The following is a 72,089-nucleotide window of genomic DNA, read 5'->3' as shown; positions in this document are numbered from 1 at the left end:
GACCACATCGTTCATCAATGAACGATTCGCCTCCAGCATAACTGACGTCCGACCTCTACCACGGGAGTACAAAGTACGTGTGACGGTAGCGGTGAACTCATCTGCTCTGTCGGTGTCTTGAACTGCACCTAATGTTCGCAGGGGCACCAGTTCACCACTGACTTGAAAGTGCTCCCCCTCAGTGTCTACGACGCCATTTTGGGCATGGACTGGCTCGAAGAGCACAACCCGATGACAGTGGGCTGGCATGCCAAGCTCATTGAGATCCTCACAACAAATTGTGTGATCTCGCTTCGCGGGCACGATGATTCATCTTCAACATGCATCGTCATAAACGCCTTGCAAGTCCAAGGTCTCTGCGCCAAGGGTGTGATCACCCACATCATGCATGTGTGCTCTGTCACCCCGGAGGTCGACATCACCACACCACCTCCGGTCTGCATCCAGTACATCCTCAACGAGTTTGGTGACGTCTTCCGTGAGCCCGTCGGCCCACTTGCACGATGCGAGTGCAACCAACACATTCCCCTCATTCCCAGCGTGCAATCGGTCAACATACAACCATGCCAGCACAAGCCGGACCTAAAGGACGAATTCGATGACAAAGTTGTTGAACTTCTTCGCACAGGCATCATCCAGCAAAGCACGAGTCCCCTCGCGTCTCCGGTCATTGTGGTTAACAAGAAGGACGGGACATGGCGCCTCTACATCGACTACACGTAGCTCAACGCGCTCACTTGCGTCGGCAAGTACCCCGTCCCGGTGATCAAAGAGCTCCTAGACGAGTTCCACGATGCGGTTTGGTTCTCCAAACTCGACCTCCACGCCGGTTATCACCAGATCCGCCTTATCGAGGGGGAGGGGTACAAGACCGCGTTCCAAATGCACTCGGGCATTTTGAGTTCAGGGTGGTGTCGTTCGGCCTCGCCGGAGCACCATCCACATTTTTGGGCACCATGAACACAACACTGCATCCATTGCTGCGGGAATGTGTCTTAGTCTTCTTCGACAACATCTTGGTGTTCAGAAAAACCCTCGAGGACCACATGCGCGACCTCGGGCAAGTGCTGACACTGCTTCAGAAGGACCAATGGCAAGTGAAGCTATCCAAGTGTGTGTTCGGGCAGCACCACCTCTCGTACCTGGGTCACGTGATTAGCAGCCAACACGTTGCCACCGAATAGACCAAGACTGAGCAATAGCACAATGGACAACCCCAACCAACATCAAAGCAGTACAAAGCTTTCTCGGTCTGGCAGGATACTATCGCAAATTCGTCAAGAACTTCGGTGTTCAGGCTCGTGTGTTGTTCAACCTTATCAAGAAAGGGGCACCATTCATGTGGACCCAAATGACCGAGACGACATTCTAGATTCTCAAGCAGCAGCTGATCGAGGCCCCGATGCTGGTATTGCTGGATTTCTCCAAGCCTTTCATCATTGAGATCGACGCCAGCGACACGGGAATCGGCGTGGTCTTGCAGCAGAGAGGGAACCCAATAGCCTACATGAGCAAGGCCTTGAGTCCATTCTACGAGGGCCTCTCGGCGTACGAAAAGGATTACCTGGCGGTGATTGTCGTTTTGGACCACTGGCGACCCTATATCCAGCTGCGGAGTTCATCATACAAACAGATGAGCGCAGTATCATCCATCTCAACAAGCATCACCTTGATAACCCACAAGTATAGGGGATCGCAATAGTTTTCGAGGGTAGAATACTCAAGCCAAATTTATTGATTCGACTCAACGGGAGCCAAAGAATATTCTCGAGTATTAGTAGCTGAGTTGTCAATTCAACCACACCTGAAAGACTTAATATCTGCAGAAAAGTATTTAGTAGCAAAGTAGTATGGGAGTAACGGTAACGACGACAAATGTGAGAGTCGCAGTTTTGTAGTGATTGTAACAATAGCAACGAAAAAGTAAGTTAGCGAAGATCAATATGTGGAAAGCTCATATGCAATGGATGTGTGATGGATAATTATGTCGGATGGCATTCATCATGCAACAATCATAACATAGGGTGATACCGAACTAGCTCCAATTCATCAATGTAATGCAGGCATGTATTCCATATATAGTCATACGTGCTTATGGAAAGAACTTGCGTGACATCTTTGATCCTACCTCCCGTGGCAGCGGGGTCCTAATGGAAACTAAGGGATATTAAGTCCTCCTTTTAATAGCGAACCGGACCAAAGCATTAGCACTTAGTGAATACATGAACTCCTCAAACTACGGTAATCACCGAAAAGAATCCGAGTTATTGTCACGCAGGGCGATGCGGATCATAACTCGTAATAGGTGATGAGGACATCAACACCATTGTTACACCCAGAACGCTAGCTGCTATACCTATTGGTCCAGTTACGAGATCTCCCGCACGCCAATTGAATTACCAGGTACTTCCGTTTCTTGGAAATACTTCTAATGTTCATGAACATGTGATGCTGCCTAAGTTAGATACTTTTGTTGTGCTCATGAATGAAGGACCTAGCATGGACAAGAAGGATATCCGTTGGAGCGGGATCAAGCATGGAGAAGAAGGTGCATGTGTGGGAAAGAACAATGGAGCTTCCACTGGTGAATTTCGCACTTCAAAGCCACCATAAGGAGAGCATGAAGGCTTGGAGGAAATATTCAAGATGCCACTTTATCAATTTCGTCCATAGGCTATTATAGGTGTTGTGCCACCTTACTTTTGGGCCAGGCCCATGTAATTTCTAAATACCATAATATAGACTGTTTTTAGAGTCCATATCTGTGGGGAAATCGAGTTTAGGGCTGTTTTCGGATCCCTCCTCCAAGGGTCACGCAATTGCCTCTCTATTCCCCCATATATACAGCCCTTGGGGCACCGTTTAGACTTGGGTTTTGTTTAGATCACAAGTTCGCCATAGCTGCAACTTCGCGTTCTTCATTTGTGTTCCACGACCAGACAAAGGCGTCACAGAACCCCACCTTTATCAATAAAGCTTTCCTGTTATATTCACAATATCTTAATTACAATCTTGGTTTCTTGCTTGTTCTTCGTTTGCGTGCAGGAAACATACCCTCGTGGTCAGGTTGATCGTGATCCGGCGTGATCAATAACCTCTCGGAGTTGGTTTAGCGATTGCTAAGGCGCGACGTCCTCACACGTTCGTAGTCGGATCGTCAAAGTCTACTCCACGAAAACGATACCCACGATCTCATCGAAAGACAGGGACAACTCCGCCTCTATCAAGTGGTATCAGATTTCCAGGTTGCTCGGTGAGATTTTACTAGTTTTTCGTAGTTAGATCGCATATGTTCTTGATACCTATAGTCCACGAAAAAGCCATACAAAAAAACCAGGGTTAGATCATTATATCCGAACCAATCTAAGCCTTTGCATAGTCTTTTCAGTAGTTTGGTTTGTTGAATTTGCGGTTACATCGTCGTGTCGAGTTGCTGGTCTTAGTGTATAGTCCTTTAGAGTTTTGGGTTCTGTTCCTAGGTTGTCACGCCGTCGCTGCACCGTCTTTCATCACTGCCATATACCACGTCCACGCTACCATCATTGCTGCTGTCATATACCACCACCACGCCACCATTACACTTGCTGCCATATACCACCACCATATATCCACCACAATCCTAGTTAGCGTCCTTTCCGCCTTAGGTTAGTTTCGAGATCCTTTTGCTTTCGATTTCGCATTTCCTAACCTGAGTAGGTTTCGGAAAAAAAATCAGAGTGGCTCTTCCCTTGATTACGTGTCGTCGTGACTTTCGTTGGTGTTGTAGGCTCGCGTCTCTAGTACGGTCTAGTCTAGGACGAGCACGGTACCGTTGTTGAGCGTCTTTTCAACTTTGCATCTCTGAACTGATTATTGCTGACCCTTCTTGCTACCATATTATAAGCCTTCCCAGCTCCACATACATCTACATCGTGTGTTTGACCCCACCTGGCAATCGCTCTATCCGAGCTTTGAGAGTTTTGACTACACCGGTTGTTGATCGCCACCTGCTGCTGGGTAAGAATTGGTAAGAAATTGAGATTTGCTTGCCAGATTTGTGACACACCACCACCACCACCACCACCACTTCGTAGTAGTTTGTAGGTTCATATTCTTCTGTGTTCCTATTTCTTCTAACCATGCCAGGATCACATGACCAGGAGATCGACTGGGAGAACCTGACCAACCGGGAACTCCGTGATAAATTCCAGGAAATGATGTCTGACCAGGTACATGATTTCGTGACCAACTTTGGAGAGGCCATGGAAAAGCTTGAAAGTATGGAGCAGAAATTTGACACCAAGATGAATGCCAAGTTCAATGAGGTGCTTTCCCGTTTACCACCACCAGCTTCTGTCCCTCTTCAACCACAACAACAACAACGCCTACGAGCGCGACGTGTGCCTGTCGACCAAGTTCAGAATTTTTGTGTTGCTCCTACTGCTGCTCCTGCTTCTGCTCCTCCTGCTGATACTACCAAGGTTTCTGTGACTGAGCAGAATGAGGATTATGATGGTGATTACAACAATGAGGGAGAAGTTGCTCCAGCTCAGCACCAGGAACAACAACCACCACGACAAGCTACCAGTCGTCCACATGGATACAATCGCAATGGTATGGATGCACCACACCCTCAGGTACGGGATCATGACCATCTCCCTCATCTTAAATTGAGTATTCCTACTTTTGATGGTCGATATCTTCTTGATATATATCTTACTTGGGAGTTAGAAACAAAACAACATTTTTCATGCTTGCAATTTCCTGAAGATAGACGTGTTGCTGCTGCTGTTTGTTCTTTCACTAGTTTTGCTTGTGTTTGGTGGTCTGAATATTGTCGAATACATCATGCTAATATTGCAACTACTTGGGATGCTTTGGAAACTGCTATGCGTAGTCGTTGGGTTCCACCATACTATCAACGTGAATTACTTCAAAACTTGCAACGTTTAAGACAAGGAAAAAAGCTTGTAGAAGAATATTATGAGGAATTACAAACTGGAATGATTAGATGTGGTATTGTTGAGGAAAATGGAGCTATGCTTGCACGTTTTATGGGTGGATTAAATAGAGATATTCAGACTATTCTAGAATATAAGGATTATAACACTATCACTCGTTTATTCCATCTGACTTGCAAAGCTGAACGTGAAGTGCAGGATCGACATGCATTGGCGAGAACTATTTTTTCTGCAAGTCACACTTCCTCATGGACGCCACGAACCACATCTACTTCCACACGTCCTCCTGCATCAGCACCGCCTACTTCATCTCCCAATTCTACCAGAGATATTAGGAAACAGGCCTGTGCACCACCCTTCGCTAAGAGCACACCTTCCGGGCCCGCACATAGCTCTTCTTCATCCATGGCATCCACAGGGCAAACACATGAGGTTATCTGTCGTCGTTGCTAGGGTGGAGGTCATAATGCGGGAGAGTGCCCATCCAAGCGCGTGATGATTATTACTGATGATGGTGGATATGACTCCGCTAGTGACTATGATGAGGAGACTCTGGCTCTTACTGCAAGTGAAGAACAAGGTGTAGATGATACTAAACAAGAGACACACTACATGGCTACTAATTACGGCAACAGGTATGAAAGCTTAGATATGTGCAAGTAACACAGGCTGAGGAAAATCAGAGGCACAACTTGTTTCATACAAAGGGAGTTGTAAAGGAACGTTCTGTTCGCGTAATCATCGATGGAGGGAGTTGCAACAACTTATCTAACATGGAGATGGTGGAGAAGTTGTCTCTCACCACCAGACCACATCCTCATCCTTATTATATCTAGTGGTTCAACAACAGTGGCAAGGTTAAGGTAACACGTACTATTCGTGTGCATTTTAGCATTGCTACATATTCTGATTTTGTTGATTGTGATGTGGAACCCATGCAAGCATGCTCCGTTTTACTTGGTAGACCATGGAAATTTGATAAAAATTGTGTACACCATGGTAGAACAAATCAGTATACTCTTATTCATAAGGATCAAAATATAACTTTTCTTCCTATGTCTCCTGAACAAATTATGAAAGATGACATTGCTAGAGCTAGTAAAGCAAAACAAGACCTACGTCACAGTGAAAATCAGATTGTAGCACAGGAATTTTAGCAACATAATAAGCCTACTAAATCATCATCTAGTGTTGCATCTGAAATCAAGCTGAAGAGTGGTTGTTTACTTGCCACTAAAACTGATATTACTGATTTGGATATTAGTACATCCGTTTTCTATGCTTTCATATGCAAAGAGGTATTATTTTCGTTCAAGGACATGCCACCCTCTTTGCCTCCTCCTGTCATTAACATTTTGGAGGAGTTCGTTGACGTCTTTCCACAAGACGTGCCACCGGGATTACCACCTATTAGAGGGATTGAGCATCATATTGACTTAATTCCCGGTGCATCGTTACCCAACCGTGCACCATACCATACCAATCCAGAGGAGACGAAGGAGATTATGCGTCAAGTACAGGATCTGCTCGGCAAAGGTTATATACGCGAATCTCTTAGACTTTTGTTGTTCCTATTATTCTAGTGTCGGAAAAGGATGGTACATCACGTATGTTTGTCGATTGTAGAGGCATTAATAATATTACTATTCGTTATGGTCATCCTATTCCTAGGCTAGATGATATGCTTGATGAATTAAGTGGCTCTAAAATTTTCTCCAAAGTTGATTTGCGTAGTGGATACCATCAAATTCGCATGAAATTGGGAGATGAATGGAAAACATGATTTAAAACTAAGTTTGGATTATATGAATGGTTCGTTATGCCTTTTGGATTGACCAATGTACCTAGCACTTTCATGAGATTAATGAATGAGGTTTTACGTGCTTTCTTTGGGCGATTTGTGCTAGTCTATTTTGTTGATATACTAATTTATAGTAGATCTTTGGAGGAACACTTGGATCATTTGCGTGCTGTTTTTATTGCTCTACGTGATGCACGTTTGTTTGGTAACCTTGGGAAGTGCACCTTTTGCACCGATCGAGTATCTTTTCTTGGCTATGTTGTTACTCCACAGGGAATTGAAGTTGATAAAGCCAAGATTGCAGCTATTGAGAGTTGGCCGCAGCCCAAAGCGGTCACAAAAGTGAGGAGTTTCCTTGGACTCGTCGGGTTTTATAGGCGTTTTGTGAGAGATTTCAGCACCATTGCTGCACGTCTCGATGAGCTTACAAAGAAGGATGTGCCTTGTGCTTGGGGTACCGCACAGGAAGAAGCCTTTACGGTTTTGAAAGATAAGTTAACAAATGCTCCTTTACTACAACTTCCTGATTTTAATAAGACATTCGAACTTGAATGTGATGCTAGTGGAATTGGGTTAGGAGGTGTGTTATTACAAGATGGTAAACCTGTTGCATACTTTTCTGAAAAATTAAGTGGGCCTAGTCTAAATTATTCTACTTATGATAAGGAATTATATGCTCTTGTTCGGACTTTGGAAACATGGCAACATTATTTATGGCCCAAAGAATTTGTCATACATTCTGATCATGAATGTTTGAAACATATTAAAAGTCAAGCAAAACTGAACTGTAGACATGCTAAATGGGTTGAATTCACTAAGACTTTTCCGTATGTCATTAAACACAAGAAGGGTAAAGAAAATGTTATTGTTGATGCTTTGTCTCGTCGTTATACTATGCTTTCACAACTTGACTTTAAAATATTTGGTTTGGAGACCATCAAAGATCAATATGTGCATGATGCTGATTTCAATGACGTGTTGGAAAATTGTAAAGAAGGGAGAACATGGAACAAGTTCGCCATTAATGATGGATTTTTGTTCCGTGCTAACAAGCTATGCATTCCAGCTAGCTCCGTTCGTCTTTTGTTGTTACATGAGGCGCATGGAGGTGGATTGATGGGACGCTTTGGCTTAAAGAATACGGAGGACGTACTTGCTACACATTTCTTTTGGCCAAAAATGCGACGGGATGTTGAGCGTTTTGTTGCTCGTTGCACGACATGTCAAAAAACCAAGTCACGACTCAATCCTCATGGTTTATATATGCCTTTTCCTGTACCTAGTGTTCCTTGGGAGGATATATCTATGGACTTTGTTTTAGGTTTACCTCGAACAAAGAAGGGGAGGGATATCATAGTTATTGTCATGGACAGATTTTAAAAAATGGCACACTTTATACCATGTCATAAAAGTGATGATGTCGCTAATGTAGCTGATTTTTTCTTTCATGAAATTATTCGCTTGCACGGTGTGCCAAATACGGTTGTTTCAGATCATGATGCTAAATTTCTTAGCCACTTTTGATGATGTTTATGGGCTAAGTTGGGGACAAAATTGCTTTTTAGTACTACATGTCACCCCCAAACTGATGGACAAACTAAAGTATTCAATAGATCTTATTCTACTATGCTTAGGTCTATTTTGAAGAACAATCTAAAACTGTGGGAAGAATGCTTGCCTCATATTGAATTTTCTTATAATCGTTCGCTGCATTCTACTACTAAGATGTGTCCTTTTGAAGTTGTCTATGGTTTCTTACCTCGTGCAACTATTGATTAGTTCCCTCTTCCATCTTCGGAGAAGGTTAATTTTGATGCTAAAGAACATGCTGATTTGATATTAAAGATGCATGAGTTAACTAAGGAAAACATTGAGCGCATGAATGCTAAATATAAACTTGCTGGAGATAAAGGTAGAAAACATGTTGTCTTTGCACGTGTAGATCTTGTTTGATTGCATTTGTGTAAGGATAGGTTTCCTGATTTGCGCCAGTCAAAGTTAATGCCGCGCGCTAATGGTCCTTTCAAAGTGTTAGAGAAAATAAATGATAATGCATATAGACTTGAGCTGCCTGCAGATTTTGGGGTTAGTCCCACTTTTAACATTGCAGATTTGAAGCCATATTTGGGTGAGGAAGATGAGCTTCCGTCGAGGACGACTTCAGTTCAAGAAGGGGAGGATGATGATGACATCAACACCATTGTTACACCCACAACCCCAGCTTCTATACATACTGGTCCAGTTACTAGAGCTCGCGCACGCCAATTGAATTACCAGGTACATTCGTTTCTTGGAAATACTTCTAATGTTCATGAACATATGATGATTCCTAAGTTAGATACTTTTGTTGTTCTCATGAATGAAGGACCTAGATTAGACAAGAAGGATATCCGTTGGAGCGGGATCAAGCATGGAGAAGAAGGTGCATGCGTGGGAAAGAACAATTGAGCTTCCACTGGTGACTTTCGCACTTTAAAGCCACCATAAGGAGAGCATGAAGGCTTGGACAAAATATTCAAGACACCACTTTATCAATTTCGTCCAGAGGCTATTATAGGTGTTGCACCACCTTATTTTTGGGCCAAGCCCATGTAATTTCGAAATACCACAATATAGGCCGTTTTTAGAGTCTGTATGTGTGGGGAACTTGAGTTTAGGGCTGTTTTCGGACCCCTCCTCCAAGGTTCACAAAATTGCCTCTCTATTCCATCATATATACAACCCTTAGGGCACCGTTTAGACTTGGGTTTTGTTTAGATTACAAGTTCGCCATAGCTGCAACTTCGCGTTCTTCATTTGTGTTCCACGACCAGACAAAGGCATCACAGAACCCCACTTTCATCAATAAAGCTTTCCTCTTATATTCGCAATATCTTGATTGCAATCTTGGTTTCTTGCTTGTTCTTCATTTGCGTGCAGGAAACAGACCTTCGTGGTCAGGTTGATCGTGCTTCGGCATGATCAATAACCTCTCGTAGTTGGTTTAGTGATTGCTAAGGCGCGATGTCCTCGCACGTTCGTAGTCGGATCATCAAATTCTACTCCACCAAAATGATACCCACGATCTCATCGAAAGACAGGGACAACTCTGTCTCTATCAATAGGTGTCTATACCTTGCAAGATAGGATCAAGAACACATATATATTCATGAAAACATAATACGTTCATATCTGAAATCATGGCACTCGGGCCATAGTGACAAGCATTAAGCATAGTAAAGTCATAGCAACATCAATCTTAGAACATAGTGGATACTAGGGATCAAACCCTAACAAAACTAACTCGATTACATGATAGATCTCATCCATCATATCACAGTCCACCAAGCCTACGATGTAATTACTCACGAACGATGGAGAGCATCATGAAATTGGTGATGAAGGATTGTTGGTGATGGCGACGACGTCGATTCCCTTCTTTCGAGCCCAAATCAGACTCCAGATCTGCCCTCTTGAGGAAGAATAGGAGGTGGCGGCGGCTCCGTGTCGTAAAATGCGATGAACTCTTCTCTCTAATTTCTTTATCCCCGAATAGGAATATATAAAAGTGGAAACGAGGTTGGCGGAGCCATATGGGCCCCACAAGCCAAGGGGCGTGCCCTAGGGGGAGGACGCGCCCTGCAGGCTTGTGGCTAGGTGGTGGCCCCTCTCCGGTTGATTATTTCGCCAATATTTTTTTGTTAATTCCAAAAACATTCTCCGTAAATTTTGAGGTCAATCCGAGAAATCTGCACAAAAATAACACCAAGGCAATTCTACTGAAAACAACGTTAGTCCGGGTTAGTTCCATTCAAATCATGCAAATTATAGTCCAAAATAAGGGCAAAACAGTTTGGAAAAGTACATACGTTGGAGACTTATCACACCTCACCACTCCGTGGGAGCAGAAGGCGTTCACTAAGCTCCTCGGGATCCAATTCTCCATCCGTCACAAGAAAGGGAGTGACAACACAGCAGCCGACGCCCTCTCTCGCGCCTACACTTATGAGCTCTTGCACGACATCATATCATATCAACCTGTATGGCTCGATGACGTGGTCAGCAGTTACAATAGCAACCTGTAAGCACAACGTCTCCTTGAGCAGCCGGCAATCTGTGACACGCTAAAAGGGCGATTCAAGCTTCAACAAGGCCTTATACATTTCTGTGACATGATATGACTCCAAGGATCCATAGAGATGCAACAGCGCATCATTGCTGCATTCCATGACAACGCCATGGGAGGTCACTCGGAATTCCCCATAACATACTGGCCCATCCTTCGGCTTTTCGCGTGGCCAAAGATGAAGGAACACGCCCAACACTATGTCTGTTGCTGCCAAGTATGTCAGCAAGCCAAACCTGATCGTGCCGCATATCCCGGCCTGCTGATGCCTCCATAGTCTTGATGATGTGTTGGTTTCCCTCCAAGCTTAAAAGGTGATGTAGCACAACAACGGCGAATATTTCCCCCAATTCAGAAACAAAGTTATCAATCCAGTAGGAAGATCCTCAATACTATGTAAGCAACACCTCCACACAAATAGCAAATCCTCGCAACCCAATGCGTGGAGGGGTTGTCAATCCCTCGTGGGTAAAGTAAGGATAGATTGATAAATCCAAATAAGCGTGATAGCAAATAGAACACATCAAGGTATTTTTGGGTTTTTTTTTTTGAGTGTAAGACAGTAGAATAAAATCCTACTGCATGTATATATAAAGCCAATAATTACACATGTAGATGATGGGGAGGGGGTGGAATGGGGATGGGGGGAGGGGGGAGGTGGGTAGGGTGGGGTTACATATTATGTGGTATCAGCTAGGGTGGCCATAATGTTATCTTTGTTTTGCACCTTGCTAGTAGGCACACGGTGTCTAAGATTGGAGAAGTCTAGTACAAACCGACGTCGCCAAGCCCCAAGCGTTGGGGTTATTTGCTCAAAGCACTTGTTATTTCTTTCCTTCCATAGACACCAGGCTGCCACCAGAAAAATATCCATGAACATGTCCCTGGGGTGTGCTGTCCTCTGATGTTGTAGTTTCTCTAGTCTATGTTTTTGTTCTGACCATTTGATGTTGAGCATATTCCAACAGCGTTGGCTAAAGCTGCATTCAAAAAATAGATGTTCCAGTGTTTCCTCCATGTGTCGATCGCATAGCATGCAGTCCAGAGTAACCCCTATGTTGTAATGTCTCCATTTGAGCATATTCCCTGTGTTGAGCCTATCCATCAGCAAAAACCATCCAAATATCTTGATATTCGGGAAACACTTTGTTTTCCATAGCCAGTGAAATGCTGGATGCACTGTAGTCTCTTTGAAGCAGAAATATCGATATGCTGCCGTTTCAAAGGTGCCAGCCCCCCAAGAACACACCAAGTCATCTACCCTAGGGTTTAGCTGCACGTCTCTGATTTCTTGCTACATCATCCTGAGTTCATCATGCGCTTGTTCTGACAGGGGCAGCGAGAAGGCTTCTTGAAGCGAGCTAGTCCCCAAGAAGTTCTGAACCGATGCATCTTCAGTTCTAGCAAAGGAGAAAGCCCGAGGGAACTTTTCTACATATACGGCATTGTTCCAGTTGTCTTTCCAAAAGAGCGTCGAGAGGCCATTGTTAACATTGACTCACGTTATCCCTCTGAACACCGGCATAAGTTTAGTCAGTTCTCGCCACCAGAAAGAGCCACAACGATCTTGCGCGTAGGGGAATGCTTCCCCGTAGTGTGTGTTCCAGATCAATGCTACCCATGGGATTTCTTTTCTGTTGTAGAACCTGTGAAGCATCTTTAGAAGCATCGCGTCATTATGTAGTTTGAGGTTCAGGACCCCTAGGCCGCCATTCTCTTTCGGGCGGCAAACTGTGTTCCATGCCACTAGATCATTACTTTTGTATCCATCTTCAGTCTTTTTTCTCCATAGGCACCTCCTCCGGAGTTTATCAAATTGTTCTACAATCGTTGGGGGGATTCTGAGGGTCCCCATTGGGTACACGAGTAGCGACGTGACCAGTGAGTTCATGAAAGCGAATCTGCCCGCATGAGACATCAGCCCCATAGCAGCTGTGATTTTCCTCTCCGCTTTACAGACTAGCAGTGTCATATCCAGGACAGTAGGTTTAGATGTACCCAGCGGGAGCCCTAGATGCGTTCAACGAAAGATCAAGATGATGTTGTCACACACCTCTTGTGCCACATTGATAGGAACTAGGGTGGATTTCTGATAGTTAATCCTGAGCCCTATCGTCGTGGCAAAGTCATCTAGTATTATTTTCATTCTCGCAGCCTGGACATCACACGCCTGCATGATGATGATGGTGTCATCGACGTATTGGATTACTGGAAAGTCAGCATTGCCTCTTGGGTCGATAGGGTGGGATAACAAGCCCAGATTTAGTTGTTTGTTAATCTCTGTTTGGAGTATGTCCGCCGCCAGCACAAATATCAATGGTGAGAGAGGGTCTCCCTGTCTTACTCCACATCGACAGGGGAATTGTTTACTAGGGACTCCATTCAGTAATATCGATGATTTTCCTGACGAGAAGATGCATTGCATCCATTGGATCCACTTTGAATTAAACCCCATACATTGCATGATGGTGATCATAGCCGAATGTTCAACCATATCAAAAGCTTTAGCAAAGTCTAATTTAAGCAGGACTATCTCCTTTCGAGAGCTTTGACATTGGTGTATATACTCGAAAGCCCATGCCAAGCAGTCATGTATAGATCTACCACGGAGGAACCCATACTAGTTTCGATGCACAATCTGTAGAATGATCTTCTGGAGTCGCTCAACCATTATCTTCGTGATCATCTTCAGGCAGCAGTTAAGCAGGGTAATGGGACGATAGTTGTTCACTATCTCAGGAGAAGCTGTCTTGGGGATGAGCGTGATGTGCCCATAATTCAGAGGTTCCAAGTTGAGATTACCTCGGTGGAATTCGTCACAAAGATCATAGAAATCGTTCTTGATGATGTGCCAACAATTTTTAAGAAACGCGCCGTTAAAACCGTCCAGCCCTGGAGATTTGTCACCTGGCATCTCTTTCACTGCGGCGTCTATTTCCTTTTTGGCAAAGGGAATCGTAAGAGCTTCAAAGTCGATGCCTTGCCGCCGTAGTTGCGTTAAATCAAACCTTATATCGGGAGATCTCACCGTGCCCATCCTTGTTCTATAAGTGTCAAACAGGAGAGCCTCCTGGCCGGCATGTGTCTCAACCACGAGCCCTACATCAGTTTTGAGTGTAGCCACAAAGTTGCGTCGGTACCGTTCAGTTGCAATTGTTTGAAAAAACTTTGTGTTTTCATCTCCAAACTTGGTCCATCTGATGGAACATCTCTTGCGCCAGTATTCTTTCTGGTATGTTAGCAACCTGAGAAGGTGATTTTTGAGGATGTGTCGGAAGTTTCGTTCTGGCATGGTGAGAGTACGTCGATCTTCGAGGGAGTCTAACTCCAGCAGCGCCTTGTTGGTGTTGATAGTTGCTACCTTAAGGCGGGAGATACCGCAACTCCATCTTCGTAGTGCAAATCGAACAGCTTTAAGTTTCTAACAGATTATCGCCGCTGCATTGCTATTCCAACCATGTTTGACGGGTTTATTCCATGCTAGCGAGACTGTCTCCATAAACCCTGGGTGGACAATCCAGTATGTTTCAAAGCGGAACGTTTTGTTGCGTGGAATGTTGGTTTGTATTTCGACCGAACAGGGAATATGATCGGATACAGGCCGTGGCAATGGACGTACCAAAGTGTTGGGGAAGGAGGTAGTCCAATTCAGAGACGTAAAGAACCAGCCGAGTTGTTCGAGCAGAGGGTTTAGCTGCATGTTCGACCATGTATATGCTCGGCCTTTGATTGGGATCTCCGTTAATATCTGCTCACTTATGAATTCATTAAACGTAAACATGTCTTGAATGTTACCTCCGGGTAGGTTGCGGTTCGTTGGTGCCCTAATGAAGTTGAAGTCCCCTAGGATCAACCAGTCCTCAGTCGCCACAATGTCAAGATCAAAGAGCCAAGAAGTGAAACGAACCCTTTGATCCCCTTGGCAGGGGCCATATATGTTCAATAGCTTCCAGGTATGCAAAGTTTGTGTTGATGAGAACTAGACTCCTAACGCGAAATCCTCTTCTACAAACGTAGTTCCTACAAATATAGAGCTGTTCCAAATCGTGACTATCCCACCAGAAGCCCCTCGGGAGGGAATATATGCAAATTTGTCAAATCGTTTTGGACATAATGTACATAAGGCATGTTCATCAAATGAGGGCATTTTCGATTCTTGTAAGCAAATGATGGAGCAGCTGCTGTCACGAATAGCATTCGATAGAGCTAGATATTTTTTGGGCAAATTAAGTCCACAAATATTACAGCATAAGACGTTCCAACTACGCAAAAGTACCATAGAGATTCAAAGAGGAGGTGGGTCAGGCACAAGATCAAACTTGGCCATCTGCAGGGTCTGGATCTTCTCGAAGAAGCTCCGAAACTGCAAGCTTTGCTTCAGGTATAGCACACAGCTGCGTCCCAATGGCCTGCATGGTGTTGATGGCAGTAGGAGGAGGAACCTCAAGTGTCGGAGCACGATCAACTTCCTGGAGAGCAATATTGGGAATCATCCTAGGCTTAACTTTGGATTTGGTGATCTTGCCCTCTGCCATGGATGGGATCTTGAAACCATCATACTTGTTTGATCTCAGGTTGCGGCGAAGGTTAGAAGTGTCTACCTGCAGTTTCATTTTGCCTTTGTGCTTCAGAGAAATCCTGCTCACTTGTAGATCCTGATCCATGCTGCATTCTGTTTCCAATGGATCCGTAGGCTCAGTAGATGGAACCAGTGCTTGCTCAGGGGATAGTGCTTCTATGATAACAGTAGATGATGTACTGCTCATGGGGAGAGTAGGACAGGTGTTGCTAAAGATTATGCCATCATCACTCAGAGCAACTGCAACTTCCACCTGCATGCATTCATGCCTGAAACCATAATCAGTATTCCAAGGGCCTCTAGAAGCCATTAGAGGTTTGATGGCTCTAAAAATGAAGTCATTTAGCTGCTGTCTTGGAGCTGGATCAGTTAGTAGCAGGGTGAGCACTGATTCTCCATGCTCAGATAAGCCAAATCGAATTCCACTATTGTGAACTTCCAGGGAGATTCTCAGAAGACCCTCAGAGTGTTGCTACTGATGTGTTTGAGAGTGTATCACCAGGGGATTCAGAGATCCAGCAGATAGGTTGAGCTGTTGGAGTTATATATAGCATCATTCCAAGCTTGTGAAGCACTATCTGAGATGTTATCTTCAGGAACCAGGCCATCTTGCACTTGTAGTCCCTGGGCAGCAAGCCAAGCTTGAAAGTTGTAGAGATAAGGAGGTAATTGTGGTGCCTGTGGTGGTGAGGCTGGCCACACTCCCCATCCATTGTGCTGATCCTGTTGCTGTGGGGCTTCATGAGCAGGAGGAGCCCCCTGAGGTTGAGCTGCATTTTGAACTAGCCAGTTATGCACTTGTTGTTGGTACAGTTGCTCAGTAGTGAGCTCAGGGCCAAACTGAGGGTGTGGGTTGCCATTAGGAGGAGGTGGTTCCTCCCCAACAGGGAGAACCTCAGGTAATAAGCCATTCCAGTCATTACTACGCAAGATAGTAACTTGCACAGTCCAACAGTCCCTAGCACCACCGAGTTGCCAAACTACAAAGCTCTTTGGGATCAAGCGTATATTAAGGACTCTCACTTTGAGCAGAACAAATCTCCTATCCTGTCTCGGATTATACCAGGAAACCAAAGCACCAAACCCTCCTAGAGATTTCTGAATGTAGTACTCTGTTCGATAGTCATAGGGAAACCCAAAATACATAATCCAAAGTTCAGGCCCAAAGGTGGTACTATGACAATTCAGAGCTTCATTGTGAGGTACAAAAGTGATCAGGAGGTCCTCGTCCTCAAGCTCTAGGGGGGAAGCAATGGCGGTATCTCTCATGAATGCATCCGCAAAACCAAAAATCCCAGTGCCCAATGGATTTTTGGGTTTATTGATAATATAAATCTGGAAACCAAAGGGCAAATAAGGTAGAAACGCAAATAGCAAAGTAGGTATTGATGATGTCAAGTAGACCCCGGGGCCGTAGGTTTCACTAGTGGCTTCTCTCGAGAAATAGCAAACGATGAGTAGACAAATTACTGTTGGGCAATTGATAGAAGAGCAAATAATTATGATGATCTTCAAGACAATGATCATGTATATAGGCATCACGTCCAAGATAAGTAGACCGACTTCTACGTGCATCTACTCCTATTACTTCACACATCGACCGCTATCCAGCTTGCATCTAGTGTATTGAGTTCATGGAGAAACGAAGTAATGCCTTAAGAACGATGACATGATGTAGACAAGATCTATTCATGTAGGAATAGACCCCATCATTTTACCCTTGATAGCAATGATACATGCGTGTCATGTCTCTTTCTGTCACTGAGATTGAGCACCGCAAGATCGAACCCATCATAAAGCACCTCTTCCCATTAGAAGATAAAAGATCAAATTGGCCAGACAAAAACCAAATACTGGAGAAGAAATACGAGGCTATAATAATCAAGCATGAATATGTTTTCATAGATCTGATCATAAAATCACAATTCATCGGATCCCAACAAACACACCACAAAAGAAAGTGTTACACCATATGGATATCCAAGAGACCATTGTATTGAGAAACAAAACAAGAGATAAAACCATCTAGCTACTACCTACAGACCCGTAGGTATGATATGAACAAATCACGCATCATCGGAGGAGCACCAATGAGGATGGTGAACCCCTCCATGATCATGTGCCTCTCCGGAACGAGTTCTAGAATGGATTTCATGGCTCTGAAACTTGCGGTGGCTGAAATGATTTTTCGTCGACTCCTCTATGATTTTCTGAATATGGGGGTATTTGTAGAGCTCAGAGGAGGTGCCCGAGGGCCTCACTAGACACCAGGCTGCACCAGGGGCCTCTATCGCGCCCTGGTGTCTAGTGCCCCCTCGGGCCTCGTCTGCTGCTCATTCTTGTTTACCAAGTTTCTTTCTGGTCCAAAACAATCTTCGTAAAGTTTCGTGGCAATTGGACCTCATCTGATATGGATTTTCTGTGAAGGAAAAACAGCAAAAAGAAACAACTAGCACTTGGTACTATGTCAATACGTTAGTCCCAAAAATGATATAAAGTTGCTATAAAATGATCATAAAACATCCAAGAATGATAATTTAACAACATGGAACAATAAAAATATATAGATACGTTGGAGACGTATCAACATCCCCAAGTGTAATTCCCGCTCGTCCGCGAGTAGGTAAATGATAAAAACAGAATTTTTGATGTGGAATGCTGCCTCACATATTCATCATATTCTTTTTCTTTCAACATGGACATATAGAATTATAGATGATGCAAAGCAATAGTTTATAATTTGACATGAAAATTTCAATACTCAAGCATATCAACAAGCAACCAAGTCTTTCAAAATATCAACACTAAAGAACGTTATCCCCAACCCATCATGCTCTATCATTGATCCATTCATGCAACACACTCAAATATTAACTACATCCAATGCTCAAGCATGATGATAGTGTTCCTTAGTTGGTGCTTTATAAGAGAAGATGGAGACTCAAATTCAAAATAAAAAAATTGCATAAAGTAAATAGATAGGCCCTTCGTAGAGGGAAACAGGAATTTGGAGAGGTCCGAGAGCTCAAACTGAAAAACTTAGAGATTATTTTTTTAGGGTGACATGATTTTCCTGTCAACGAGAACGACTAAGAGTTTCCAATATCCTCCATGCTAAACAAATTATATGCGGTTCTCAAACTGAAATTAAAGTTTTTATCTTTTTCCACCATCCTCTCACATTCCACGGCTAGCCGTATCCACGGGTACCATCCATACCAGCACTTCCCAAGGAATTTATTATTTGACAAAATAAAATATTTTTATTTTATTTTTGGAACAAGGCATCCCTATTACCGCCATACTCTCGTGTAATTATAAGTGAATAAACACTCATCTTGAGAATAACCTAATTAACATGGAAGATACCGACCATCCCTCGCCGCTTCATGAGCGGTACGGGGACACAAAACATGAATTTATTTTGAACATTAGAGTTGGTACTTGCAAATTTACTTGGAACATCGTTGAAATACCGCATATAGGTAGGTATGGTGTACTCATTTGGCACAACTTTGGGTTTAAGATTTGGATGCACAAGCATTATTCGCGCTTAGTACATGTGAAGGCTAGCAAATAGATTGAGAAGCGCCCAACCAAGGAACAAAAATCATCATAAGTGAAAATTAAACATAAATAACACCGAATAATGCAAAACAAGTAGGATGTAATTTCATAGCATAATTATTGACTTCATGTGCATGCATAGGGAATCACAAACCTTAACACCAATATTCTTACTAGAGCATAATTACTCATCAACATAGCTCACATATTACTATCTTCATATTGCAAAACTATTGCAAGTAATCAAGCTTAATGTCCAATGAACTTCATGAAAGTTTTTATTATATCTTTCCTGGAAATTCATCACTTTGGGACTAATTTTCATTTAAAGCAAATTGCCAATGCAATTAACAAGCTCTCGAACAAATATAAGTGAAGAACGAGAGCACAAGTTTCTTTAAAATTTTCAACTATCGAAATTATATAACTGAAGCAAGAGATGATTTCTTCAAAATTTCAGAAACTTTCAAAATAATCTAAGTGAAGCATGAGATCAAATTTCTTCAAAATAAGAGCACCACCATGCTCAAAAATATGTAAGTGAAGTACTTGAGCTATTCCATGGCTCAAAAAAATTTAAGTGAAGCATAAAGAGCGATTCTAACAAATCATAGCATAATTTGCCTCTATTAAATGGGTGTGTCCAGCAAGGTTTATTATGACAAACTAACCAACAAATAAATCAAAGACGCAAATGGTATAAGATGCTCCAAGCAAAACTCAAGATATGTGACGAATAAAAATATAGCTACAAGTAAAACTACCGATGGTTTCTAGAAAAAGAGAGGATGCCTTTCGGGGCATCCCCAAGCTTAGCTACTTGGTACTCCTTAGATATCGCCTTGGGGTGCCATGGGGCATCCCCAAGCCTAGGCATTTATCACTCCTTATTCCTTCATCCATTGTGATCTCACTCCAAACTTGAAAACTTCAATCACACAAAACTCAACAAATTTTTCGTGAGATCCGTTAGTATAAGAAAACCAAACTTTACTATAGGTACTGTTGAAAACCTATTCCAATTTTGTATTTGCATTATACCTACTGCATTCTAAATTTACCATGGCTAATGCCCCCCCTATATGAACCATATAATCATTAAAATAAGCATATAACGCAAACAAAACAGAATCTGTTAAAAACAAAACAATTTGTAAAGATTAGAAATTTAGTTATACCTATGTAACTCCAAAAATTCATAAAAATTAGGACAATGTAGGGAATTTTTATATTAATATTTTGTAAAAAATTCACACACTGTTGACGTTTCTGTGATATTTAGGATTTTTCCTACTTGACGCAAAAGTTTCTGTTTTTCAACAAGATTAAAAGAACTAACACCCCACATGATCACAAAGGTTTTACTTGACACAAACACCAAATAAAACACAAAAAATATAAGAGTAGCATAATTGTGCAAACACTCAAGAACAAAAAGCAAAAGTGAAAATAAATTTTATTCATTGGGTTGCCTCCCAACAAGCTCTTTATTTATAACCATTAAGATAGGCTTGAGATTTTTTTAATGCTCACATGAAAGATCGTAGTTGAAACACAAGGAGAGCATCATGTAGCATAAGAAAAACACATTGAAGTATAACATACTTCCTATACATAGGCATATCATAAGCAAAGAAATTGTCAAGACAAGAAATATCTAACATATGCATGGAAGAAGAAAGAAACAATAACAATCTTAACATGAAGAGGGATAATTTGGTAACATGAATATTTCTATAACCATATTTCCTTCTCTCATAATAAGTACATGTAGGATCATATTCAAATTCATATATATATAGCTATGACATAAAATATTCTCTTCATGATCTACATGCATAAAAGTCTTATAATCTTTCAAGATAGTGGGATTATCATTAAATAAAGTCACGACCTCTCCAAACCTAGTTTTATCAAAAAATTCACGACATAGATAATTCTCCAAAATAGTGGGATCATTATTACTGAAAGTTTGCACTCTCTTAAATCCACTTTCAATACTATTGCAAACATTATTATCAATTTCATATTCATCATGAGGATTAAATAAATTTTCAAGATCATAAGAAGCATCACCCCAATCACGATCATTACAATGCGTCGTGGACATGACAAAATTGCGATCCCCAAGCTTGTAGTTTTGCATATATTTAGAACAATTGACATGAATAAAAATTAGGATAACATCATTGCAATCACGATTTTCATTCAAGGAGATATCTTGAACCACTTTATAAATTTCTTATTTTAACACTTCATCGCAATATTCAAATTCACGATTTTCAAGCAAAACTTCACAAAATAATAAAGAGCAATCGAGTCACTAACAATTGGTTCAACATAATTAGATCTTTTGAAAAGATTCGGAAGTGGATGAGGATCCATATGTCTTCACTTCTCTTGTTTATTTTTCTGTTTTCGAGTGTTGTCATGAAGGCAATAGTTGCAAGCAAGCAAGAAAAAGGCAAACAGAAAGAAGGCAAAATAAAAGGCAAGTTTTCGTGAAGTGGGGGAGAGGAAAACGAGAGGTAAGTGACAAATAATGTAATTGCAAGGAGATGAGATTTGTGTGTAGGAACCTGATAGATCTTGACTTGATCTTCCCCGGCAACGGCACCAAAAATCTTGCTTAGTATTGCTAAAACATTGGTTTCCCTCCAAGCTTAAAGGATGATGTAGCACAACGACAACAAGTATTTCCCTCAGTTAAGAAACCAAGGTATCAATCCAGTATGAAGATCCACAAGACTATGTAAGCAACACCTTCACACAAATAGCAAATACTCGCAACCCAAGCGTGGAGGGGTTGTCAATCCCTTATGGGTAAAGTAAAGACATATTGATAGATCCAAATAAGAGTGATAGCAAATAGAACGCAACAAGGTATTTTTAGTTTTTTTGATAATATAGATCTGAAAAAGAGACCAAATAAAGTAGAAACACAAATAGCAAAGTAGAGGTTGCAAATAGATGATGTGACGTAGATCCGGGGGTCGTAGGTTTAACTAGTGGTTTCTCACGAGAAATAGCAAACAGTGGGTAGTCAAATTACTGTTTGACAATTGATATAAGAGCAAATAATTATGAGGATATTCAAGTCAATGATCATGTATATAGGCATCACGTCCAAGATAAGTAGACCGACTTATGCGTGCATCTATTTCTATTACTCCACACACCGACCGCTATCCAACAAGCATCTAGTGTATTGAGTTCATGGAGAAATGGAGTAATACCTTAAGAACGATGACATGATGTAGACAAGATCTATTCATGTAGGAATAGACGCCATCATTTTATCCTTTATAGCAACAATAGATGAGTGTCATGTCTCTTTCTGTCACTCAGATTGAGCACCGCAAGATCGAACCCGTCACAAAGCACCTCTTCCCATTGCATGATAAAAGATCAAGTTTGCTACACAAAAACCAAATATCGGAGAAGAAATATGAGGCTATAATAATCAAGCATGAATATGTTTTCATATATCTAATCATAAACTCACAATTTATCGGATCCCAACAAACACACCGCAAAAGAAAGATTTACATCATATGGATCTCCAAGAGACCATATTGAGAAACAAATCGAGCGAGAAAGCCATCTAGCTACTGCCTACGGCCCCGTAGGTTTGATATGAACCACTCACGCATCATTGGAGGAGCACTAATGAGGATGGTGAACCCCTCCGTGATCATGTTCCTCTCCAGAACGGGCTCTAGATTTGATTTCGTGGCTCTAGAACTTGCGGCGCCTGAAATGATTTTTCATCGACTCCTCTAGTTTTTTTTAATATTGGGGTATTTATAGAGCTCAGAAGCAGTGGAGGAGGTGCCCGAGGACCCCACTAGACAACAGGTCGCGCGAGTGGCGTGCCCTGGTGCCTAGTGGGCCCCTTGGGCCTCGTCTGCTGCTCATTCTTGGTTGCCAAGTTTCCTTGTGGTCCAAAAAATCTCCGTAAAGTTTCGTGGCAATTGGACCTCATGTGATATTGATTTTTTGTGAAGAAAAAAAAACAACAAAAACAGCAAGTGGCACTAGGCACTATGTCAATAGGTTAGTCCCAAAAAATGATATAAAGTTGCTACAAAATGATCGTAAAACATCGAACAATGATAATATAACAGGATGGGACAATAACAAATTATAGATACGTTAGAGACGTATCAATGCCTCTACCCATCCCGAATGAGTCATGAGACCTGATCACCATTCGTTTCGTGGATGGGCTGCCACAATCTGGCCAATTCAATTGCCTCCTGGTGGTTGTAGACAAACACACATGCTTTGCTCATTTCCTGCCGCTGACAAGTCCCTATACTACTGCAAAGGTGGCCCTGGTCTACATGCTGCAGTTGTATAAACTGCATGGATTCCGAGGAGCAATTGTTTCAGACCGTGACCCAGTTTTTACACGCCATTTTTGGCAAGAGCTCTTCAAATACGTAGGTACAAAGTTGCACTTGAGGACGACGTGCCATCCACAGACTGATGGCCAAACAGAGCACGTGAACCAATGCATCGAGGCATACATGCGGTGTTTCATGCAAGCCTGCCCCAAGCGCTCGAGCTTCTCGGTGCCATTGGTGCAGTTATGGTACAACTCGTCCCATCACTCGGCGATTGGGATGACACCTTTCAATTCCATGTTCGGACGCGAGCCAAGACACCGGGGAATCACGAGGACTACCTCCTGCACGGTGTCGGTGCTGCAAGCATGGCTGGAGGAGCGCGCGACCATGGAAAACGTGATCCAACAACAACTTCATCGTGCAAGGCAACTCATGAAGAACCAAGCAGACAAGAAGCGTCCGTTCCGACAATTCCAGATGGGCGACCGTGTTTTCCTTAAGCTACAACCATACAACGAGACATCCATTGCCCCAAGAGCCACCCACAAACTTTCGTACAAATTCTATGACCCCTTCACCATCATTGCCAAGGTCAACGACGTCGCCTACAAGCTCAAGCTTCCCCCACAAGAGATAGTGCACCCGGTCTTCCACGCCTCTCAACTTCGTCAAACTCTACTTCCGGGCACGAAGGTCTCTAACACGCTGTGAACTTGTCCGTGCCAGTAGAAGTATTCCAATCAAGATGGCGCAGGAAGAATGGCACGATGCGAGAACAAGTACAAGTAATGTGGTCCGGTGAAGCTCTCGGTGTCACCCGGGAAGACAAAGCAGCGCTGCAAGCCAAGTTTCCCAAGACCGAGGCTTGGGGCAAGCCTCTTCCGAAGAAGGAGGGGATGTTAAGGACCCTGACCACACGACCCCACCAAGCAATGGGACGGAAGTGACTAGCGCGCGGCCCAGCCGCACACGCAAGGGGAACCCCACGCTACACCGGCCCAGAATGGGTGCACCTGCTCGGCCCAACAGCGGAGGCTACTTAAGGAAATACTTTATGTTGATGTGCTACATCACATTTTTTCTTCAGAAAATCCAGCAACTCCTACAGGAGTAGTAATGACTCAAAACACATTTTTAAAAACAAGAACAATATTCAACTATATATAACGTATGCATGCCTGCATGGATTCATGTGTGGATATATGAACGAGCTTAACATATTGGAAGAAAAATGACGACATTACAAGAAAATGGGCGTGATTAATACAAAACATGTCTCTTGTACAAGAAAAATGGCTACATGTATAGTTGTTTATCTCAAGAAATATAAATATATTTTTTACTTTAGTTTATTAGGTTAACCGTTCATTTTTTTTGGTATATACCACAAAAAAGAAAATTCAAAACAGTATGAAAAGTTAACACCCCTATCCAAACCAAAAACCATAAAATCATAAAATTGGTTTGGTTGAGTCTATATTTGGTATGGTTTTTCTGTTCGGTTTTAAAATGCACAGGGTGTACTCAACTCTATCAATACATATTTCTCAAAAAGAGAAAAAAAAACTCCATCACTATTTATTTTTTTGACAGTGTGATCATTTCATTCATCATAATATAGAGAGGTCATTTACAATTAAGGATGTAATGAAACTAGGAGGGTCATTAACCCAAATACTAGAGCTTCTCGTTTTATAAGCTTCCTTTAGAAAGGCATCAGCTACCTGGTTAGCTTCCCGCATTAGGATGAGATGAAATTATTTCTTGTTCGTCATCCACAAAACTCCATCACGATTTACCAAGGAGAAGTCACTAGTGGAAAACGGGCCTTTGGCCTGGACCCTTTAGTCCCGGCGTGCCTCTGGGCCGGGACTAAAGGCCCGGCCACGTCGCCCCAATTCTCATATCCTCCCTCGAGGCTTTAGTCCCGGTCCGTAAGGAGCCTTTAGTCCCGGTTCGTGCCCAAACCGGGACTAAAGGGCTACGCGGTGGGCAGCCTGAATGTGCGCCACCTTTAGTCCCCGTTTGTGTCTCAAACCGGAACTAAAGTCCTCTGCCTATATATAGCACAGCCCCCCTCTCCCCTCTTCGTTGCATTTTTCTTGGATGGAGGATTGTGGGTGGGTGCTTGCTCTCCACTTTTTTTGATGCACTAGAGGTGTTTGTTGAAATGTGTGTTAGAACGATGCCGCTTCAGTTCACCGAACACAACTACGATATGAGATGCCCGAGCCACGCTTAAACCTATTCCTCTTTATTTCTACTTATTCTAAAAGGTTAGCAACTATATTTCCTCGTTTAGACCGTGCGGTACTAATTTTTAGGATCGTGATTGTATTTGATATACTTTTGTATAACGCAGATGAGCCATCCATGGATGTACCGTGATCGACGCACAGCCGCTTACAGAGAAGACGTGCATTCTTTTCGAGATGCAGCCAATGCGAACAAGCATGGTGGTGGCTATATGTTTTGTCCATGTGTTGAATGTCGGAATGAGAAGGATTACACTTCCTCAAGAGTCATTCAGATCCACCTGCTTCGGTCCGGTTTTATGTCGGGCTATAATGTTTGGACAAAGCACAGAGAAAGAGGGGTTATGATGGAAGACGACGATGAAGAAGAAGCGAACGATGATGACAACTACCGATCTATGTTCCCTGAGTATGCTGATACCGCAATGGAAGACAATGAAGAAGAAGATCAAGATGAAGAACGGGAACCAGATGAGCCCGCTGATGATCTTGGCCGGGTCATTTCTGATGCACGGCGAGGTTGCGACACAGAAAAGTAGAGGTTGCAGTTCGAGCAGATGTTACAGGACCACAACAAATTGTTGTACCCAACTTGTGAAGATGGCCAGAAGAAGTTGGGTAGCACACTGGAATTGCTGAAGTGGAAGGCAGAGACCGGTGTGACTGACTCGTCATTTGAAAAGTTGCTGGTACTGATGAAGAAGATGCTTCCAAGAAAGAACGAATTGCCCGCCAGCACGTACGAAGCAAAAAAGCTTGTCTGCCCTCTAGGATTAGACGTGCAGAAGATACATGCATGCCCTAATGACTGCATCCTCTACCGCGGTGAGAAGTATGAGAATATGGATAAATGCCCGGTATGCACTGCATTGCGGTATAAGATCAGAAAAGATGACCCTGGTGATATTGAGGGCGAGCCACCCAGGAAGAGGGTTCCTGCCAAGGTGATGTGGTATGCTCCTATAATACCACGGTTGAAACGTCTGTTCAGAAATAAAGATCATGCGAAGTTATTGCGATGGCACATGGAAGATCGTATGAAAGACGATAAGTTGAGGCACACCGCTGATGGTCGGCAGTGGAGAAAAATCGAGAGAGAGTTCCCGAGATTTGCAGCTGACGCAAGGAACTTATGGTTAGGTCTGAGTACAGATGGCATGAATCCTTTTGGGGAGCAGAGTTGCAGTCACAGCACCTGGCCCGTTACTCTATGTATCTACAACCTTCCTCCTTGGTTGTGCATGAAGCGGAAGTTCATTATGATGCCAGTGCTTATACAAGGTCCAAAGCAACCCGGCGACGATATTGATGTGTACCTAAGGCCATTAGTTGATGAACTTTTACAGTTGTGGGCCGAACCAGGTGTACATGTGTGGGACGAGCACAAACAAGAGGAATTTGACCTTCGAGCGTTGCTTTTCGTAACCATCAATGATTGGCCTGCTCTTAGTAACATTTCAGGACAGTCAAACAAGGGATACAATGCATCCACGCACTGTTTGGATCAGACAGAAAGTATATATCAGGACAACTGTAGGAAGAATGTGTATCCGTACAATCGTCATTTTCTTCCGCCCAAGCATCTCTTAAAGAAAAAAGGCAAGCATTTCAATGGCAAGGCAGAACCCCGGGGGAAGCCTGTCATCCGTACTGGTGTTGAAGTATTTGATATGGTCAAAGATTTAAAAGTAATCTTTGGAAAGGGTTCTGGCAGCCAACCTGTTCCTAACGGCCCTGATAAGCGCGTACCCATGTGGAAGAAGAAATCTATATTTTGGGAGCTACCCTACTGGGAAGTCCATGAGGTCCGCTCGGCAATCGACGTGATGCACCTGACGAAGAATCTCTGTGTGAATATTCTAGGCTTCCTGGGCTTGTATGGGAAGTCAAAAGATACACTGGAAGCACGGGAGGACCAGGAACGTCATAAAGGAAGAGATGGCATGCATCCAGGGCAGTTTCAAGGGCGTGCCAGCTACACTCTTACTAAGGAAGAGAAGGAAATCTTCTTTGAAGTCCTGTTCAGTATCAAGGTCCCGACTGGCTTCTCGTCGAATATAAAGGGAATCGTAAATATGAAAGACAAAAAATTCCAAAACCTAAAGTCTCATGACTGCCACATGCTTATGACGCAATTGCTTCCGGTTGCATTGAGGGGAATTCTACCGGAAAATGTTCGCCTGGCAATTGTGAAGGTATGTGCATTCCTCAATGCAATTTCTCAGAAGGTAATCGATCGAGAAAGTCTATCAGGGTTACAGATTGATGTTGTCCAATGTCTTGTCAGCTTTGAGTTGTTGTTCCCGCCATCCTTCTTCAATATAATGACACACCTCCTAGTTCACCTAGTCGAAGAGATTAGAATTCTCGGTCCTGTGTTTCTTCACAATATGTTCCCCTTCGAGAGGTTCATGGGAGTCTTAAAGAAATATGTTCGTAACCGTGCTAGGCCAGAAGGAAGCATCTCCAAGGGCTGTGGAACAGAGGAGGTCATTGAGTTTTGTGTGGACTTTCTTCCTGACCTTAAGCTGATTGGTGTTCCTGAATCTCGGTATGAGGGTAGGCTGACAGGAAAAGGAACACTAGGAAGGAAAGCAAAAGTATGTATGGACGGGCATTCTTTCTCTCAAGCACACTACACAGTTTTACACAATTCCACCGTGGTGGCTTCGTATATCGTGAGACACAAGAATATTCTACGCTCCGAAAACCCGGGGAAGGCTGACTCTTGGATTAAAGGGGAACACGAGAAGACTTTCGACAGTTGGTTGCAGACACATCTCATGAATGACGACATCGTTGAAGATGAGTTGTACTGTTTGGCCAGGCCACCATCTTCGACTATATGTACTTTCCAAGGGTATGAGATAAATGGGAATACATTTTACAAGGTTGCCCAAGATAAAAAGAGCACCAACCAAAATAGTGGTGTCCGCTTTGATGCAATAGACGAGAATGGGCACTGTTTGGAAACATATTACGGGTACATAGAGGAGATATGGGAACTTGACTATGGACCTACTTTTAAGATCCCTTTATTTCGGTGCAAATGGGTGAAGCTGACAGGAGGCGGGGTAGTTGTAGACCAAAAGTACGGCATGACAACAGCGGATCTCAACAATCTTGCGTACATGGACGAACCATTTGTCCTAGCCAATGATGTCGCTCAGGTTTTCTATGTGAAGGACATGTCTACACTAACGAGAAAAAGAAATCACCAAAAGAAGATATCATCCGATGAGCCAAAATGCCACATAGTTCTTTCAGGGAAAAGAAACATCGTGTGAGTAGATGACAAGACAGACATGTCAGAAGATTATAATAAGTTTCATGAAATTCCGCCCTTCAAAGTGAAAACTGACCCAAGCATCCTACTGAATGATAAAGATTCTCGATGGCTACGACCGAGAAGAAATCAGAAATAATAGATAGGAATATTGGTGCAATAATGCAATAATGTATTAAACCTTTTATATAATGCATGTATGGAATGTACTAAATTTCAAACACTTTTCATTTTCATAGTATCCATGTAAGAGATGAGTTCTCGTTCGAAACCCTGATACTTTGAGAGAGATTGTCCGTTTTGTACACGAAGTGCATCCAGTTTTTGTCGTAGCCCTCTCAACTTTTTAACGCATGCTATGTGGGTGAAATGATGATAGCATGCCAACTTTCAACATTTTCAGAGTTCATTTGTAGTGCTTTTCAATTTCAAGGTCAACTACCTCAAAAAAATAAGTAAATGCACGAAATATACCAAATGAAGTCAGAAATTGTTGAAATTTTGTGGTGTGCCTTTGAATGGTGCATTTTGAACACACAAAAAGTATGGAGTTCAAATAAGTTCAAAAAAATGAAATCCCTTTGTAAGAGATGAGTTCTCGTTCGAAACCCTCATACTTCGAGAGAGATTGTCCGTTTTGTACACGAAGTGCATCCAGTTTTTGTCGTAGCCCTCTCAACTTTTTAACACATGCTATGTGGGTGAAATGATGATAGCATGCCAACTTTCAACATTTTCAGAGTTCATTTGTAGTGCTTTTCAATTTCAGGGTCAACTAGCTCAAAAAAAAAAAGTAAATGCACGAAATATACCAAATGAAGTCAGAAATTGTTGAAATTTTGTGGTGTGCCTTTGAATGGTGCATTTTGAACACACAAAAAGTATGGAGTTCAAATAAGTTCAAAAAAATGAAATCCCTTTGTAAGAGATGAGTTCTCGTTCGAAACCCTCATACTTCGAGAGAGATTGTCCGTTTTGTACACGAAGTGCATCCAGTTTTTGTCGTAGCCCTCTCAACTTTTTAACACATGCTATGTGGGTGAAATGATGATAGCATGCCAACTTTCAACATTTTTAGAGTTCATTTGTAGTGCTTTTCAATTTCAGGGTCAACTAGCTCAAAAATAAATAAGTAAATGCACGAAATATACCAAATCAAGTCAGAAATTGTTGAAATTTTGTGGTGTGCCTTTGAATGGTGCATTTTGAACACACAAAAAGTATGGAGTTCAAATAAGTTCAAAAAATGAAATCCCTTTGTAAGAGATGAGTTCTCGTTCGAAACCCTGATACTTCGAGAGACATTGTCCGTTTTGTACACGAAGTGCATCCAGTTTTTGTCGTAGCCCTCTCAACTTTTTAACACATGCTATGTGGGTGAAATGATGATAGCATGCCAACTTTCAACATTTTCAGAGTTCATTTGTAGTGCTTTTCAATTTCAGGGTCAACTAGCTCAAAAAAAATAAGTAAATGCACGAAATATACCAAATGAAGTCAGAAATTGTTGAAATTTTGTGGTGTGCCTTTGAATGGTGCATTTTGAACACACAAAAAGTATGGAGTTAAAATAAGTTCAAAAAAATGAAATCCCTTTGTAAGAGATGAGTTCTCGTTCGAAACCCTCATACTTCGAGAGAGATTGTCCGTTTTGTACACGAAGTGCATCCAGTTTTTGTCGTAGCCCTCTCAACTTTTTAACACATGCTATGTGGGTGAAATGATGATAGCATGCCAACTTTCAAAATTTTCAGAGTTCATTTGTAGTGCTTTTCAATTTCAGGGTCAACTAGCTCAAAAAAAAAAGTAAATGCACGAAATATACCAAATGAAGTCAGAAATTGTTAAAATTTTGTGGTGTGCCTTTGAATGGTGCATTTTGAACACACAAAAAGTATGGAGTTCAAATAAGTTCAAAAAAATGAAATCCCTTTGTAAGAGATGAGTTCTCGTTCGAAACTGTGATACTTCGAAAGAGATTGTCCGTTTTGTACACGAAGTGCATCGAGTTTTTGTCGTAGCCCTCTCAACTTTTTAACACATGCTATGTGGGTGAAATGATGATAGCATGCCAACTTTCAACATTTTCATAGTTCATTTGTAGTGCTTTTCAATTTTAGGGTCAACTAGCTCAAAAAAAATAAGTAAATGCACGAAATATACCAAATGAAGTCAGAAATTGTTGAAATTTTGTGATGTGCCTTTGAATGGTGCATTTTGAACACACAAAAAGTATGGAGTTCAAATAAGTTCAAAAAACCATTGCAGAACATATGAGCAAATTAATACAAGTTCATCATCACATTAAAGCCAAAGAACAGTAGTGATCAAATGTTATTATTGCAAAAAATAAATACATAAAGTTATCTCATAAAACAACATACAAATATGTAAAACATTTAAATGCAACAACAAACGCGATCAAAATCGCAACTAAGGTAACAATTGACCCAACAGCATAATGATACCAAGCCTCTTTATCAATGGCATATTTTCTAATATTCCTAATCTTCAAGCGCATTTCATCCATCTTCAAGCGCATTGCATCCATATTCAACCGCATCGCATCGATCTTCATCTTGCGATCATCGATGACATCGGCGACATGCAATTCCAGTTCCATATTCTTATCCTCAATTATTTTCAATTTTTTCTTCAAGTATTTGTTTTGTTTTTCAACCAAATTTAACTTCTCGACAAGAATTTTTATGTGGGTTGGAATTTCCGGTTCACATACCTCCTAGATTAAAAAAATATATGTCACATTGGTCGTCATAATTGCCATAAACACTAAATAAAACAAATAGTTATAAAAGATAATATATACCACATCCGAATCATAGACAGGACGAGGGCCGACGGAGGCGGATACCAAAACCATCGCACTATATAATAACAAAAAATAATGAAAGTGAGTAATTTATACAAGTATGTATCTAAATCATACAAGTAATATTTTTTTGATTTTAAAAAGAAGATAAGAACAAGAGGCTCACCACGGTGGTGCTGCAGTTGGTGCACGGCCAAACCTAGACAAATATTAAGGAAAATGGAGCTTGGAGGTCGAGCTTGGAGAGGAGAAAGCTTAAGTAGAGTGTCTCGGGCATTTCATCGAACACGTCATGTGCATGAACTAGAGTGGCAAGAGAATGGCATGGTCACACTTCAACAACCAAAAAACAGGGGATATGGCGGGCAGGGGTGAGGGTTTATATAGGCAAAACTTTAGTCCTGGTTCTTGCCACGCCCCGGGACTAAAGGCCCCTGCATCCCGCCTTCTTGTCCGCCGAAAAGGGGCCTTTAGTCCCGGGTCGTGGCGCCACCCGGGACTAAAGAACCCCTTTAGTCCCGGTTGGAGCCACGCCCCGGGACTAAAGGCCTCTGTTTCCCGCCTTCTAGTCTGCCCGAAAAAGGGTCTTTAGTCCCGGGTCGTGGCGCCACCCGGGACTAAAGGGGTCTTTAGTCCCGGATCGAGCCCCGAACCGGGACTAAAGATCCACCTGTATAAGCGGGAGTTAGAAAATTTTGAACCCAAATCGTCCATTTTCTCTTCTTCTTCCTCTCGTTCTCCTGCCCGGCACGGCAAGCGACGAACTCGACGACGCCGTCAGGCTGCCCGCCGTCCTGCTCGCCGCCGCCTGCCGTCCTTCTCGCCGCCGCCGTCCTCCTCGCCGCGCGCCGCCCTCCTCGCCGCGCGTCGCCGTCCTCCTCGCCGCGCGCCTTCGACACCTCCGGCCGGTAAGCCCCACGCCCCCTCCTCCCCAACACTCCGGCCAGCACAAGCACAGAAGAAAAAGGAGAAGGAAGGAAGAAAAAGTAGAAGAAAGGAAGAAAAAGGAGAAGAAAGGAAGAAAAAGGAGAAGAAAAGAAGAAAAAGGAGAAGAAAGGAAGAAAAAGGAGAAGAAAGGAAGAAAAAGGAGAAGAAAAGAAGAAAAAGGAGAAGAAAGGAAGAAAAAGGAGAAGAAAAGAAGAAAAAGGAGAAGAAATGAAGAAAAAGGAGAAGAAAGGAAGAAAAAGGAGAAGAAAGGAAGAAAAAGGAGAATAAGAAGAGGAGGAGAAGAAACGAAGAAAAAGGAGAATAAGAAGAGGAGGAGAGGAGAAGAAGAGGAAAAATAGAAGAAGTGGAGAGGAGAAGTAGTAGAAGAATAGGAGAAATAGAAGTAGAAGAAGAAGTAGAAGAAGAGGAGAAATAGAAGAAGAGAAAAAATTAGTTTAGGGTTACAAGAAGAAGTGTATATGCTATTGTATAGTGTATATGCTTAAGTGTTAATAGTGTTTCTTAGATTATTGCTTAATTTTTCTATTGTATATGCTTAAGTGTTAATAGTTTAATTTTTCTATTGTATATGCTTAAGTGTTAATAGTTTATTTTTAGCAATAAAATTAATAGAACTAGTTTAATTTTGCTATTGTATATGCTTAAGTGTCCGGGACTGGGCTCCGCCAGGCTGGTATTTTAGAGTTTAGGTTCTAGCCAAGACCCGGGACTAAAGGTCCTCCTATATAAAACGAGCCTTCGAAGTGTCCAACCCCTCTTATATAGTTTGTTAGTTTATTAGTTAATCAAATGTCCATTTTTTGCAGAACTATGGATCCACATATCCGGAACCTCGAAGAGGAAGAACTTCTCGAAGATATAATCAAAGACGGCCCCGACGTTGAACCAGCCAAATCTCCGACGTCATATCTAAACGACTCCGGATATGGAATGGAGGTCGAGCGACACGAATATGAAGCCGATGGGGCAGGAGATAGGTCCAATGACGGAGAAGGTGATGATAGCTCCACTGATGGAGAAGCCGGTGGAGAAGCCGGTGAAGAAATAATAAAGCCCGGCGAGGTATACATATGAAGTTCGACAATCACTTGTAATATGTGAAAAATATTGGAGATAGCTCTATATTGTATACATATACATTCATTTGATGAATGTTTCTCCCTCTTAGGCCTCCACATCGAGCAAATCTACAAAACGAGGACCGACTAGAAAGTTGGATGCACGGACGCATTACACCTTTGAGGTGATAATGCCTACGGGCGAACCCAAGCTTCCTAAGAATGTTGCTGACACGTTCAAGAAGCAATGCGGAGTTCTCGTTAGGGATCACGTCCCGATCAGCGTTCGGGAGTGGAACAAGCGCAAAGGGGCAGCCGATAGTGACTATGTCGCCGAAAGGTACAAAGATAATCTTTGGAATGATCTCATGTCACATTTCAACCTGCCAGAATGTGATAATGAAGACGCCGCAGACAAACTGAGGGCCAAAGTCAAGTAGTGGACTCTAAAGAAGATGGCCGGACTGTTCCGTAGCTGGAAGAAGAAGCTATGGAAAAACTATCTGGAGACAAAGAAAGTGCCAGTATTCGAGGGGTATCTAGCCAAGCAGGCGAATCACTGGAAGGAATTTCAAGAGTACAAGGAGTCCGAATATTCCCAAGCATTATCAGAAAAGAACAAGATAAATGCCGACAAGAAGAAATATCACCACAAGTTGGGGCCAGGGGGCTATGAGACTGGCATCCCAAAGTGGGAAAAGAAAGAGCAAGATCTGATAGATAAAGGCATCGTACCTGAACCACTCCGTGATGAGTGGAAATTGAGAGCAAGAAATTGGTTCCTTGCGCATGGTGGGTCGTACGACGAAAAAACAGGGGACCTCATCTGCAATGACAATCTTAGGATACCCAGGGAGAATTGGAAAAGGATAGTGAAAGAAATTAAGGAGGGACAAAGAAAGTTCACTGCAGATAGAGATAAAGATTTCCTCACACTGGTCCTCGGCAATGACGAACATGGAGGACGAACGCGAGGCTTCGTTCCATCTTACCCGTGGTGGCTTGGGTTTGCCAGAGACCAAGACACTTACAGAAGCCGAGAGAGAGCAAAGAAGCGGCAGCAGGATGAGGAGAATGACAAGTTCAACCAGTTGCTTGCCAGTATTAACGAGCAACAGAAGCAGATTGATGAGCTTAGAGGAGTACCGCGCCAGGAAGATCCTGCACTTGATATTACCGGCGCCCCATCTAAGCGGAAAAGCAGCGTGGCTGAATCTGAGGCCCCACCCGACGATGAACGAAGAATAATACAGGCCGGTCCCGGCTAACCCGTGGATGGAATCAAGGAGTCAACATCATGTGAGCTCCATCAGAAATTCAAGAACATATCCATGAAGGTGGCCGTTGGACAAGCTTTACCTTCTGGCCCTGATGCACGCTGGCATGGCCGTGAGATTCCAGCTAGCTTTGCTAAAGTCGGGGTGGATGAAATCATGACGGGGTTTAGTGATATGGAGCTCGACATAGCTGGACCCGAAGATGAGAGGACACTCGGAGAAGTACTGGGTGGAGTCATCCTATCGGACAAGAACTACATCAAGCTTCCAGGCTCGGCCCCAAGGACAATACCGCCTCCGAGTCGTCGCAGGTCACCTACACCTCCATTACCTCCAAGCCCTCCACATGACGTCGGCCAGCACAACACGAGTCCATCTCGATCTCCGCCGCCGCCCGCTCCGGATACAAAGCCTAAGCCTGCCACGGATACAAAGCGGGAGCGTGCCACCAAGAACGCTCCACCGCCGCCCACTCCGGATACAAAGCCTGAGCCTGCCACGGATAGAAAGCGGGAGCGTGCCACCAAGAACGCTCCGCCGCCGCCCGCTCCGGATACAAAGTCTGAGCCTGCCACGGATACAAAGCGGGAGCGTGCCACCAAGAACGCTCCGCCGCCGCCCGCTCCGGATACAAAGCCTGAGCCTGCCACGGATACAAAGCGGGAGCGTGCCACCAAGAACGCTCCCCGCCGCCCGCTCCGGATACAAAGCCTGAGCCTGCCACGGATAAAAAGCGGGAGCGTGCCACCAAGAACGCTCCGCCGCCGCCCGCTCCGGATACAAAGCCTGAGCCTGCCACGGATACAAAGCGGGAGTGTGCCACCAAGAACACTCCCCGACGATTCCTAAGCCACAAAGCACCCCAAAGCGCAAATGGTCGCCCCTCCCAAAGGTACGTCATGCTAATCTTCCTATCGGACCTTATGATTGTACCCCCTTCCATCACAGTATGACTTACACCATAAGCCTGATGACTATACACGCACATTGCAGAAGGAAGTGAAAAAGAGCAGATCACGTGCAAGCCCTCCACATGACGTCGGCCAGCACAACACGAGTCCATCTCGATCACCGCCGGACTTGGGTCGTCCGTCTCTGCCGCCGCCCGCTCCGGATACTAAGAGGGAGCGTGCCACCAAGAACGCTCCGCCGACGATTCCTAAGCCACAGAGCACCCCAAAGCGCAAACGGTCGCCCCTCCCAAAGGTACGTCATGCTAATCTTCCTACCAGACCTTATGACTTACACCATAAGCCTGATGACTATACACGCACATTGCAGAAGGAAGTGAAAAAGAGCAGACCACGTGCAAGTGCAAGTGGGAGCAAATCAAGTTCAACTACAAGCAAGAAACAATCAGACGTTCCTCAGCTTGGACAACAGGCCAAACAGTCGATCCCACCCCTCAAGGTGTTAACCGAGAATGTTCCCCCTTCGGTGCAGGGGCTAGCTTTAGAAAGTGCAAAGAAGTTGGCGGCTGCATGTGGTGTCTCGGTTGAAGAATTGCTGTCTTCCCAAGACGACAAGATACCCAAGGCTGTGGTAGCCCCTAAGCCACAGTTTGTCATGGGTGAGCCTTTGGTCAGCAAAGATGATCTCCCAACAAATATGCGTTACTTGCATCAATGGTACTTAAGGGAATCAAAGAATGGGAGAACGATGATCATGCTGAGTGTCCCCAAGGAGTACTATGGCCGCCCTGAACAAATCCATATCGACTTTGATGAACTCTTCCAAATGTACAATGGCGACGCCCTCGACAAATCGCTTATGAGTTGCTATTGTCTGTAAGTTTTTCAATTCGTTGTCTACATATAACTTTTTTAGTTATTTCAATTTATTGTCTATATATAACTTGTACTCTATTATGCAGAATGAAGATTCTGTATTGTAAAAGTAAGTGCATCCTAAATATTGGGTTTATTGACCCAGATAAAATACATATAGCGACGCTAACTAATTATCCCAAGGAGACGGAGGAAAACCTTCTAAGGTTTCTAATAGATCAAAATTTCTGTGACCACATACTGTTTCCATACAACTTCAGGTGAGGGTCTCTACTCTGTTGTGTCCATTCACTTATAAGTGTAATTGATAAGTTACTGACACTTATATATATATACATGTGCAGCTTTCATTGGAAACGGTTCAAGTGCGTGACTCCCGGTAACTTTCATGAGAAGCTGACCTTTAAAGCGGCTCAGGTAAGTAGTAGTATGATATACTTCTATTATTTTTCAATACATTTATGATGCTAGATTATTATTTTGATTATATATATTCTATTCTCGTAAAGTGCGACCAACAGCCACGGGAAACGCATCTATGCGGATACTATGTTTGTGAGACCATTCGCACGTTTACCTCTGAGGACAAGGATCACAGATTCGACGTAAGCAATGAACATTCACACCTCTATTTTTACCCGTCATTCTTTGTTATCATGATTGATATTCATATTCATCTCCTCTTCTTATATAGCACACGGCCATGACGACGAAGGTCCTACCAGAGCAACGCGCGATTGCTGTTGCAGAGGAGATTGCGACCTTTCTGAGGACGGAAGCTATAGATGACAAAGGACGATTTAGTGTAGCTAGGGGCCATTACTGATGTCCGTCCATGTAATCGAATAGACGGGCTCTAGTCCCGATAATTCAGATCTCCATATAATTGTATATATATGCTCGCTTGTAAGATAAGTTAATCTTATATATATATGCATAATTATTTCTATTTTAAATTATATGAAAACTAATTCCCGAACACCAAACGAGGCATCACGTTAATCTCCCGAACACCTAAACCGTAAAACCCTAAAACCCAAAAATAATTTCATTCAAAAAAAAGCTAAAAACCAGCAAAATCTAAAAATCTTTAGTCCCGGTCCGTGTAACGAGCCGGGACTAAAGGACCTGCCCCTGGGACGCTATGAGGCGCCCACGTGGAGCACCTTTAGTCCCGACGTGTAAGAGGGCCAGGACGAAAAGGTTAGGCCTTTAGTCCCGCCCCTTTAGTCCCGGTTGATGAACCGGGGCTAAAGCCCCTTACGGGCCGGGGCTATAGGCCGTATCCCCATTAGTGAGTATTTATGGACTCCACCAAAAATGCACCAAATGGGGGCTTTGCCATTTACGTGACCGGTCTTCAGTGGCGTAGCGTGTCACTCCATCCACATATTGCGCGGAAGGAACCCTCCAGATTCGGAATGGAACAAAACTAGCCGGACAAGACATGAATGAAGTCAGAAAGAGACGAGACAGGCTGGCTGCGCAATCCGCCCAACGAACCTTATCGCCCTTGCGTCTGTTCTTCTGGTTTCCGGCACTTATCCACACTTTTGATCACGAAAAATGAAAAGGAAAGGAAAGAACGGCTCCTACACATACTTGTCTTTTTTTTGGACAGACTCTGAATCTTATTTAAAATAAGCCAAGCTAATAAGTCTGTTACAGTAGTACGTATGTTATGAACCATGCAAAGCAGGGCTTACAAATTCGTGAGCGACAGCGCCCCATGGGCGATCTCATCTCACGACTGCCAAGCTAATACACCAGCACGCGGCTGCTAATCCAGCCGTTATAGCAACCGACTGCCGTTGTGGACGAGCAGGAGCTGGTGCGGGCGCCGGTGGCCCGAATGCACACGAGCCGGAGGGGGACGAGCCGCGTGATGCTGGTGGCGGACGTACCCCGGTGTTGGCCTGGAGGACGACGGGGTGGGCGGCGAGATCGGCGGCGTTTTGGCCCTTGGGAACAGGAACGCCCTTATCTTGAGCGGCTGGAGCCGGTCCCTGCTGGCGGCGTCGTACTCCTCGAGCAGGTGGCCGAGGTCGTCGTTGGTCGTGACGGAGACGAGCGCGTCTAGGTCCTCCGTCGGCAGCTGGCACCGCAGGCTCATCGCCTCCCATCCGCACATGTCCGTCAGCTTCCGTTGCAGCTCTGAAGTGATCGATCGATCCACGGTCAAACAACTGAGTGCCGGACACGATTAATGGACAGCAGGAGGCGTCGTTGGTATAGGCATGTACCGTGAAATTGGAGGGAGCGGTCGACGGAGAGGACGCGGTTGTTGCCGCCGACGTAGCGGAGGGCGCCGTCGGGGTGGCGTGGAAGGATCATACCCCCGTAGCTGCACAAAAACTTGACGCTGCCCTCTGCTGCCCCGGGCCCGGGGGAACCCGGCTTCACGATGCAGACCACGTCGTCGTCATCCAAGGAGCCGAGCGACGACGTGCACGAGCAGGACGACGACCACGAGGACGCGCCCGCCATGCCTTCTTTCCGACTGTCGACGACAATGAAGCTGCAAGATCAGTGTTTGAGAAAGCAGGAAGCTGTATGTGTGTGTGTGTGTTCTCGAGCGGTTGCTCGAGCATCGACCTATACCATACGGTAGCCCCGGGATCTCCTATTTGGCGCATGAGGCGTCCCGAGTGGCGGCAGCCCTCACGCCCGCGACACCCCGCGCGCCCTGTTCGGTCAGCTAGTTCGGTTTATGGTACTTCGGATACTTAAAATTAGGAAATAAAACTATTTCTTTCAAAAAATATCCGAATCCAAATTACTTAAAATTTTTATTTGGATAATCTGGGTATCAAAAAATCCAAAATATTGAAAGTACACATCAACTTTTCATATGAATAATTTGGGTAGTGTGTATTTCGGATAGTATGATTATTTTAATTAGTCTGGGTAACATGATAGTGTAATAATATGATGAATAATTTGAGTAGTATAAATAATTCGGGTAGTATGGGTATATTCTAGACTGAAACTCGAACCCTAACCCGAAAACCAAATAGCGAAGAAATGAGAACCGAACCCTAAGCCGAAAACCAAATAGCCAAGAAATGAGAACCAAACCCTAACCCGATATCTGAATTACCCAACAATTCGGGTAATTCGGTTCGGTTCGAGTAACGGGTTAGGGTACCCAAACGCCGAGGCTGACTGTGGGGCCACACCATGCCCCGGGCGGGGCCCCCTCGATTTTTTTCTTTTTTAATTTTTACTTTTCCTTTTTCCTTCCTTTTTCCCTTCTACATTAAAATAATACGGGATTGGTTCTAAGATTTCAAAACATTGTGAATTGTCAGAAAAAGGTTCTTTAATAAAAAAGTTGCAATTCAAAAGAAGGAACATTTATTCAATTTTAATAAACATTTATTTATTTCAATGAAAAAAATTATAAGCATTTTTTAATAATGATGAACTTTCTTTCATATTTTCATGAACTAATTTTGAATTCCATGAAGTTTTTTGAACTTCATAAAAAATAATTATATTCAAAAACACTTTTTTTAAATGGATGAATTGTTTTTGAATTTGATGAACATTTATTGAAAACAACGAACTAATTTTGAATTTGTTGAACATTGTCTTAATTTGATGAACAATGTTTACGTTCAAACAAAAAATTGAATTCGATAAACATTTTCTGAATTGTTGAATTGTGTTTACATCGATGAACAGTTCTTGAATTCGATGAACAAGAAAGTGTTCGGAATTTGAAAGGACAAAATTCGCAAAAAAATGAAAAGTAAAGAGGAGCAAAAAAGAAAAAAAGACAAAAAAACATGGCAAATGGGTTGGGCCATGCCAATGACCATCGCGCAAGGGGGTGTGCGCGGAGATCATTATCGGTCACCCGAGCCTTCGGTCTTTTTGGTTTGGTCGTTCTGGTCTTTCAAAAATCCGGTCTTCCATAATTGAACACCGAAATAATTTCGGTCTTTTAAGTTCTTCACTATTCGGTCTTCGGTTTTTACCATTCGGTCTTTGGTCCCAACCAACCAAACCAAATTAATTGCTAGAACTCAGATTTATGTTACTACGAGTAACACTTGTATGCAAACTATATAGAAGAGAGGTACATGTATGTACAAAGGTGTGTGTTGGGGTGATGTGTGTGTACAAAGACAACAAATATTTGTATAGAGGTGCATGTGTACATAACAAAAATTAGCACTATATACATAATCACCACTTCACCAGCAAACACATCCACATGAAAATATTAAAATAAAACATCAGCACTATATATAATCACCACTTCACGAGCAAGAAGATTCATGCATGCATACTCATTTATATAAGATTCATTCACCCATACTCATTTATATTTGACAACAGAAAGTAAGAAGATCAAGTAACATCAACCCATATAATCGACAAGCAGCAAACACCATCACCGCTTAGTACTTGACAACATAACACTTGACATGAAACAAATCAAGTTCAGTATATGATTCCACTTCAGCAGCAAACAACAAACATTAAGGTCTCAGACTGTCACCCTGAGTTCTCAATTATCAAGTCTCAAAACACAAATCACAAGTACACGATGATAACTAAAATAACATACATTCCACACGATTTTAATTCAACCATGAGTAGACATGGACGTCACTTTGTTGGTCGAATTGGACACTTGTTTGACTTGGCCATGGAAGAAGCAACGCCACCACCATTGACCCTGCTTTTTCCCTTCACCTTGTCACCAAATTATGCTATCAATTCTGAAACAAGTCAAGTATTCAACCAAATTATTCTCCATTTGCCTCTGCATGTACACTCATAAATGCATCATCTTTCTCATTCACCTCCTCATCGTGTTCAAATTCCGGTATAGAAAGCATTTGCAAGAAAGAGATGACATTGGCCTATCAAAACAACATTTACATGATTAAATCACAACATAAAGTCCACATAACCAAATCCTCCAAACCTGTCAAACATTTGAGAAAATTACTCATTATTCGACAATTCAATCTTCTAACGGTACATACCAACATTGACATGAGAAAATTGCAATATAAAGTGCATATAAGAAGCAACCTCAAAATCTGACAAACATTTCAGAAAATCATCTTGTTTAGATTGAAGAAATCACAATAGCATGTTTGGTATCATCTCTACACAACAAAAAACTGTATGTTACACTCTACCATGAACATACAAACAACCAAAAACTATGCTTATAAAATTAAAAGGAGGAAATAAAACACACCATGAGAACGGCGGAGACTCGGGAAATCGAGCAACGCCGCTAGATGAATGCATCATGGGAAACAGCGCGACACACGACTGTAGGAAGGTCGGGTTTGGCAGCATGACACATGGGGAACGACGGCTGACAGCTTGGATTGAGGCTGATTGGTGCGGGATGCAGCTCACGATGGCTTATAACTCAGATCGGTGCGGCTCGTGGCTAGGGGTGCCAATCTTCATTGGCCACGGGTGGCGCGGCTAGCCATGGTGCCTGGTCCGTGTGGGTGGCGGCTAGGGTTCATCGTGGGAGAGAAGGGGAGTCAATCGAAGGGGCGGGCGATTGCTAGGTTTCTGGGAATCGTGAGCTCGTGAGGTGAGACATGAGGTGTGTGCGTGCGTGTGTATCTGCCTTGGGACTTCGGGCTGGCCAGATGGGTGGTACGTCTCCGTCGTATCTACTTTTCTAAATTCTATTGCCCTTGTTTTGGACTCTAATTTGCATGATTTGAATGGAACTAACCCGGACTAACGCTGATTTCAGCAGAATTGCCATGGTGTTGTTTTTGCGCAGAAATAAAAGTTCTCGGAATGACCTGGAAATTTACGGGGATTTTTTGTGAAATATATAAAAAATACTGGCGCAAGAATCAACCGGTGGGGTAGAGCTGAGAGCCCACAATCCCACCAGGTGCGGGCCCCCTCTGGCCGCGCCTGGCAGGCTTGTGGGGCCCACATTGCTCCACTGCCTCCAATCTCAGCTCTATTTAGTCCCTTTCGTCCGGAAAAAGATCAAGGAGAAGAGTTCATCTCGTTTTACGATACGGAGGCGCCGCCACCTCCTGTTCTTCCTCTGGATAGCAGATCTAGAGTCCGTTTTGGGCTCCGGAGAGGGGAGATCGTCGCCATCATCATCACCAATCTTCCTTCATCGCCAATTCCATGATGCTCTTCACCGTTCGTGAGTAATCTCATCGTAGGCTTGCTGAACGGTGATGGGTTGGATGAGATCTATCATGTAATCGAGTTAGTTTTGACGGGGATTGATCCCTAGTATCCACTATGTTCTGAGATTGATGTTGCTACTACTTTGCCATGCTTAATGCTTGTCACTAGGGCCCGAGTGCCATGATTTCAGATCTGAACCTATTATGTTGTCGCCAATATATGTGTGTTCTTGATCCTATCTTGCAAGTTGTAGTCACCTACTATGTGTTATGACCCGGCAACCCCGGAGTGACAATAGCGGGAACCACTCCCGGAGATGACCATAGTATGAGGAATTCATGTATTCACCAAGTGTTAATGTGTTGGTCCGGTTCTTTATTAAAACGAGTACCTTAAAATCCCGTAGTTTCCATTATGACCCCGCTGCCACGGGAGGGATGGACAATAGATGTCATGCAAGTTCTTTTCCCTAAGCACGTATGACTACATACGGAATACATGCCTACATTACATTGACAAACTAGAGCTAGTTACATATCTCTGTGTTATAATTGTTGCATGATGAATAACATCCGGCATAATCATCCATCACCGATCCAATGCCTACGAGTCTTTTACTACTCGTCCTTGCTACGTTACTTTGCTGCTACCGCTATCACTGCTGCTACCGTTACTCTGTCGCTACTGCTGTCACTGCTGCTGCTGTTAGTCTGCTGCTGCTACTGTTACCGTTGCTGTTGTTGCTATCACACTACTTTGCTACTGATACTTTTCTGCAGATACTAAGTCTTTCAGGTGTGGTTGAATTGACAACTCAACTGCTAATACTTGAGAATATTCTTTGGCTTCCGCTTGTGTCGAATCAATAATTTTGGGTTGAATACTCTACCCTCGAAAATTGTTGCGATCCCCTATACTTGTGGGTTATCAATGGGTTGCATTGTTGTTTGTTGGCTTTTGTAAATTCGGTCTATACGGTCTATTCGGTCCCTGACGAAGCAGGATCAAACATACCATAATTAGTTCGGTCTTATCATTGTGAAGATCATTCTTTTTCGTTTTTTAGTTTGATATTTTTGGGTTTGGTCTTGGTCTTTTTGTATTCGGTTTCCGGTCTTTCGTTTTTATGCATGAGATGAGTTATCATGCGACCCACATGCCAAACAGGGTTGCTCTTCCCCCATAGCCCCACGACCTGCTTGAAGCCTTTGTCAGAGCCACGATGGGCCGAAGGGGCCTGGCACGGGAATATTTCCATGTGTTTTTCAAGCCTTTTGCGTGGTTGACCCTTGCAGGGGCACCACCTCGACCACCACCTGCCAAAGGCCTAACTCCCAGTACCGTGTTTTAAGATTCCCAAAGATGTATGTGAGAATCTTAATTCCATGATTATAAAGTTATGGTGGTGGAGTAAACATGATATGGTAAACCCATGTGGGCTTTCTGAGATGTGATGACGAGACCAAAGGTCTTCGGAGGCCTAGGTTTCAAAGATTTTGAATTTTTCAATCTAACTCTTTTAGCCAAACAGGCTTGGTGTGTGCTGCAACAAACCCGGGCATGGGTGTTGGAAATATGCCCTAGAGGCAATAATAAATTAGTCATTATTATATTTCCTTGTTCATAATAATCGTTTATTATCCATGCTAGAATTGTATTGATTGGAAACTCAAAACATGTGTGGATACATAGACAACACACTGTCCCTAGTGAGCCTCTAGTTGACTAGTTCATTGATCAAAGATGGTCAAGGTTTCCTGGCCATAGGCAAGTGTTGTCACTTGATAACGAGATCACATCATTAGGAGAATCATGTGATGGACAAGACCCAAACTATGAACGTAGCATATTGATCGTGTTGTTTTATTGCTATTGTTTTCTGTGTGTCAAGTATTTGTTCCTATGACCATGAGATCATATAACTCACTGGCACCGGAGGAATACCTTGTGTGCATCAAACATCGCAACGTAACTGGGTGACTATAAAGGTGCTCTACAGGTACCTCCGAAGGTGTCCGTTGAGTTAGTATGGATCAAGACTGGGATTTGTCACTCCGTGTGACGGAGAGGTATCTCGGGGCCCACTCGGTAATACAACATCACACACAAGCCTTGCAAGCAATGTGACTAAGTGTAAATCATGAGATCTTGTATTACGGAACGAGTAAAGAGACTTGCCGGTAATGAGATTGAAATAGGTAAGTGGATACCGACGATCAAATCTCGGGCAAGTAACATACCGAAGGACAAAGGGAATAACATACGGGATTATACGAATTCTTGACACTGAGGTTCAACCGATAAGATCTTCGGAGAATCTGTAGGATCCAATATGGGCATCCAGGTACTGCTATTGGATATTTACCGAGGAGTGTCTCGGGTCATTTCTACATAGTTCTCGAACCCATAGGGTCTGCACACTTAAGGTTCAGTGACGTTTCGGTATAGTTGAGTTATAGGTGTTGGTAACCGAAAGTTGTTCGGAGTCCCAGATGAGATCCAGGATGTCACGAGGAGCTCCGGAATGGTCCGGAGGTAAAGATTGATATATAGGAAATCCTGTTTTGGTCACCGGAAACATTTCGGGCTCATCGATAGTGTACCGGGAGTGCCAGGAGGGGTGCCGAGGACCATCGGGAGGGGTGTCACGCCCCAAGGGGTCTCATGGGCTGTGGGAATAGATAAACCAGACCCTAGTGGGCTGTAATAAGTTCCCACTAAGGCCCATAAGGTTTGAGAAGGAAAAACACAAGGTGGAAAGAGTTTCCAAGTGGGAAGGTGGAATCCTACTCCAAGTAGGATTGGAGTAGGACTCCTCCACCTCCAATCTCGGCCAAACCTTGAGGGTTTGAGGCTGCCTCCTCCCCTCCCTCCCTCCTATATATACTATAGGTATTGAGGGTTTTTGAGACACAACTTTGCCACGTGCTGCTCGACCCTATACCACGCAGTTTTTCCTCTAGATCGTATTTCTGCGGAGCTTATGCGAAGCCCTGCCGGAGTAGATCATCACCACCACCGGTGCGCCGTCACGCTGCCGGAGAACTTTTCTACCTCTCCGCTCCCTCTTGCTAGATCAAGAAGGTGGAGATCGTCATCGAGTTGTACATGTGCTGAACGCGGAGGTGCCGTCCGTTCGGCACTAGATTGGAACGGATCGTGAGACAGGTCGCAAGACGGTTCGCTCGACGGATCACAAGATGGTTTGTGCGACGGATCGCGAGACGGTTCGTGCGACGGATCGCGGGACGGTTCATGGGACAGATCGCGGGACGGTTCGTGGGGATGATCAAGGGACGTGAAGACGTTCCACTACATCAACCGCGTTTCTTAACGCTTCCTGCTGTGCGATCCTCAAGGGTACGTAGATCCAAATCTTCTCTCGTAGATGGACATCACCATGATAGGTCTTCGTGTGCGTAGGATTTTTTTTTGTTTCCCATGCAACTCAGGATGTAAATGGACATATCGCTGGACTATATGGGACTTGCCCGTGTCACCCACGAGTATTTATACGGGATTATGACAAAGATCATTTAACATTTATGTGGCTAATGTGGCATCCACATATGACCACTTAATATACTGAGTACAAGAGTAGTCATCACTTGTTTCCAGTGCGTCTCCATCCCCCACTACGCGGCAGCAGCTCGTCGTGTTCCCAGTGCGTCTCCATCCGCCACTACACGGCAGCAGCTCATCATCCGGGCAGCACGGCAAGCAGGAGCTGCAGCTGGAGGTGGTTCTCTACACGACGTCTGCGTCGGCGTCGCGCCGGAGAGGGCACACCTCAGCCAACCGCTACGCCTTGCGCGCCCAGCTGCGGAGGTACAACCTTTTCGCTCCCACAGCTCCTCATGGGCGGATGGCTCGTGGCCTGCCCTGACGATGTTAGGCAGCTGCACCGTACCGGCGGGCTGCGGCCCCTCCTCAACGGCGCCCCAAGGCCGTGCCGCGCCTTCGTCTGCCAAGCCCGTCGATCTGCTAGACCTACGAGATGCTGGATCCGTTGCAATCCTTGTCGATCTGCTCGAAGTCGACGCAAGTCAACGCCGTCGCGGACGATGCGGCGGGGGCTGGTGTGGAAGATCATGTTGCCGTAGGAACTCCAGAGCTGGTAGGTGAAGGCCCTGAGCACGAAGAGTGCCAGCAGGAGGCAGAGTCAGTGGTCGGGGCTCGCCAGCTCCCATGCCCGCGACGCCAATGCCTTGCCCACCAAGCCAGTGTTCTTCGCATGCTGCATCCCCGCCTCCACCTCGGTTGCCGCTGGCGGGGAGGATGGGGAGGAGGAGGAGGGCTCCACCTCGGTGTCCCCGTCCGCGTCGGGTCGCGATGGCGGTTGGGGTAGGGACGGGGCGGGGCCGGGGTCGGGACGGCGCCGTAGCGCAACCAGGAGGCTGTGGAGGAGGACATGGTGAGGGGAGGGAGGGAGGGACGAACCATAGGTGGAAGGGAGGGGGGCTGGATCTGAGGATCGTGCTGCTGTTGTTGGGTGTGGGCTGGCTTTGGTCTGGCGGCCACTGGCTTATGCGGGCTTTGGTGAATTACCCATCTATTCCACTTAATCTAAATGGGAGTCCATATATTCCATTTAATCTTATTTAAATGGATGGCATATGTGGGACAAGTGGTCACCACCGCCATTTACATCCTGACATGCAACGTTCCCCAACAATGGGTGGCCCCGTCCGACAGGGCTGGTTTGAAGCCTGGGAAAAGCCCGACAAACATGTATTTTTGGTATTTTAAATAAATAATAGGTATAAGTTGTATTATTTAACCCCAAAATATGTTATTTATTAAATTAAAAAATGCAAAATTAGGTGTTTTCCGAGCTTCGAACTGGGCTGGGTCTAGCCCGCGCTTGGGATTTTGCTGGTTGGGGCATTGTGAAGCCTAGCCCAAATAAGCATAGAAATTTTTAACAGTCCACATAAGGAAATTTGATCATTCGTAATAGTGGACTCTTGCATAGAACACTATAAATTGATTATACATTAAAAGAGTAATGTTCTGTAAATGATATTCGTAATTATGTCAAGTTTTATATGAATTATTATCTCTGCTTTTTTATAATATAAGTTTCTTCACAATAATCATCATAAATAGCAACTTTGTTCTCATCATAATCGATTCAAACATCTTCTGAAATAGTGGAGTGTTGCGCCAAGAAAATTCCTTCCTTGGCGCTAGGAATTCTTCTTGTTACTTCTCTGGTTTGCATCAGTTTTTCCCTTGAAGAGGAAAGTGTGATGGAGCACAGGAGCAGTAAGTATTTCCCTCAGTTTGAGAACCAAGGTATCGATCCATAAGGAGGGCCTCGTCAAGTCTAGAGTACCTGCGCAAACACAAACAAGCTTGCACCCAACGCTTCAAAGGGGTTGTCAATCGCTTCAAGATTGTTTGCAAAGTGAGATCTGAAGGCGGAAAGTGCAACGAAGTGAAAAGTGTAAGGCTGAAAACATGGTGTGGAGTATACCCTGGGGGCCATAGTGTTCACTAGAGACTTCTCTCATAATAGAAAATATCACGGTGGGTGAACAAATTACTATCGAGCAATTGATAGAACCACGCAAAGTCATGACGATATCTAAGGCAATGATCATACATATAGGCATCACGTCCGAGACAAGTAGACCGATACTTTCTGCATCTACTACTATTACTCCACACATCGACCGCTATCCAGCATGCATCTAGTGTATTGAGTTCATGATGAATAGAGTAACGCCTTAAGCAAGATGACATGATGTAGAGGGATAATCTCAAACTAATGATGAAAGCCCCATCTTTTTACCCTTGATGGCAACAACATGATGCGTGCCTCGCTACCCCTTCTGTCACTGGGTTAGGTCACCGCATGATATGAACCCAAAACCAAGCACTTCTCCCATTGCAAGAATCATAGATCTAGTTGGCCAGACAAAACCCACAACTCGAAGAGAATTATAATGATATGAAATCATGCATAAGAGAGATTAGAAGAAACTCAAATAATATTCATAGATAATCTGATCATAAATCTACAATTCATCGGATCTCGACAAACATACCGCAAAAGAAGATTACATCGGATAGATCTCCATGAAGATTATGGAGAACTTTGTATTGAAGATCCAAGAGAGAGAAGAAGCCATCTAGTTACTAGCTATGGACCCGTAGGTCTATGGTGAAGTACTCACGCATCATGGGAGAGGTCATGGTGTTGATGAATAAGCCCTCCTTGTCTGAATCCCCCCTCCGGCAGGGCACCAGTACGTGCCCCAGATGGGATCTTGCGGAGACAGAAGCTTGCGGCGGCGGAAAAGTACTTTCGATGATCTCCTGATTTTTTTTTTGGGATTTTTAGGGAATTTATAGGCGCAACCCCTAGGTCAGGGGGCGCTCAGGGGGCCCACAAGCCCGTGGGCCGCGGCCTACCCCCTGGCCGCGGGGTGGTGGCTTGTGGGGCTCCTGAGGCTCCCCTTCCTTGGCTCTCAAGCTTCCCGATCTTCTTCCGTTCCAGAAAAAATCTTTTCGGGGATTTTCTTCCGTTTGGACTCCGTTTCAAAATCTCCTCTGAAAGGGGTCAAAAACATGGAAAAAACACGAACTGGCACTTGGCACTGAGTTAATAAGTTAGTCCCAAAAAATATATAAAAGGCATGCAAAACATCAAAAATTATAGATACGTTGGAGACGTATCAAGCATCCCCAAGCTTAACTCCTCCTCATCCTCGAGTAGGGAAGTGATAAATAATGAATTTTTGATGTGGAATGCTACCTAGCATAGTTGTCCTAGAATTTTTCACGTGGCATGAATGTTCAGATCCGTAAGATTCAAAACAATAGTTTTCTATTGACATGAAAACAATAATACTTCAAGCAAACTAGCAAGGTAATCATAAACTTTCAAAATAACAAGGCCAAGGAAAGTTATCCCTACAAAATCATATAGTCTGGCTATGCTCCATCATCCTCACACAACTAATGTAAATCATGCACAAGCCCGGTATTGGCCAAGTAATTGTTTTCGCACTCTTACTTTCTCAAACTTTTTATAACTATCACGCAATACATGAGCTTGAGCCATGGATATAGCACTATAGGTGGAATAGAGTGTGGCGGTGGTTGTGAGACAAAAAGGAGGAGATGGTCATATTGACTCGACGTATCAAAAGGCTATGGAGATGCCCATTAATAGATATCAATGTGAATGAGTAGGGATTGCCATACACAAGATGCACTAGAGCTATAAGTATGTGAAAGCTCAAAAGGAAAACTAGTGGGTGTGCATCCAACTTGCTTGCTCACAAAGACCTAGGGCAATTTTGAGGAAGCCCGTCATTGGAATATACAAGCCAAGTTATATAATGAAGATTCCCACTAGCATATGGTAGTGACAAAGCAAGAAGCTCTCAATCATGAAGAACATGGTGCTATCATGAAGCACAAGTGTGGAAAAAGATAGTAGCATTGTCCGCTCTCTCTTTTTCTCTCTTTTCTCTTTTTTTCATTTGGGCTCTTAGGCCTCTTTTTTTTCTTTTCTATTCTGTTTTTGGGCTCTTTGGCCTCTATTTATTTATTTATTTCCTCACATGGGACAATGCTCTAATAATGATGATCATCACACTTTTATTTACTCGCAGCTCAAAGATCACAATGAAGATGACTCCATAGGAAATGCCTCTGGCAGTGTACCGGGATGTGCAACGATCTAGCATGGCGTATGACATTGAAACATCTCGCTAGCTATTTTACGATCATACAATGGCAATATGAGAGTGATAACACAAGTCATGAGACGGAATGGTGGGAGTTGCATGGCAATATATCTTAGAATGGCTATGAAAATGCCATAGTAGGTAGATATGGTGGCTGTTTTGAGGAAGGAATTTGGTGGGTTTGTGCAACGGGGAGAATTGCGCGGCACTAGAGAGGCTATAAATGGTGGAAGGTGAAGGTGGATCTATACCATGGGCTCACATTAGTCATGAAGAACTCACATACTTGTTGCGAAAGTTTTTATTAGTAATCGAAACAAAGTGCTAAACGCATACTTCGAGGGGAAGGGTTGGTAGGTGTTAACCATCGCGCGATTCCGACCTCAACACAGAGGATGACAATCAATAGATCAATTATGCTCCGACTTCCTAACATAGCGGTTCACCATACGTGCATGCTACGGGAATCACTAACTTCAACACAAGTATTTCTAGATTCACAACACTCTACTAACATAACTCTTAATATTATCAAATCCATGTCTCAAAACTATTTGAGAGGAATCAAAACTTCTATTTCTACTCAATGCACATGAAGATGGAGGTTTTGCATCCTCTTTGGGTATCTATCACTTTTGGGAGTAATTTCATAGCATAAGCCAACTACCAAATCAAGCACCACCGTGCTCTAAAAGATATAAGTGACGCACATAGAGCAAAAGTATCTAGCTCAAAAGATATAAGTGAAGCACTATGAGCATTCTAGCAAAAATCACGATGAATGCATGTCTCTCTCTCTCTCAAAAAGGTGTGTAGCAAGGATGATTGTGACACAACAAAAGGAAAATACTCCTACGATACAAGACGCTCCAAGCAAAAACACATATCATGTGGTGAATAAAAATATAGCTCCAAGTAATGTTACCGATGGATTGAAGACGAAAGAGGGGATGCCTTCCTGGGGCATCCCCAAGCTTAGGCTTTTTGGTGTCCTTGAATTTGGCTTGGGATGCCTTGGGCATCCCCAAGCTTGAGCTCTTTCCACTCCTTATCTCTTTGTCCATGAGAACATCACCCAAAACTTGAAAACTTAACAACACAAAACTTAAACAGAAACTCGTGATAACATTAGCACAAGAAAACAAACTACCACTTCTTTTGGTACTGTAGCAAAATTGAATTCCATCTATATTGGTGTTGGGCTACTGTATTCTCACTTTTCCATGGCTATTACCCCCCCGATACTAACCATAGTTTCATCAAAACAAGCAACCAACTCAACAAAAAATAGAATCTGTCAAAAACAGACCAGTCTGTATCAGTCTGTATACTTTGTATACTTCTCGTACCTCAATAAATCCGAACAATTACGATAGCCTGGGGAAAAAGCATATCAATCAGCAGAAAAAAGAATCAACTCAAAAGCGCTTTCTGAATAAAAATGAAAAATTATCTCGTGAGCGAAAAGTTTGTCTTTTTCCAGCAAGATCAAACAACCATTACCAAGACTAGTCATAAAGGCTTTGCTTGGCTCAAACACAAAAAGAAACACAATCACAACAGAATTATGAAAGTGTGCATGTAACAAAACAGAAAGAAAAAGATAACTTAATTGGGTTGCCTGCCAACAAGCGCTATTGTTTAACGCCCTTAGCTAAGCATAAAAGCGATAGAATCACGTATCGTCGACTTTGGTATTCAAACCATAAGTGGCGTGATCACTTATCATCTTAAGGTTTTCATATTTCTTGCTGGAAGATTCACCACTAATTTTAGTAACAAAGACAAACTTGGTAATTTTATTGTGGGCAAAATTTGGAGTATTCTGCACAGCGGCAAAAGCGGAACCCAAGTTGGTTATAACATCCTCTAGTTTGCCAATCCTAGCGGAATCATGACCTAGCTTTTCATTAGCCGTGGGTTCCTTCTCCTTTAATTTTTTCAAAACCATTCCCACCTTGGATCCGTACTGAGTAATTTGATTGTGGATATTTTTATCAAATTCTCAATGAGTTCAATCGTAGCTACTTTATTTTCAATAACGTCCAGCCTACGCATCACATGTTCCAGAGTTAAGGTAGTTCCATTAACCATGAGTGGGGGTAAGCCTACCAAATTTATCACAGCTCCATAATAATCAACGGTATGGCTACCCAAGAAATTTCCACCTACGATGGTGTCAAGAATATACCTATTCCAAGGAGAAACACCCACATAAAAACTGCGAAGCAAGACGGTAGTGGATTGCTTATGAGTAGATCTACTCTGAGCATTGCAAATCCTATACCAAGCGTCCTTTAAGTTTTCTTCCTCAATTTGTTTGAAATTGAGAACTTCTCTCTCGGGAGTATCGTTTGAAGTGGTGAATCTAGACATGAGAACGGGTAGACTATCCCACACAGACGAACATAGAATAAGCGAGAGAAAAGGGTGAACGAAAAGGCGAACAAAAAAGGCAAACAAAAAAGGCAAATTGGTGAAGTGGGGGAGAGGAAAACGAGAGGCAACTGGCAAACAAAGTAAATGCAAGAGATGAGTTTGCGACACCTACTTGGATGAGTTCTTGACTTGATCTTCCTCCCCGGCAACAGCGCCAGAAATTCTTCTGCTGTGGCAACAAAAGTCCTTCCTCGGCGCTAGGAATTCTTCTTGTTACTTCTCTGGTTTGTGTCGGGTTTTCCCTTGAAGAGGAAAGCGTGATGCAGCACATGAGCAGTAAGTATTTCCCTCAGTTTGAGAAACAAGGTATCGATACAGAAGAAGGGCCTCGTCAAGTCCAGAGTACCTGCGCAAACACAAACAAGCTTGCACCCAACGCTTCAAAGGGGTTGTCAATCCCTTCAAGATTGTTTGCAAAGTGAGATCTGAAGGCGGAAAGTGCAACGAAGTGAAAAGTGTAAGGCTGAAAATATGGTGTGGAGTAGACCCTGGGGGCCATAGTGTTCACTAGAGGCTTCTCTCATAATAGCAAATATAATGATGGGTGAACAGATTACTGTCGAGCAATTGTTAGAACCACGCAAATTCATGACGATATCTAAGGGAATGATCATACATATAGGCACCACGTCCGAGACAAGTAGACCGATACTTTCTGCATCTACTACTATTACTCCACACATCGACCGCTATCCAGCATGCATCTAGTGTATTGAGTTCATGACGAACAGAGTAACGCCTTAAGCAAGATGACATGATGTAGAGGGACAATCTCAAACCAATGATGAAAACCCCATCTTTTTACCCTTGATGGCAACAACATGATGCGTGCCTCGCTACCCCTTCTGTCACTGGGTGAGGTCACCGCATGGTATGAACCCAAAACCAAGCACTTCTCCCATTGCAAGAATCATATATCTAGTTGGCCAGACAAAACCCACAACTCGAAGAGAATTACAAGGATATGAAATCATGCATAAGAGAGATCAGAAGAAACTCAAATAAGATTCATAGATAATCTGATCATAAATCCACAATTCATCGGATCTCTACAAACACACCGCAAAATAAGATTACATCGGATAGATCTCCATGAAGATCATGGAGAACTTTGTATTGAAGATCCAAGAGAGATAAGAAGCCATCTAGTTACTAGCTATGGACCCGTAGGTCTATGGTGAACTACTCACGCATCATCGGAGAGGTCATGGTGTTGATGAAGAAGCCCTCTGTGTCCGAATCCCCCCTCCGGCAGGGCACCAGAACATGCCCCAGATGGGATCTTGCGGAGACAGAAGCTTGCGGCGGTGGAAAAGTACTTTCGATGATCTCGTGATTTTTTGGGATTTTTAGGGTATTTATAGGCGCAACCCCTATGTCAGGGGGCGCTTAGGGGGCCCACAAGCCTGTGGGCCGCAGCCTACCCCCCTGGCCGCGGGGTGGGGGTTTGTGGGGACCCTGAGGCTCCCCTTCCTTGGCTCTCAAGCTTCCCGATCTTCTTCCGTTCCAGATAAAATCTTTTCGTGGATTTTATTCCGTTTGGACTCCGTTTCAAAATCTCCTATGAAAGGGGTAAAAAACATGGAAGAACAGGAACTGGCACTTGGCACTGAGTTAATAAGTTAGTTCCAAAAAATATATAAAAGGCATGCAAAACATCCAAAGTTTGACAAGATAATAGCATGAAACCATCAAAGATTATAGATACGTTGGAGACGTATCATGGAGTCATCACTAAATAAAGTTATGACCACTCTAAATCCACTTTAATCATTGTAAAACGATTTAACACCCTCCAAAGTAGGGGAATAATCGTCACCTAAAGTTGAAGCTTCCAAACCTACTTTCATTATCATTAGAATAATCATAAATAGGAGGCATTGTATCTTCATAATAAATTTGATCATTGAAAGTAGGGGAACTAAAAAGATCATCTTCATTAATCATAGAGTCCCCAAGCTTATGATAAACATTATTTGCAGCAAATACATTATCAAACATGGCATTCTCATCAACCATAGCATCCCCAAGCATATCGTTTTGCATATCATTAGTATAATCACCCTTATAATTAATTGCATGAATAACAACAATAGTATAACAATCAATATTATCATATTTTTCCAAGTTAGTGCCAAAAATATTTTCAATATCATCAGGTGTATCATTATCTTCCCAATCATGATTATCACAATAAGCAACATGCATAACAAAATCTTCTACAATAGTGCCTACTCACATAGTGTCATTGGACCAAAAAAACAATATCATAATCAAGTGTATCATCTTCTATAATTTGTGATTTAGTCTCACATGACACAACTATAGGAGAGACATTATTATGGAGAGATACCTTTTTACCTTTACTTCCCATTTTTTTCTCTTCTTCCTCACCACATTATGTGTGGGTTTAGATAATTTTTCCGAGCTTCTCGTTGAAGAGATTGGTTTGACAGGAAGATTCTCGTCATCACCTCATTCAGCATGAGAAACAAGAGCAGGAAAATGGAAAATTGTTTCCCTTACATTAGTGTTCATTTTATATTCTACCAGTTTAGTCGTCTTTCTATAATTTCTCATATAGGCATTTCCATTACAATGCACCACACAAATCATTTAGATTTCTCTTACATTAATTTTAGTGTCCTCGATAGTAATGAATATATGAAACCAACTATTTTTATGTGACAATTCTTTACACTCAAAAAATAGATAAAGTTCACTATAAAGTTCAAGGGTGATCATGTCATTACAAAATTTGGACACAACTCAATCATAAAAATGTGTGCAATGATAATTATGATGGAAAACCTTTTTGCAAAGCTCACAAGTAATGGGATGAAGGGAACATAATTTTGTAGCATAGTCAACTAACACTTCAAGCCACCATTCAGTTTCATCAAGTTTATGCTTCTTACAAAATATATTATCCTTAATTGCGAGATATTCACAAAGTATTTGCACTCCACAAAAATTGACATGCTTATAAGAAACCTTTTTACCATGACTAGTGCAATCATTATTAGCATTATGGGTATTCATAGAAAGCATGCTAACAACATTGCAATCATGCTTATAATTCAAGGAACTTACATTAAACATTTTATTAAATTCTCCCTTTAAGAACTGAGCACAATTATTGGAATCCATATTTTCAATAAATACGTCATAAAGATGAGGCATTTGATGCAAGTTTATTTCCATTTTGTCGGGACCCCGATCCGAAGTCATAGGAATCCACCCTGTAACACATCGCATCTCTTTGCGGTCTCACGCATGGTTATCCCCACGGCTGCAGCCTTACCTTAGCCGGGACCGTTTGCGCCTTTTGACTCACGTATGCAATTGTGTCGCTAGCAATCCAGTGACAGAGAACCCGGATCGACATGTCTAGTCATAAACCAAAGCGGCAGTTCCACACAGGGACATGCATACATGACCCAGCAAAGCAGGTGTCGGTCACCAGCGAATGTAGACGAGTCGTAGCAAGCTACAGGGACTCCATTACATCGCGTGACATTTCCCAAAAGGAGACAGACACATCAACTAAGAAGGACACATGCCGGTCAACCAATGTGTCCGGAGCAGTAGTGAACTACCATGGCTCGTTGGATCACAGAGGGGCATTTCCCTGTAAGGAATGCTGCTAATGCCTACGTCTAGGTAATAGAACCCCATACATGTCAAGTGTGACACACGTACACATGGCATACTGATATGTATAGATACGTCGATGGCATCACAACATAACCATAAACATACAAGCTTTATTTAAAAGGCTCGGAAGAGCCTCACACATAATATTACAAAGTAGGGGTCTCACGACCCATCATAACAGTCATTCAAGTTACAAGCCAGCGGAAGTAGATAAATTGTCTGAGTATAGACAGATGAAACTAGAAGGCACATGGCCTGACTATACTACAGACCCACCCTAGGGCCAGATCGTAGCTGGGATACCAGCTACTCGTCGTCGTCGATGTCTAGGAAGAACCCTCCATTAGGGTCATTAACCACCTCTGCAACAAATATTAAGCAAACATGAGTACGGAGGTACTCAACAAGACTTTAGGATAACTATCTACTCATGCGATGTATCAATAAGGAATTGTGGGGTTTCGTGCGGAAAGCCAGCATTTGACTCGTGGCTAGACAACTTGCGTTTTTAAATAATTTTTACAACTTGATTTCTCGCACACGAGTCCACTAACACCACAACAATACTCCATCGTGGAATCATTCCGTCTCCATACGGAAATGCCGTCCACGACACTCATGCGTATCTTGACAATTTTATGAGTAGTCATTGAAGTTAACTATGAACAACATATGTCTCCAAGTAGTCCATATCTGCGGACGCGGCTATCCGAATAGATCATAACCCTGCAGGGGTGTACTTCTTCACCCACGCTCTCGCCACTTATCGCCATGTGGATGTCATGCACCTCGGCAACCTTCAAGCGGAAGCCCAGCGAGGGAGTCGGCCACGACCGTTAACCACGCCTATACTTGGTCCAGGTCTATCGCCTATCTGAGGGTAACCCGCACGGATGTCCGGCCGAGGTTTCCGCCACGGCCCCAAACGATGTGCGCAGGGTTCCCAAGCCCACCATCCGGGTGCCACTTGGTACACCGTGCCACTGCCTACCGCATCACAACCCACCTCTCAGGTCAGCGCTATGCACGGCCTCCAGCATGACTATAAACACCAGAAACTACTTGCAACTCCTGGACCGAGTACTAGGCGATTAATAAGTCGAGCGGGGTCATATTTTAGGGCCCAAAATGTGGTAGTATCTCATCTTGGATTACATACACGGAACTCAGTTCCTAAGGACGGTTCCAATGAAACAACCCGCCATGTACTCCTACATGGCCTTTCACCGATACCTTTACCAAATGAGGTTCAACACACAACCCTTACTTACTGAACACATTCTCACAATTCTGTTCATCTCCCAGATGACAGACCATACACAACTCTAAGCATAGCATGCATAGCAGGATAAGGCACATCATGGCTCAAGCATCTACCAGGTATGCTAGGTTGCAAGGTTCAGCTATTTACTGTGACAAAGACATGTCATGCAAAGGAAGTGGGTTCAACTAACGTGGCAAAAGAAGTTGAGCATTTGATCCTAATGCAATAAGTAAGTGCAGAAGCGAGAACATGGGATTTATCGGGATGATCAAAATGGTTGCTTGCCTTGTTGCTCAGAGGAGGGACACTATCCGTCAGTCGGATATTCAGTGGAATCCGAAGGAGCGGAGCCTACCGATAGAAATGACATCAATCAATAACAATCATATGCAAGAAAATGATGCATGAGCATGGCATGAGATGCAAGGTGGTATGCTAATGTAGCTATCATTTATTAAGTTTGAAGTTGATTTGAATCAGATTCAATATCACTTCAAACGAGGTATTCTCGAATACCATTTTAATTGATTCGACCTGATGCTCAGATCAACTTTTTTTAACATGCATGGGAATGATATGTTAAGTTGATGGTTGTGATTGGACAATGTTTGGTCATAGCATTTGAAGTGGAATTCAAATGATTTTCAAATTCCATCTCCAAAGCATTTATTAAATTTAACCTATTCATTATTCTACATGCTTGGTTCAGTAACATTTTCAAACATGTTTAAAAATGACATATTCATATTCCTTGGATTTTTGTGATTCTTTTTCATATATAAATTATTTTCATTGGAGTTACAGATTAATTTCTATGATTTTTAGAAGTTTTTGGCATTTTTTGGAATTCTTTTAAATCAGAAATCCACTTATTGCGTCAGGCTCACGTCAGCATGGCGTCAGCCATCGGCTGACTTGATCCGGTCAAACCCGACAGGGGGGACCCAATGGTCAGCCTCTCAGGGATAATCCCGCGCTGACCAGCCCCTGATTGCGTTTGACTTGGCCTGGGGCCCATTGGTCAGTGACTGCTTATTGTTTAAACCGACAGATTAGTGAGGCCAGGTCATCCCCTGCCGGAGACTGACCGGCGGCGACCAGATCCGCGGCGGATCTGTGCCGGAGAGTCGCCGGAGATGGATGTAGTGCTCGGGATAGAGAGCCGAGAGCACTGGGAGGATCCCCAGGCTCGGCCTCATCCAGTACTGTCCCAGGGAGGGCTCGAGAGGACCGGAGGTCACCGACGACGAGCGGAGGCGACGGACGGAGCTCGGGCTCGTCGGTGCAGTGGCTAGGGGGCACGAAACCGAGGGGAAGAAGAGGGGAAATGATCGCAATCTCACGGGGAGTGCAGTGGAGGGCTTAGACGGCTCGGGGAGGTGCTGTGGGCGACGAATCGAACGAAGCTTGCCGTTGGCCAAAGCTTGAACACACCAGAATATTTGTTGGAATATATCCAACCATTCCTGAAGTTTTCAACATTTTTGAAAACTTAGAGTTTTTGAATTCAAATTTAAACATGAATCCAGTAGCTTTTTGCATTAAAAAAATGCCAAAAGTGTTATGAAAATAGTTTTCTTCACTGCTTATTTGCTTCCATGAATTATCAGAAAAGTTGAACTTTTCTTGAGGCCATTTTGGGTTCATTGATTTGAACATGTTTATAATTTCTTTGAATTTGAGAAGTGGCTAGGGTTTTTGAGTTTTGCTTCACCACTTGCTTTGATCTTGTTGCAATTTTCTTGGATGCAATGCAACGAAGATATGAGGACAATGCTATACTTGATTAGGGTTCCAGGGATGTGACAACTCACCCCCACTCAAAAGAATCTCGTCCCGAGATTTAGAAGTCGTCGGGAATAACGCGGGATACTCAAGTCGGAGACGATCCTCTCTTTCCCATGTTGCCTCCTTCTCAGAATGATTTGACCTTTGAACTTTAAGAAACTTGAGGTTTCAATGTCGAGTGGTACACTCAGCTTGATCAAGAATACGCACAGGGTATTCTCGGTATGAAAGGTTATCCTGGAGATCAAGCGTTTCGTGGTCCACTTCACGGATAGGATCCAAAAAGCAACGCCTGAGTTGCGAGACGTGGAAGACATCATGAACATTGGAAAGATGCGGAGGAAGTTCCTATTGGTAGGCAGCTGTCGGGACCCCGATCCTAAGCCATAGGAATCCAGCCTGTAACACATCGCATCCCTTTGCGGTCTCACGCACAGTTAACTCCACGGCTGCAGCCTTACCTTAGCCGGGACCGTTTGCGTCTTTTGACTCACGTATGCAATAGTGTCGCTAGCATACCAATGTCAAAGAACCCGGATCGACATGTCTAGTCATAAACCAAAGTGGCAGTACCGCACAAGGACAGACATACATGACCCAACAAAGCAGGTGTCAGTCACCAGCGAGTGTAGACGAGTCGTAGCAAGCTACAAGGACTCCATTACATCGTGTGACATTTCCCCAAAGGGGACAAACACATCAGCTAAGAAGGACACATGCCGGTCAACCAATGTGTTCGGAGCAGTAGCGAACTACCATGGCTCGTTGGATCACAGAGGCCATTTCCCTGTAAGGAATGCTGCTAAAGCCTACGGCTAGGTAATCGAACCCCATACATATCAAGTATGACACACGTACGCATGGCATACTGATATGTATAGATACATCAATGGCATCACAACATAACCATAAACATACAAGCTTTATTTAAAAGGCTCCGAAGAGCCTCACACATAATATTACACAGTAGGGGTCTCACAACCCATCATAACAGTCATTCAAGTTACAAGCCAGTGGAAATAGATAAACTTTCTGAGTACAGACAGATGAAATTAGAAGGCACATGGCCTGACTATACTACAGACCCACCCTAGGGCCAGATCGTAGCTGGGATACCAGCTACTCGTCGTCGTCGATGTCTATGAAGAACCCTCCATTAGGGTCATTAGCAACCTCCACAACATTTATTAAGCAAACGTGAGTACGGAGGTACTCAGCAAGACTTTAGGATAACTAACTACTCATGCAATGTATCAACAAGGTATGGTGGGGTTTCATGCGGAAAGCCAGCATTTGACTCGTGGCTAGACAACTTGCATTTTTAAATAATTTTGACAACTTGATTTCTCGCACACGAGTCCACTAACACCGCCACAATACACCATCGTGGAATCATTCCGTCTCCATTCGGAATTGCCGTCCACGACACTCACGCTTATCTTGACAATTTTATGAGTAGCCATTTAAGTTATCTATGAACAACATATGTCTCCAAGTAGTCCATATCCGCGGACGCGGCTATTCGAATAGATCATAACCCCGCAGGGGTGTACTTCGTCACACACGCTCTCGCCACTTATCGCCATGTGCACGTCATGCACCTCGGTAACCTTCAACGGAAGCCTAGCGAGGGAGTCGGCCACGACCGTTAACCACACTAGTACCTAGTCCAGGTTTATCGCCTATTTGAGAGTAACCCGTACGGAAGTCCGGCCAAGGTTTCTGCCACGGCCTCAAACGATGTGCGCAGGGTTCCCAAGCCCACCATCCGGGTGCCACTTGGTACACCATGCCACTGCCTACCGCATCACAGCCCACCTCTCAGGTCAGCGCTATGCACGACCTCCAGCATGACTATAAACACCAGAAACTACTTGCAACTCCTGGACCGAGTACTAAGCGATTAATAAGTCGAGAGGGTCAATTAAGTATCCCAACGTGTGGTAGTATCTAGTCTTGGATTACATACACGGAACTCAGTTCCTAAGGACGGTTCCAGTGAAACAACCCGCCATGTACTCCTACACAGCCTTTCACCGGTACCTTTACCAAATCAGGTTCAACACACAATCTTTGCTTACCGAACACATTCTCACAATTATGTTCATCTCCCAGATGACAGACCATACACAACTCTAAGCATAGCATGCATAGCAGGATAAGGCACATCATTGCTCAAGCAACTACCAGGTATGCTAGTTTGCAAGGTTCGGCTATTTACTGTGGCAAGGTTAGGTCATGCAAAGGAAGTGGGTTCAACTAACGTGGCAAAAGCAGTTGAAGCATTTGATCCTAATGCAATAGATAAGTGCAGGAGCAAGAACATGGGATTTATCGGGTTGATCAAAAGGATTGCTTGCCTTGTTGCTCAGAGGAGGGACAATATCCATCAAACGGATATTCGGTGGAATCCGGGGGAGCGGAGCCTACCGAAGGAAATGACAACAATCAATATCAAGCATATGCAATCAAGATGATGCATGAGCATGGCATAAGAATGCAAGGTGGTATACTATTATAACTAGCATGTATTAGGTTTGAAGTTGATTTGAATCAAATTCAAATATCACTTCAAACGAGGTATTCTCGGATATCGATTTAATTGATTCGACCTGATGCTCAGATCAACTTGATGTTAACATGCATGGGATGTCATGTTAAGTTGTTGGTTTGTTATTAGAACAATGTTTGATCATGTCAAACAAAAAGAAATTTAAATACTTTCCATATTGCATTTATAAAGTATTTATAAGAATTGACTTATTCATTAATCTACATGTTTGGGTTCTGTAACTTTTTCAAACATGATTGAAAATAGCATATTCAGATTCCTTGAATTTTTCTGATACTTTTTCATATATAAATTATTTTCATTGGAGTTACAGATTAATTTCTATGAATTTTTGAAGTTTTAAACATTTCTGGAATTATTTCTAAACTGGAAAATACTTTTACTGCATCAGCATGACATCAGCAGGTCCAACTGGCCGTTGAAAGTCAAACCTGACCAGTGAGACCCACTGGTCAGTGTCTCTGGTCAATTTTAGATTAGGATTAATCTTATTTAGTTAATTAAACTCACTGGACCCACATGTCAGTGTCTTATTAATTTGTCTGATTTATTTTTATTATTACTAAACTATCCAGAGGCTCGCCCCACCCGTCAGTGGCTCCGGCCAGCCGAGATCCACCGGCGGCGAGGTCGTCCTCGCCGGCGGGGAGCCTCCGGCGAGCACGAGAACGTCGGGGGGGGGCGTCTTGGAAACGACGCACAGAGGGCCAAACGCTGCGCGGAGAGCACCAGAAGAATGACACTTCTCCCGCGGTTCCATTTCTGCACTTAGCCGGGGCTGATCTGGCCGGAGATGACGCTGACGACGAGCTTGGGGCGGCCAAGGTTCGGGCGTCATCGGGGTCTTTGATACGGAGGGAACTATGCACGGGTCTCAGCTCCTACAACACCTACGCGACAGCCTGAAGCTACTGGTGGTCTCAGATGGACGAGCTGATCACCAGAGGGCTACCGGCGACGAGCTCCTGCGGCAGATCTCGTCGGGCTCCGGTGGAACTAGGCCTAGAGGAGGGGATCGACGGGGAGATCTTAGGGGAAAGACGCGCAAGCTCACGAGGAGTGAAGTGGTGGCGCTAGTTTGCTCTGGGACGGCCTGGAGAGGGAGAACGCCGGCGACGATCTTCGGTGACCCGAGGAAGAAGACGATTGCTTCTCGTCGTTTCACTGCATCTGGGCGTCGGGCTCGTGGCTAGGGAGCTTCAGGGGGATGCGGCGGACCTACTGCGTGGCTCAGGAGGGAGAAGGGTCGGCTAGATCGACGGCGAGCTCGAGCTCTGCTCGGGCTCCAATGGCGGCAGAAGGAGGGAGGGGAGATCCGAGAGGGGGGGGGGGAACTGGCGCTGGGAATGGATAGCCACGAGCTCGGGGAGGTTATCCCCGTGCTTGCCAGCGCGAAGCGGCGGCCAGGAAGCCAGGGAGCTGCGTGGAGGCACACGGCGACGCGGCGGCCACCTCCTGCTCCTACTGGCGAGGAGGGAGACGACAGGAGGAGCTGGGCTGGGCCGGCTAGGCGACATGTAAGGTTTTTCCCATTTCTTTCTGTTTTATTTCTTTTTTAATTGCTGACATTGATCTACTATTTATTTCAGCTCCCAAATAATTTTAAAAACTATGTTAAGCACCCTAGAATATTTGTTGGAATATTTCCAACCATTCCTAAAGTTTTCAATATTTTTGAAAGTTTAAAGTTTCTGATTTCAAATTTAAAACTTGAAACCAGTAGCTTTTTGCATTTATTTAAAATGCTTAAAATGTCAAGAAAATTGTTTTCTTCATTGCTCATTTACTTTCATGATTTATCAAAAAGTTTGAACTTTTCTTGAGGCCATTTTGGGTTCATTGATTTTAGCTAGTTTGAGATTTCCTTTATTTAAAGAAGTGGCTAGGGTTTTGAGTTTTTCCTTCACCACTTTCTTTGTTCTTGTTGAAAATTTCTTAGATGCAATGCAAAGAAGTCATGAGAACAAAGCTAACTTGCTTAAGGTGTCAGGGATGTGACAGCAACTTCTCCTCGTTTGGCAAGAATGCGAAAAGGACCAATGTAACGAGGAGCCAACTTGCCCTTGATACCGAATCGATGGGTACCCTTCAAAGGTGTAACCCGAAGGTAAGCCTTCTCGTCAACTCCAAAGGTCACAGCCTTATGATGACGATCATATTGGCTCTTTTGACGAGACTGGGCTGTTTTCAACTTTTCATGAATAATGCGAACCTGCTCTTCTGCATCCTGGGTCATATCCGGGCCAAAGAGTTTCCCCTCTCCGGTTTGTGACCAATTAAGAGGTGTTCGACATCTTCGTCCATAGAGAACTTCAAAAGGGGCTTTGCCCAAGCTTGATTGATAACTATTGTTATAAGCAAATTCGGCGAATGGAAGGCACTTCTCCCAATTCATACCGAACGATATAACACAAGCTCGGAGCATATCTTCTAGGATTTGATTTACTCTTTCTACTTGACCACTTGATTGAGGATGGAAAGCAATGCTAAAATATAAGTGAGTCCCCATAACATTCTGAAACTTTCCCAGAAGCGAGAAGTAAAGATACTCCCATGGTCTGAGTTAATCTCCAGGGGAACACCATGAAGAGACACTATTCGAGAGATATATAACTCTGCTAGCTGGCTAGCTGTTATACTCTTACGAACTGGAAGAAAATGAGCTACTTTGGAGAGACGATCAATGACCACAAAGATAGCATTATTTCCTTTCTTGGTCTTGGGAAATCCGGTAATGAAATCCATACTAACTTTATCCCATTTCCATTCAAGAATAGCTAAAGGCTGAAGGGTGCCAGCAGGCCTTTGATGTTCTGCCTTAACTCAACAACAAACGTCGCAGTTAGCAACGAACTCAGCAATTTCTCCCTTCATCCGAGTCCACCAGAACCTCTGGCGTAGGTCCAGATACATCTTAGTACTACCGGGATGAATGGTGATAGGAGAATCATGAGCCTCCTTAAGGATTAACTGCCTTAGATGTGGGTTCTTAGGAACCATTAGACAATTCTGGAAGAACACAACACCTTGATCATTCATGGAGAATTCGTTAGCATTTCCGCTAATGATATTCTCCTTGATCCGTGATATTCCCTTGTCACGCTTCTGGCCAGCTATAATTTGATACTTAAGGGTAGGCTTTGCCACCAGGGTGGAAAGGAATCCTTGAGGAACAATATAAAGATTTAACTTCCGAAATTCCTCATAGAGATGTGGTTGACCTCCTTGTAGCATCAAATTGTTACAATAAGATTTACGACTTAATGCATCAGCCATAACATTGGCCTTCCCCGGGGTGTAAGTTATCCCTAAGTCGTAATTCGAGATCAACTCAACACATCGTCTTTGCCTGAGATTCAAATCCGTCTGGGTGAAGATAGATTTCAGACTTTGGTGATCAGTGAATATTTCACAACGATTACCCACAAGGTAATGTCGCCAGGTTTTTAGTGCATGGACTACAGCTGCAAGTTCAAGATCATCTATGGGATAATTATCCTCATGTGGACGCAACTGTGGAGATGCATATGCAATCACATGACGATCTTGCATGAGAATGCAACCTAATCCTTGTCGCAAGGCGTCGCAATAAATAACAAAGTCCTTAGAAAAATCTGGTGGTAGCAACACAGGTGCGGAAGTCAGGCGTCTTTTCAGTTCCTGGAAACTATGCTCACACTGTGGTGTCCACTCGAACTTTTTATCCTTCTTGAGGAGTTCAGTTAGAGGCTTTGCAACCTTGGAGAAATTCTCGACAAAGCGGCGACAATAGCTCGCTAGACCAAGAAAACTCCTAGCTTGCTTAACCGATTCAGGTTGAGTCCAATCAAGGACGGCTTGAACTCTCTCGGGATTGACAACAATAGCCTTACCAGAGATTACGTGACCTAGATAGGTCACTTATGGTAACCAAAATTCACATTTTGAAAACTTGGCATAAAGGCGATGCTCTCGAAGTTTCATCAATACCAGCCTTAGATGCTCGGCATGTTCTTGTTCGTTCTTCGAGTAGATGAGAATATCATCGAGGTATACCACGACGAATTTATCCAGATACTCCATGAAGATTGAATTCATCAGACGAGAGAAGGTGGCTGGGGCATTGGTTAAACCTAAGGACATGACGGTGTACTCGTATTGGCCATAACGAGTAACAAAAGACGTTTTTGGAATGTCCCCGTTCTTGATCTTGATTTGATGGTATCCCAACCTCAAATCCATTTTGGAGAAGATTGAGGATCCAGCGAGCTGATCATACAGGTCGTTGATCCTGGGGAGCGGATACTTGTTCTTTATGGTGACCAGATTAACTGGTCGGTAATCTACAACCATCCGATCCGTTCCGTCTTTCTTCTTGACGAAGAGGACGAGGCAAGCCCAGGGAGAAGATCTCGGACGAATGAAACCTTTATTCAAGGCCTCATCTAGTTGCTTCTTAAGTTCCGCTAGCTCCAGGGGTGCCATCTTATATGGTCTTCTGGCTATTGGAACGGTTCCTGGAACAAGATCTATCACGAACTCTACATCTCTGTCAGGTGGAATTCCTGGCAGTTCCTCTGGAAAAACATCCGGGAAGTCACGGACTACCGGAATGTCTTCAAGTTTCGGAAGAGGGTTGGCATTGAGGGAATAGAGTTGGCATTTGGCAACTCGAGTAGAGACATTGACTATCTCTCCTGAGGGATGGGTAAGCCGAACATTTCTCGAATGAGTATCAATCTTGGCATAGTGAGATGACATCCAGTCCATACCCAAGATGATATTAATATCCGAAGATTTCAGGGCTATCATGAGGCTAGAAAAACTAGACTGTCTACTAGAATTTCATTGTCATAGGTTATCCTAGAGGTTTGCCACTTACTACGAGGAGCTTGGACAACCAATGGAATTGGCATATCACAGAAAGACATGTTATGCAACTGTGCATAACTTTCTGAAATGAAGGAATGAGAAGACACAGTGTCAAAAAGAACAGACGATGGGTGATGATTAACAAGAAGCGTACCCAGTATGACGTCGGGATCCTCTGCAGCTTCTTCTGCTGAGACATAGTTCACATGGCCACGCACAGGAGTTGGCTTCACATAGTAAGCTTTGCCCGACTTGCCTTGCCCGACGGACTTTCCGGGTTGCTTGGCACCCACATTCTGAGGACACTCACGGGAATAGTGCCCTGGTTCTCCACACTTGCAACAGATCACTTGGTTGGCACGTGGTGCAGCATTGCTAGCTGGACCACCATAAGTTTTTGCTGGAGGGTTGGACTGATTCGTCTGAGGCGCCACATAGGATGGCCTCGGAGTGTATCTTGGCGGCAGAGAACTGTTTGGAACCCACAGCCTGCGTTTTGGAAACGTGGAACCAGATGACGAGCCAAAGTCACGGGAGTGCTTCTTTGTGGCTTCGAAGTCGGTATGACCAGTCTCGGCACTGAGCGCCTTGTTAACCAGGGCTTGGAAGCTTGTACACTCGTGGAGGCGCAAATCACGACGAAGCTCAGGGCTCAGACCCTTACGGAATCTTGCTTGCTTCTTGGCATCAGTAGACACCTCCTCTGTTGCATAGCGGGCGAGGTTACCGAACTCGTGGCTATAGGCATCCACGGTCAACTTGCCCTGGGTGAATGCACAGAACTCCTCTCTCTTTCTGTCCATCAGGCCCTCTGGAATATGGTGCAGACGAAAGGTTGCACTAAAGTCCGCCCGTGTGGCTGCTGGTTCAGCAGGACGCATAGCTTCAAAGTTCTGCCACCACAGATTGGCGGGTCCTTCCAGAAAATACGCCGCAAAGGTCACCTTGTCGGCCTCAGAAACATTCGCAGAGAGAATCTTATGTGAGATACTGCACAGCCAATCATCAGCGTCGAGGGGATCGACGGAGTGATGGAAATTTGGAGGATTCAGCTTCACAAAGTCATTGAGGGACACTGCAACATTCCTAGGCTGACGAGCCGTATTCTGCTCAATACGCTCTAACAGTCGGTTGGTCTCCCTTTTGTTTCTCTCTGCCTCAAGCATAACTTCCGCCAGAGAGGGCGGGTGAGGCAGGTCTTCTTGTGACGCTTGACTACCCTCGCCTTGCTCATGAGCAGGGGCACGGTTCAACCTGGTGAACACCATCCTGACAAACAAACTCACAGCTTAGACCAATATCATCATCAATACTAGCTATGGATTAAGAATGCACTGAACACATGGAATGCGGAAATGAATATCCGAACAACATGGCAACAAGCAAGTACTATATATACACCATGGTTCATACACACCATTACAGAGTTCAGTACAACCTTAACCGAAGAGAAAACTACTGAAATTATGAAACTACTCATCAGAGGCTTACAAGTTTCCTATACATTATTTATCTATGCCTCCGGAATTCATTTCACATCACAAGCATACTTCACAAGTCACACAGGACTGTGAACGTATGGCTACTACCATACTATCCTTCCACTCACGGTTCAGGAATCCACATAGAACATCTCATAAAGATTGCCTCCATGGCCTGGAAGCTCAACCTGCGGATCAGCAAATACTCTAGCCTGAGATCCCTGGAATCCATAAGGACACGGATGTGGCCTTTGTCCCCTGACTGGTGGTAGTAGGGGTCCCCGAAGAGGGGTGACTCCTCCTATAGCGGGCAAGTCAACGTGGGTCGGAAGGTGGGTCCTAACAGGGTTCAGCATCTCCATATCTCCATACCCTGTCTGGACTACCGGTGCCAGCTGTGTCAAAGCCGTCCAGAGACAGGCACGTGTAGCATAAAGCTCCATGCGGAGAGCACAAGCATCCCTGTCTCTCTAGCATCTCAGCAGTGGAGTGCAGTAGCGGATCCTCCATAGAGGAATCAAAATAGACCCCACTGAGGTATCCCTCTTCACCTGGCTAAGAGGCAGGAACATAGCAGAACGCTGAATTCTGCAGCAGTGCATGTCTCGCCCTCATAATGGTCAGCATTGAATAGGCAGCATCTTTTACTGCCATGTCAATAGTGACTCCCAATCCATAGGACCAATGGATTGGCTCCTCAGCTCCAGGGTAGTCTGGAAATACCCTAACAGTGCAGATATACTGGCTCTGGTTGAAGTCCCGGTACTGTTCCTCCACTGTGTACTCTGGGTACCAGCGGTAACCGCACACCGACATCACCCTGACCAGCATGGCCGTATGACCCGGCACATCAATGCACCTGGTCAGACGAACCACCTGACGAGAAGGACGGCCAGGCATCTGAAAAATAGAGAATAATGCAAAAGCATTAGAGCTCTGAATGCAAAATTGGGCAGCATAACGGCTGTAAATGCTCAAAAACAATTTTGAGACAACCCAAAATAGAATAGCGTAACCACTCAATTATCAAGTTCAATTCTCTTATCATCAAACTTACTTCCCTTTTCCTAGGGATAAAAGAAACCCAAATATCTCTCGACCCGTAGTCTTATAATCTACCGATCAGAAACATGAGCCTAGAAGAAGATGAGTAACCTAGTCCTTAATTCCCGTAGAAAGACGAGGATGACCAAAATAGAATAACTTGAGAAGAGAACAAGAGTCTTACGGTCCCTTCCACAGACAATTCCCTTATATATGACTAAAGCAATTCTAGACTCAACTTCGACCAGTTTGGCTTAGTAGTCTTACAGTCAGTCAGGCTCTATTACCAACGCTGTCGGGACCCCGATCATAAGTCATAGGAATCCAGCCTGTAACACATCGCATCTCTTTGCGGTCTCACGCACAGTTATCCCCACGGCTACAGCCTTACCTTAGCAGGGACCGTTTGCGCCTTTTGACTCGCGTATGCAATTGTGTCGCTAGCAATTCAGTGACACAGAACCCGGATCGACATGTCTAGTCATAAACCAAAGCGGCAGTTCCACACAGGGACAGACATACATGACCCAGCAAAGCAGGTGTCGGTCACCAGTGAATGTAGACGAGTCATAGCAAGCTACATGGACTCCATTACATCGCGTGACATTTCCCCAAAGGGGACAGACACAACAACTAAGAAGGACACATGCCGGTCAACCAATGTGTCCGGAGCAGTAGCGAACTACCATGGCTCGTTGGATCAGAGAGGCCATTTCCCTGTAAGGAATGCTGCTAAAGCCTACGGCTAGGTAATCGAACCCCATACATATCAAGTATGACACACGTACGCATGGCATACTGATATGTATAGATACATCAATGGCATCACAACATAACCATAAACATACAAGCTTTATTTAAAAGGCTCCGAAGAGCCTCACACATAATATTACACAGTAGGGGTCTCACAACCCATCATAACAGTCATTCAAGTTACAAGCCAGTGGAAGTAGATAAACTTTCTGAGTACAGACAGATGAAACTAGAAGGCACATGGCCTGACTATACTACAGACCCACCCTAGGGCCAGATCGTAGCTGGGATACCAGCTACTCGTCGTCGTCGATGTCTAGGAAGAACCCTCCATTAGGGTCATTAACAACCTCTGCAATAAATATTAAGCAAACATGAGTACGGAGGTACTTAGCAAGACTTTAGGATAACTATCTACTCATGCAATGTATCAATAAGGAATTGCGGGGTTTCATGCGGAAAGCCAACATTTGACTCGTGGCTAGACAACTTGCATTTTTAAATAATTTTTACAACTTGATTTCTCGCACACGAGTCCACTGACACCACAACAATACTCCATCATGGAATCATTCTGTCTCCATACGGAAATGCCGTTCACGACACTCACGCTTATCTTGACAATTTTATGAGTAGCCATTGAAGTTAACTATGAACAACATATGCCTCCAAGTAGTCCATATCCGCGGACGCGGCTATTCGAATAGATCATAACCCTACAGGGGTGTACTTCTTCACACACGCTCTCGCCACTTATCGCCATGTGCACGTCATGCACCTCAGCAACCTTCAAGCGGAAGCCCAGCGAGGGAGTCGTCCACGACCGTTAACCACGCTAATACTTAGTCCAGGTCTATCTCCTATCTGAGGGTAACCCGCACGGAAGTCCGGCCGAGGTTTCCGCCACGGCCCCAAACGATGTGCGCAGGGTTCCCAAGCCCACCATCCGGGTGCCACTTGGTACACCGTGCCACTGCCTACCGCATCACAGCCCACCTCTCAGGTCAGCGCTATGCACGGCCTCCAGCATGGCTATAAACACCAAAAACTACTTGCAACTCCTGAACCGAGTACTAGGCGATTAATAAGTCGAGCGGGGTCATATTTCAGGGCCCAGCATGTGGTAGTATCTCATCTTGGATTACATACACGGAACTCAGTTCCTAAGGACGGTTCCAATGAAACAACCCGCCATGTACTCCTGCATGGCCTTTCACCAATACCTTTACCAAATCAGGTTCAACACACAACCCTTACTTACTGAACACATTCTCAAAATTCTGCTCATCTCCCAGATGACAGACCATACACAACTCCAAGCATAGCATGCATAGCAGGATAAGGCACATCATGGCTGAAGCATCTACCAGGTATGCTAGCTTGCAAGGTTCAGCTATTTACTGTGACAAAGACAGGTCATGCAAAGGAAGTGGGTTCAACTAATGTGGCAAAAGCAGTTGAGCATTTGATCCTAATGCAATAAGTAAGTGCAGGAGCAAGAACATGGGATTTATCGGGATGATCAAAATGGTTGCTTGCCTTGTTGGTCAGAGGAGGGACAATATGCGTTAGTCGGATATTCAGTGGAATCCGGAGGAGCGG

At 43.9% G+C, this 72,089-nt stretch overlaps 1 protein-coding gene across 1 annotated transcript; it reads right to left on the bottom strand.

The window, feature by feature from the left end:
• Window positions 1–38,416: 38,416 nt before the first annotated feature.
• LOC123402373 lies at window positions 38,417–39,515 on the bottom strand. The gene is made up of 3 exons (XM_045096291.1): window positions 39,387–39,515; window positions 39,029–39,285; window positions 38,417–38,939 (listed from the first exon to the last, which is right to left on the bottom strand). The coding sequence occupies exons 1-3, from the start codon at window positions 39,419–39,421 to the stop codon at window positions 38,578–38,580; spliced, it is 654 nt and encodes a 217-aa protein (XP_044952226.1). The 5' UTR covers window positions 39,422–39,515; the 3' UTR covers window positions 38,417–38,577.
• Between the last annotated feature and the right edge of the window lie 32,574 nt (window positions 39,516–72,089).

Source organism: Hordeum vulgare, chromosome 6H (genome assembly GCF_904849725.1).
Source record: "Hordeum vulgare subsp. vulgare chromosome 6H, MorexV3_pseudomolecules_assembly, whole genome shotgun sequence".
Classification (NCBI taxonomy): domain Eukaryota; kingdom Viridiplantae; phylum Streptophyta; class Magnoliopsida; order Poales; family Poaceae; genus Hordeum; species Hordeum vulgare.
This window is presented reverse-complemented; position numbering and strand designations above follow the sequence as displayed.

Excerpts from the sequence above, each read along its gene's own strand:
- LOC123402373 (XM_045096291.1), bottom strand. The coding sequence starts at position 39,421 with ATGCGCCAAATAGGAGATCCCGGGGCTACCGTATG. Across the intron at positions 39,286-39,386 it reads GATCCCGGGGCTACCGTATG|TCGGAAAGAAGGCATGGCGG; the intron begins GTATAGGTCGAT and ends TGTCGTCGACAG. Across the intron at positions 38,940-39,028 it reads CCGCTCCCTCCAATTTCACG|AGCTGCAACGGAAGCTGACG; the intron begins GTACATGCCTAT and ends CGATCACTTCAG.